Genomic DNA, 72,089 nt, shown 5'->3' on the forward strand with positions numbered 1-72,089 from the left:
CATTACTAGGACACGGGTCTCGTGTCTCCAAGTAAGCGTGGACATTTTGATTTCAGAGGGTATGGTTCCATATTCTAATCTGGGCGAAGGTTGGATCCGAGTTTCTTTCCGTGAGCGAGCTCCCGGTCTTAGCCTTACAACCAAATAAAGAGCCTAAATGAATAACTTAAGTTCTACCTGTCAAAATGGTGTTCCACTGACGGGCAAAATTATATTATGTTCGGGGCTTGTTTTGAAATACTCCATCCAACATAAAGTAAGAGGTGATACCTAGAATGAGACTAGCAAAACGCTGCTCACTGTGCAAGCTGGATGGTGATCACACAGGGATCTGGTTTGCTTTTCTTTCGACTTTCGTGTACGTTTGCAAACTTTGAGGAAAAGCATCTCAATGATGTGTGCCTTGACCATCTGCAGGGTGACAAGCCATGTGTTTGAAAGTAGACGCAGCACCTCCTCTCTTGCTCCATTCTGTGGAGGCACAAGTAATTTCTTGAGCAAGATTCCACACAGGTTTCTAGATGATGGTTGAACTCAGCAGACGGCTTATTATCTCAGTATTTTCAGAGAACTTGGGAAATTAAAAGTGACCACAATATGGGCAAAGTATTTGAACAGACACTTCACAAAGGTATACGAGTGGCCAATAAGCAAATGAAGAAGTGCTGAACATGATTAGTCAGCAGGTAAATGAGATTAAAACCACGATGAGATTCCCTGCATGCTGATTAGAATCTTCAGGGGAAGAGACTGATAACTACCAGGGATTCTCAAGAATGAGGACCAATTAAAATCTCTTCTCTTTCTGGTGGGAGTGTGGAATGAAACTACCACTTTGGGGGAAAAGAAAGTCTAATAGTTTCCTCTGAAAGTAAATACTCATCATCCTTATAATGCAACCATTTTACGCTTGGATATTTACTCAGGAGGAATAAGAAGGTTAACTCTGCGGAAAGATCTATACAAGAAAACTTGCTTGTCGTTGAAGCTTTATTCATCATAACCCCAAAATGGAAGCATCAAATAAGCAATAAATGGATAAGATCTGTAACAAGAAGAGGTTGGCAGAAAATGGACATCAGGCATTCAAGGGGGAACAAAGGAAAACAGTGAGGGGGAACCTTAGACTGCCCCGGCTTACTGCCTGTGAGTTTCCTGCCTGAGCAACAGGGAAGGGAAATCCAGGCCACTCCTGAAAATCCCTGGGGTTAAGGGGACACAGCTGAGGGGGTGGGGAGACCCAGGCAGTCAGAATTTTCAGGACAGAGTACTGGAGAGGGGAGGGAGCCGTAGAAGGTAAACTGTAAACGAGGTTCCTCTCGAGTACTGGAGTGAATAATGACCAGCACATACGTGCAAGAGAATTCCTTGAGGCTGGGAAAAGAGTCACTTGACTAGAGGAGAAGTAATAGTTTTTGGGGTTTACACAGGGCTGGGAATAGCGCCTGCTTCCCCTAGCCAGACTGAAAGACCTCGTGGATTGCAGCGCTCTGTGGAGTACGCAGAAGGGTCCTGTCTTGGCCGCGGAGAACAGCCCCCAGCACGGCTCTGGTCCCACAGCACAAATCTGAAAAGCATCAGACTCTGCTGACGTAACTTAACTGCACCCCAGGACAGAGCTCAAGATATTTGAAAGGATCAGGAATCCTGCTTTTTTTTTAAATTTTTTAATGTTTTATTTATTTTTGAGAGAAAGAGAGAGAGAGAGAGACTATATGTGGGGGAGGGGCAGAGAGAGAGGGAGACACAGAATCCGAAGCAGGCTCCAGGCTCCGAGCTGTCAGCACAGAGCCGGATGCAGGGCTCGAACTCACAGACCGCGAGATCATGACCTGAGCCGAAGCTGGGTGCTCAACCGACTGAGCCACCCAGATGCCCCCAGAACTTAAGAATATTTACAGGAATACAGAGATATCCAGGATCAAAAAGAAAGAAAAGGTAAAATTCACAATGTATGGCATCCGATCGAAGATGACCAGGGATGAAGAGAGGCAGGGATATACCACCTGTTAGGAGGAGGAAAGTAAAAATGGAAACTGACCGATAATTGAGGCAAACACCAGAACTAGAAGAAAGGATATTAAAAGAATGGCTATCACTACATTCCATACGTCCACAGAGTTCAGAAGAGACACGGGAGATATAAAAAGACCCAAACTGAGTTTCTAGACATGAAAGACAAAAATTGCAGTGTGTGAAATAAAAAAAACCACGCTGGATGGGACTGATGGATGGGATTCAATATCTACATTGAAGAAAAAAATTAGTAAACTTGAAAACACAGCAATAGAAACTGTTCGAAATGAAACAGAGAGAGAAGGGGAAATTTACAAATTATATTAGCAGAGCATCAGTGAGCCTGGGAGAGCTTCAGGCAGCCTAGTGTATGGGTGATATACGGGCTCTCAAAGCAGGGTAGACCGAGGTGGGAACAGAAAACTATCTGAAAAAAATAATGGTCACAAATTTTCCAACTTTGTTGAAAACTATAAACCTATACGTAAAAAATCGTCTGTGAACCCCAAGCACAAGAGACGTGAAGACAAACACGCCCAGGGGCATTATAAACAAATGGCTCGAAGCCAGTGATTAAGAGAAAATACTAAAAGCTTCCAGAGAAGCACGACACAAACTAAGGAACGAAAATAAAGACAGCGATACATTTCTCAAAAATGATTCAAGTGAGAAAAATGCACAGCAACATCTTTAAAAGCACCAAGTGGAAAAACAAATCAATCTAGAATTCTGTACCCAGCGAAAATGTCTTTCAGAAATAAGGGGGAATAAAGACGTCTTCGGTCACACAAAAGCAGAAAGGAATTCTCCTCAGTGGATCTGCACTGGAGAAAAAATGTTAAAGAAAATCCTCCAGGCAGAAGAAAATGACACCTGGTGGGAATCTGGAACCACACAAGGGTCAGAAACGGTGGGTGTTTATATTTATTAATGCCTTTTAAAAATGGAGCGATTAAAAATATTAAGGATGTAGTGTGGTGTTTGTAACACATATAAAATAAAAATGTATGACAATACACACATTTATGACATACACCAATGTGTGTGCACTATGCATGCCATGGAAATATACTCTTGTAAGGTTCTAATGCTATAGAGTGCAATATTGCTTGAAGGTAGACCATAATAAGTGAACCCCAAAGCAACCATCAACACAAAAAATCAAAGAGGTGTAGCTAACAGACCAACGAGCAGACTAAAGGAAATATTTAAAAACTTTAATGATACTCAAAAGAAGGCAGAAAAAGAAACAAAGAAGGACAAATGAAACATAAATAGCGATGTTACAGATTGAAACCTACCTAACTATATCACTACTTACACTGTTGGTCGAAATGTAAACGGTCTGAATATCCCATGGGAAGGCTTTTTCTTCCTAACCGTTTGCTCATTCCCAAATTGATCTAAATCAAAATCTTGGCAAGGCCTATTTGCACAAATTGATAAGCTGATCCTAAAATTCACATGGAAAGGACCTAGAAGAGCCAAAGAAACTTTGTAGACCACCGATAAATTCGGCAGGCTATCACGACCTCACTTCAACAGTTAACCTTAAAGCTACAGTAATGATGATAAACCGGCTTATCAGTGGTGCAGGATAGAATCCAGACAGTTTGATCTTTCCCACGGATGGTGTTGGAACTGGAGAGCCACGCCCACACAAAGTGAACCCAGATTGGGCTACAGAACATAACATTGCATTTAGTAAAACCTAAAACTTGGTGAAATTTATAGAAGAAAACATGTGCGGCCTTGGATTAAAGCAAAGATGTCACAGAAGCAATAACAAAAGCATGATTCATTACAGAACAAACTGGTAGAATAATCCAATTCCAAATCCAAACCTTAAAAAAAAGAAAAGAAACTATTAAGACAATGAAAAGTTTCTCCCCTATCCAGGAGAAACGACGTGCAAATCATCTGAAGGATAGTCTAAGGGTCTGTACGCAGAATATGTAAAGAACTCTCAACATTCAATAATAAAAAAGCACACAATCTAGAAAAAAAAACACAAACAGATGTGAAGAGACACTTTGCCAAAAAAGATACGCAGATAGCAAATAAACACACGAAAGGATTCTGGACATTAGTGGGGCACTTGGGTGGCTCAGTCGGTTAAGTGCTCGACTTCGGCTCAGGTCATGATCTCACGGCTCGTGAGTTTGAGCTCCGCGTCGGGCTCTGTGCTGAGACCTCAGAGCCTGGAGCCTGTTTTAGATTCTGTGTCTCCCTCTCCCTCTCTCTCTCTCTCTGCCCTTCCCCCGCTCACACAGTCTCTCTCTCTCTCTCTCTCTCTCTCTCAAAAATAAATAAACATTAAAAAAATTAATAAAAAAGAGCTACAGTGCAGGGAACAGATAAGAATTAAATGCCTTCAAGGTTGTGGAGCAACCGGGACCCTCAGCCTTTTCTGGTAGGTACAACCACTTAGAAGAACAGTTCGGTAAGTTCTTAAAAAGCTAATCACGTGACCCAGACACTCCACTTCTAGTCATTTGCCCAAGAGAAAAAGGACCACACGAGCCTATAAGAAGGCTTGTCCAGAAAGACTTGTCACCACTGTCTTACTTTCAATCCCCCCAAATTGGAAATAACCCCAATGTCCATCAACAGGTGAAAAGCTGTGAATATGCATGCAATGGAATCCAGCAATAAAGCGAGTAAAGTATTTGGACGAATTTCAAAATAATTATGCTGAGTAAAAAAAAAAAAAAAAAAAGCCAAGCAAAACAAAATTACATACCATATGATTCCATTTCTATAACGTTCTAGACAACTACTCCAGCGGCAGAAAACAGATCTGTGGCGGTTCGGGCGGCCCGGGAGGAAGAGTTTATAAAGGACCGTAAGGAAGCTTTTCGGGGTGATGGATGCGATCACGGTCTTGGTGGTGAAAGATCGTGTTCCTGTGGTTTCTTTTCGTCAGTGTTTGATCTACATCAATGCTAGAGAAGTTTCTCTCTGATTCACTGGTGATGAAACGTTTACACGCTTCTCACCGGGCATAGCTGTTTGCCCTTGGCGTGGGACCGCTGCGCTCATCACCGCTGATGCTTCTCTCTGCCTGCATCTCACGCCCATGACGTCGCTTGGAGGCCGCACTCCTCTGCTGGGGCCATCAGAGCCCCAGAGATGGGGCGTTTCAACCACAGCAGTGTTTGCTCACAGTTCTGGAGTCTGGAGGTCCGAGATCGGGTCGCCCGCGGGCTCGGTTTCTCCTCCGGAGTCCCCTCTCCTTGACTTCCGGGTGGTCCCTCCCGCTTGCGTTTCACACGATGGTCCCTCTGTCTGCGAAAGCCCCTGGTGTCCCTCTGTGGGTCCTAATCGTCTTGCTTAGAAGGACAGCAGTCAGATGGAATTAGCTCCCACCTGGTGGCTTCCTTTTAACTCGGTGACCTCTTTAAAGGACTTGTGTCCAAATACAGTCGCATTCTGGGGGTGCTGGGGGGGTAAGGCTCCAGTGGATTAATTTCGGGGGGGGGCACAATTCGGTGCACACCATGATTATGAAAGGGATTACGTACAGTACTTGCATTGGCTCTGTGACCCTTACAGATGCCTACGGTCCCATAAGCGGCATATCTGATTTGCACCCGTGCGGCCTCGTCCAGAAGAGTGGACCTGTCCCAGCACTCCCATCTCGCTGCACCTCTAGGCCACCATCAGATGTCATCTGCAATGTCCCAGTGGCCTCCAGCTCAACCTCTGGAACCCTCTGATTTGTTCTCCACACAGCAGGCTTTGAAACACGTAGGTGTGGTCACGCCTACACGGCCACGGTCGGCTTGGCGTCAGCCTTTAATGGCCGCCAGGATCAAATCCAGACTCCAGTTGGGCTTAAGAGTGTCCCTGCTCACGTTTCCAGCCTCATCTGACAGCACAGCCCCCCCTCTGTTACCTGTGCCCCAGCCACACCGGCTGCCTGGGTGGCCCACGCTGTCCCCAAGCCTCCTCTTCCCCTAGGACCTTCATGCGCGCTGCCTCTCTCGCCTGGACCCCCGGTACCCCTCTCCTCTACCTGATCCGTCCAGTGTGAGGGTCACCTCCCCCGATGACGATATTCCCCGACCACCGCCATCCCACAGCAGACCAGGTCAGGACCTCCAGGTATGTTCTTTCATTATATAGTGTGCTTTTACTTATGATGCGTTTTCAGGGCTGCTATTAATTCTGTAGCGATGGTGTTTTCGAACCTGTCTCTTCGCCTGTATCGCACATGCCATAAAAGCAGGGAAAGCGTTCAACGTGTTCATTTTCGTTGCCCCCTCGGCAGCCAATGCATCACACATACTAGGTTCTCAATAAATGTTTGTTGAATGAATGAACGAAGCCACGGAAACCTTTAAATCAACTGACCCCTCGCTGTTTGCCACAGTTTAGAGATTATTCATTCCGCTCACCCTTTGATCGTTTTATTCCCCGACTGGAAGTTTCATCAGTCGGATGACAGGCAATGAGGATAGAGACCAATGAGTCATTTTCTGAGCAGCTGGAGTTAAGGTCGGGAAGGAGGGCGAGGGAGGGAGGGAGTGGGCAGAGAACAAGGTTAACCATTGAGCCTCTGCGCATTGATTACTTTTGATTGATATTCCTCATAGCTGCACGGCCCCATTCATTAGCATGGGTAGGTGAGGGTTGGATGTAATTTTAAACAACACTTTGAGGCATTTCTATTCTGGTCCTGAAACAGCTTAAATATTTTATGAGTTTTTAAGATTGGGAGAAATTAAAGCAAGCATGTAATCTTGCTCTGTGTGTGTATAAATATATACACATATGAAATTTAAATATACTCACACAAAATCTTATTGTAGAGAATCTCATAAATCTAAAAAAGATAGGGAGTCTAAAAAAAAACCTACCCATATGTAAACATAATATGAAAATATATTCAGTGTTAATTTCAGAACTTACTGCAATCTGTAGTACATCGTTAACAATTGCACATACACTCTCCCAAGAGCGAGAGTGAATTTTTTAAAAATGAAATATTTTGCATAAAATATTTTGATATTTAAAAAAACCAATATAACTTTTAAAAACCATAAAAGAAATGTCTAGCAGGAGTTGTAAAGGAACAGTTTTGGGGGGAAAAAGTCATTTTGCTATAGGTTTTATCCTCTGAAAGTGGGACCAGTGTGCTGGATAATTATGTACTTTGGGATCATTAAGGGGCTTTTAGCAAATAATTTATCTAGTGTTCAAATGGGAATGTAAATAAATGAGTAATTTTTCCTTGTTAATTATAATTCTTGTGAATTACAATGTCTAGGCACCTCTCCAGGACCACGAATCCACCCATGAGTCAGAAAGTGCCACCAACATTGTTGATTTTGCATTTGATAGAAGTTTTTTTTTCTCCTATGAGTAATCATTATCTTCAATTTTAGACCATTTCAGAAATAAAAACTGACACTAACGGTAACTTCTGCTTAATCCCATTTCTTGTATGCATTTTATGGCTTATAGCATGTTTCTATATCTCAATGAAGCAATTTATAGCTGAGGTGCTACTTTTTATTAGGTATGTATTAAATGCATATTTTATTACAACTTGCTACAATCGAACATCTTTTAAAAGATTAACTCGCAAGTCCCTATTTCTGCCAAAATGAAAAACAAAGAGAACGCATTTCAGTGTGAGGGAGGCTAAGCAATTCTACAAACCATAAATTTTAGAACAATTGTGATTTAGACCGTATTTAAAATTTCAAAGTGTTTTGCCACTGATTTGGTTTGATTACCATATTATCCGGTTAGGTGCATTAGAAAATGTCTCTGTGATGTGGCTTCTGTAAGGGATCCCTTGACTTATGCACCCCTCCTCCTTTAAAAACCAAATGCAATTCACAAAAGAGGCTTATGGATTTGCAATTGAAATAACAGTGTTGCCTGAAACGAGAGAGGGTGAGACGGAGTTTGACCTTCCATTTAGATATAGGAGCAGGTCCTAATAGTATCCCTTAACGTGTGCATTTTGTTTCAAATTCAAAGGAAAACAATTTGCAAGTGCAAACAGGGTAAGTGGTGAGCTTCAGGTTTTTGAGGGTCTGAGGGAGTTTGTAAATGCTAATTTTGAAAAAGGTACTGGGAGAATTCTTACCCGGAGGAGGAGGGAGGGGTTTCAGCCCCCCTAATGACAGTTGCGTGTCAGAAACCCCCGAGGATTAACACTGTAGCTTTAGCTCCTCTTTTTGAAGCACCTACTATGTGCTCAGCATCTAGTGTGTATCAATCATCTCACTCAATCCCCAGCAAGAGCTCTGCAAGATGGGTGACATCGCCGTTTAATCAAAGAGAGGGGTGGCTGGTTCAAGGTCACCTGGCCAGTAAGTAAGTGGTGGGGTGGAGATAACAAACCCAGGGGGAGGGGCAGGGGGTTGCGGAATCCCTATAGGTTTCCTTCCTGCTCCCTGTCTACACCAGCGGTTGGCCAGTGAAATTAACGAAGTGGGCAGCCAGTAACGTTTTCAATGGGCCCCTGTAAATTACAGGAGACGCTCTCCCCGTGGCACTGATCCAGGCCTTACCTGCGGCTTCTCAGTCCTCACCCAAACACCCCAGTGGCTGCGCAGGGCCTGCTGAGCACCTCTGGCGGGCCGCCCTTTGCTGCCCCTGCCCTCGGGTGTCACCAAGAACCACTAGGCTTGTTGTTCCCAGGCCTTCTCTCCTCAGGTGTCCCTGTATTTATAACGAGCTCATCTAATAAAATCCTGCCTGTTTCACGTAAGCCAATGAAATAGTGTGAAAGGAGATTTGTTGCCCTGAAACTTAAGGTGAAAACTTTCCGAAATGCTCTAGAGGGAAGTGACCACGGAAACTGCTGTTGAGTTAGGTGTGGAGCAGATAACGCGAGGCTGGAGGCTTTGGCGGGGAAATGATAACCATCCAGAAGGATTCCGACTGGTGGAAGGTACCCCAACGAGGAGACCTTGCAGTTGTGGGTGTGGTTTACGGAAAACAGACCCTGGGGTCCCTCCGTGCTCAAAGAAAAGGCATGAGTCCTGAAGCAAAAGTTTGGCAAATTAAAGTCCGTGACGTGTTTCAAATTAAGACGAAGGTCTTAAGGCATATGTGATTTTCTCTTTTCCTAATTAACTGACCAGCTGATGGTCCCCCCGTAATCAGATCACAGAGCTTCGACTTTAATTTTAAAAGTTTGAAACGATCAGCTCCTGGTGAGGGCTTACCCTGGCAGAGCACAGGGCAGGTGGGAGTCCAGGCTGACAAACAGCAATGCTGATGCGAACAACACTCACTGGCCAGTTCCTTTTGTCCCCGCGGCTAGCTTTACCTCCGTTTTACAGATGAACCAGCTACGATGTGAACAGGGTCTTCCAGAAGCTCCTGCCACCGGAGAGAGTCAGAACACGAGGGTTCACGTTGCAGATCCACCACGAATATGCCTCAGACAAGTCAGCGTACCTCTTAGAGCCTGTGTCCCTGCTTTGGTGAAATAAGAATAATAATACATCCCTCGCAAGGTTTTCATTAGGATCGCATGAGGGTGCCCGGGTGACTGATAAGTTCTATTTCTTTTCCTCTCCTTTAAGCCAGAGAGGTAATTCACACATGTAGAGAGATATACAGTCTGTAAGACAGAAACAAACAAGGTGCTGTGATGGGAAAGGAGGGAGGGATTCCTTTGGACTGACTGAACTAGGGAAGGCTTCCAAATAGAAGTCAGATGAGCTGGGCTTGGCACCTAGTTTGGCTTGCAGACTTAAAAGCATGAAGAGCCAAGGAATGGAGATGAGAAATCACAGGCTGCGCACTGGTGGGAAAGCATGGGGGAATAGAACCAAGTGAAGGTGGAAAGGACAGGTTTGGACAGATAATAAAGGCCTCATAGGCTATACCAGAATGGTTGTACTTGACCCACAAGGCAGTCAGATGACTGGCATACAGCTATAAGAAGCCAAGTGGTAAGGGTGGGAGGTGGGCTGCATGTCAAGGCTACATTGCATCCATCCATCACTCCATCACTCCATCCATTCATCCACCCACCCACCCACCTATCCACCCACCTATCCACCCACCTATCCATCCTTCCATCCATCCATCCATCCATCCATCCATTCATTCATTGATTTATCCACCCACCTATCCACCCACCCACTCTTCCTTCCTTCCATCCACCCACCCACCCATCCACCCACCTACCTATCCATCCATCCATCCATCCATCCACCCATTCATTTATCCACCCACCCACACTTTTTTCCTTCCATCCACCCACCTATCCATCTATCCGCCCAGCCACCCACCTATCCATCCTTCCATCCATCCATCCATCCATTCATTCATTCATTTATCCACCCACCTATCCACCCACCCACTCTTCCTTCCTTCCATTCACCCACCTATCCATCCATCCATCCATCCATCCATCCATCCATCCGTCCATTTATCCACCCACCTATCCACCCACCCACTCTTCCTTCCTTCCATTCACCCACCTATCCATCCATCCATCCATCCATCCGTCCATCCGTCCGTCCATCCGTCCATTTATCCACCCACCTATCCACCCACCCACCCTTCCTTCCTTCAATGCACCCACCCATCTACCCATCCATCCATCAACTCATTCACCCATCCATTTTCTCTTCACAAAGAAAACAGGAAACCATAAAAGTTTAGGAGATAGAGTCTTCTCCCTCCCTTTGTGGTGATAACACTGCTATTCTCACCACTGTTGCTATTGAGACAGCATTTAGGGACAGTTCCTTCTATTATTATAGTCTTCTGCTTTTAGGCAACTCGTTTTTAAACATCGTTTTATTTGAGCCTCACAATAGTCACTGTGGGGAGTCAGGATAGGGATATTTACCTGCACTTTACAGATAAGGACACAGTTTACCGTGCCCATCGCGACCTGGGTGGCGTAACAAGAGCTTGAAATGAAGTCTTCAGAGTCAAGATCTTTTCTGCCTTAGCCCATGCCTTACTTACCACCCAAGGGTACAGACCTCTCAGGCTCAGGAAGAGGGGCTCATTCCAAGTCCAAGGCCATCTAAGGTGGCCACTGAAGGGCCATCCTCAGTTATGAGCCTCTACTCATGAATGAGAAGATGGCTGCTTATCATGCAAATGTACACGGCGTCTGAATGCTGTGTGCACGGAAATGTCCCCATTCATAGAGTGGGAGACAGCTGGAAGTAATCTCAAATGCATTATGCATTGTGATTGCATTGGCAGAGGGGTAAGAAATGTTAAAGTTTTGTTACAATAATAATAACCATTGTGACAATACGATTTGTTTTACTGACGCCCATTTTTGGCAACTCTATCCTTATAAACACAGCATGTGACTGTACTTTAATGAGACTGTATAAACTTAAGCGTGTTTATGAGGACATATTTATCAAGCCGCTCTAGGTCGCCAGTTTCTGGGACACTTCTACGTGCCCCGCCACAGCCATTCGATCTCCAGTTGCGGGCCCAGGGTGGTCTTGGGATGTGAGGCCAAGCCCACCGGATTCGAGGAGCTTTGGTCCAGTGATTCTGGACCTTGGCTGCACATTAGAATCACTGCATGTACTTTTTAAAAGCACCCACTCCTGGGCACTATTCCAGATGAGTTCAGTCTGATTCTCTAGAGATAGAGGCCAGGCCTGGGGCATTTTTGAAAGTTCTCCAGCTAATTCTAAAGTGCGGGCAAGTCTGAGAACTGCTCTGACTTCATGCTTCTCAATCTGTATGGAGTCTCTGCACAAATCTTGGGGATCTCTTAAAAATACAGATTCGGAATCAGAAGGTCTGGGGCAGAGGGGTGGGATGGAAGAAGGAGAGAAAGTAGATGGGCTGGGGAAATGTTGCATTTCTAAGAAGGTCCCGGAGATGTTCAGGAGACTGGTTCTTGGACTACACTTTGGGTAGCAAGTCTCTGGCCAGCCATTATGGACCTCCATCCAATGGAGGTTCCTTGAAATCCAGCCCGTATTTAAATCGTATCGTGACAATTAAAATGGGTGAAATGGATTAACATGCTCTGGATGACATATTTTTGCCTCAGGATCTCACTGATAGAAGCTACAGCCGACCCCACCGTCGACAACCCTGAGAACACCATGAAGAACATACCGTAGAAGACTGGATGTGGGCACGTGTTCTGACTTTCAGAAAGAAGAGGTGAGACAAATAGACTTGATGCAAGTGTCTGGTAAAATTCAGGAAGGGGTTATCTTTTTTAATTCTTAGAGATTTTATTTTAAGTATTCTCTACACCCCAACGTGGGGCTCGAACTTACAACCCGGAGATCCAGAGTCGCCTGCTCTCCGGACTGTGCCAACCAGGTGCCCTCGGGAAGGAGTTATCTAACAGATGGTTGGTGACCTGTGGTCACCAAGAATCAGTTCAGGGATACCAGTAACACCTTATGGGCCGTCCTGACAGTGTTCCTGGATGGGGAGGGCGTTGTAAGACTGTCGTCATTTTATGTGGCTCAAAGAAACACCCCCGGAAGAACGGAACTTGCTACACCGAGAGACACAAGAGTCAGATGTTAATTATTAACTGCTCACCCGCGCCATCCCATTGGATGGTCATAACACCTATGGCTTAGGTAGCAGGAAGTCAGTTTCAAGAATGGGGAAACTGACGCTGAGGGACACACACACACACAGACATCCCCCCGGTTGCACAGCGGGGAGAGCAGGAGTTGCACATCAGATCTGTCTGGATCCAGCACCCACCTTGTTCCCAGTCTGACCCGGAGAAGGGGCTGTTGCCCTTGAGTGGAGACCGCTGCTCTTGGACGTGGCTCAGCAGGGCACGGAAACCTCACAGCGAAGGGTGTCGTGGAAATGACAGCAAGACCTTTCTTGTAGGAAACAGGTGAGAAGCTGCGAAGCACATGGCAGGGTCCCCGGCACAGTAGGCTCTCCCCACCTAAGAGCTACTGCTGTTTTCATAAATAAGATTGAGAGACTCGAACAGCACGGTCACTGCCAGCCCTGAGGGTCTATTAGCCTCGCCATTCCGGGCCTGTGGCACCACTGTTGCTCCGGTCCCCCCTCACCACCCCGCACCCTCGCCCACTGGACCCTGGCGTGCCCTCCCCCGTCCCCCCTCTTTCTAGAACGGGCCTCTTCCACGGGCCAGATAAAGTTTTTCATCCTTTGTAAATCCCCACAGGCCTGCGCCAAAATCACCGATTTCTCCCGTCGCTGAATTTCTGCCGTTTCTCCTCGTCCGGCACAAGCCTCCCCTCAGTTTTGCCCTTCGGAGGGGAAGGTTCTGCTGCGGTTCCTGGACAGCCGTCTCCTCTCTGGGAACGGATCACAGGCTCCTTCAGGGCAAGTGGCCCAGGCCACAGGAGCGCTCGACTTACGTGGATGGATATCTCCTCCGGGAGGGTTAAAGCCCCTGAGTAGTGTCTTTTCTAAAGGTCCACGTTTCAATACCATCAGTGCCTTTATCGGACGCCAGAATTGGATAGAAGTTTTGAAAAAGAAGGCGGGGGAAATGGAGAACCCCCAGACTTCTACTGCACACCAGCTTCCGGACCTGGTTATTTTGAAGACATCTCATTGGCTCTTGTAACCTCCCCCCCCCCCCCCCCGGGGGAAGTCAACCCAACTCCTGAGTCCCAGCCTGCTGCGGGCTGCTTCTCACTAAGGGAGACTGGAGGGGTCCAGATCTCCCCATCACGGCTTCCAGACTCCACCCCCCCCACACCGGGTGTTCCACGGGGCGATCCTTGTTCCTCCAAGCCTGCTGTGTGCCCTCATATCTGAAACCATTTCCAATCCCCCCCCCCCCCCCCCATCAAATGTGATCACACTTCAGTAGCTGGTATATTTCTCGGGAATGAAATGACATAGATGCTCAAACGGGCTCCGGCCAACCCTCCAAGCCCTCTCCCGTGGGCCCAGGTTCTATGGCCAGCTGCACAAGCTGGCCCCGGTCACCTGTCCTCTGGGGTCGCGCGTACATCCACGCCTTCGGTGCCCTTGGTTCCCCCACAACGGCTGCAAATCCACTCAACTCGGCTCACTGTCAGTTGCAATCTTGGTGGCTTTAAAAAGCATTTTGCAGCGAGGGTGGCCACCATCAGTGTCAACAAGGGGGCTCATCACACAGTCGATATAAAAGTGCTTTCTAATTTAAAACACTATGCGAGGGCTTCTCTGCGCACGTCATGAAATACTGATCGAGTAAACCGAAACTGACAAAATGTATCGTGTGGGGCTAAATCACATTTCATCCACTAAGTGATTGCAGCATCGCCAAGCAGCAGTGGATACCAAAGGTGTAAGTAAAAATCATGGGGAAAGATTGGCGTTCACAGGAGAAGACTGAGCACTGAGAAGGCTCCCTTCCTTGTTTCTTCTTCAAAGTGAGGAAAGAACGTCGCTCAGTGACCTTCGTAGGTGGACGTTAATTGACAGAAGTGGTTTGTGGGGTCCAGACCTCCCTGCTCTGCTGCTGACCAAGGCCGCGGAGGGTCAACACGTAAGCCTTGTTGGCCTTGGAAGCCAGCTAGGACGCTCCCTGCTTTTAGAAGGCGGGTGGGACTCTGGTACTGATTGTGGTATTGATAATCGCCTAAGCAAGGGGCCTGTGGCAGCCAGAAAGATTGGGCTTTGCTGCGGTGACAAATAACCCCCAAATCTCAGCGCCTGGACAAAGTCTCATTTCTCACTCCCACTCAGGATTGCCAGACATAGCCAATAAAAATATCCAGTTACATCTGAATCTCAAAAAAATTATAGTATTTTTCGTGTAAGTATACCCCACGCAGTATTTGACATGGCGTGTTTCCGTGAAACTTAAATGTGACTGGCCATCCTGTACTTCTTCGAGCGGGCTGACTCCGCACGGTCTGCGTGGGGCTCTGCTCCCTGGAGTAGCGGGTGAGAGGAAGAAGAGAGTTCCGGAAGGTCTAGTACCCCTACTAGAAGCAACTCGGTGCTTCAGCCAGGAAGCGATGGTATTATTTTGTTTACATCTCATTGGCGAGAAGGAGTCACGTGACTTTGCCCAAGGGCAAGGGGTCTTATCACACGCTGAGAAGTAGAGAAAACACTCAAGGCAAAGTGACGCCTGCCTGTATGACTGAAAACAGAAAGGGGAGGGCCTTCTAGAAGCTTAAATGGTGTCAGCCCATTCCGGCTGCTCTAACAAAATACCGTACACGGGGTGGAGCCAGCCTGGCTGGCTGAGTTCTGGTGCAGACCTTCTCCCAGCTTCTATCCTGCCAACCTTGGGTTGTATCCTCACATGGAGGAGAGCAGGGCAGAGAAGAAACTCTCTGATGACTCTTGCAAAGGCACTCATCCTGCCATGGGAACTCAACCCGGTGAGCCCATCTAACCCCAGTCACCTCCCAAAGGCCCCACCTCCTAACGCCATCGCAGGGAGGGGATTGTTTTCAACCCGTGAATTACAGTGGGAGGACACAGACTTTCAGTCCATTACAAATGGTATCTCCGTTGGGACTCTCTCCACCGCGGCCAGCAGAAACACGTCCTCCAGGACGTGTCCAGGACGTCCAGGATGATGGGGATATAGTCCTGGATGGTCCGGTGAGCCCAGCGTAATCACAGAAGAGGGCAAGAGGGTCACAGTCAGGGAAGGAGGTGTGACGTTACAAGTAGACATCGTAGTGATATACTGAAGGATGCAGGTGACCTTGAGCAGCCGGCAAAGGCAGGGGACAGACTTTCCCTGAGAGCCTCCAGAGGAAGGCAACTCTACCAGCCTCCTGATATAAGCCCTGTAGGACGCACGATGGGATTCTGACCTCCGGACCCGGACGGTAATAAACTTGTGTTGTTCAAAGCCACTAAGTGTGGGGCGATTTGTTACAGCAGCCGTAGGGAACCCATACGTCCACGAAGAGAAATGGGGGACCCACTCCTGCATGGCGGCCCCCACAATAATGAAACCGGGCACGGAGCCAGGAAGCAAGAAGCCAGGCAGGGGAAGATCTATGAGTTGGTGCTAGAATGTGGTTCCTCCTCGGGCAGAGTGAAGAATGGGCCGAACCTGGAACTCTGCGGGTGGTGGGGTCAGAGGGCTGGCCTCTGCCCGCTGGGCTGAATTTATACTTCTTGTCTTCTCGATATTTATTTTTCCAGCTGCTGCCCTTTAGTGATTAGCAAAATGTGTGGGAGATTCCAACTTGTTTCCATTCCCATAGAACCTTCCGGAAGCTTTGCCTTTGTGTCTTGTCCAAAGCGTTCTAGAGCAGACAGTGCGCTCAGGGGCCCCCTGGGACGGTGGGTAAGAAGTCCACCAGAGGAAAAAAGGAGGCTCAGAAAGAATGGTTGGGGTCTCTGGATCCATCACCATCGTCCTAGGTTTTGAAATGGGTGTTAATGAGGCATAACGTAGCTCACGTCGCCCCAGTGCTCTTGGAAGAGACGAATCAGTCCTTCGGAAGCATCCCTGGTGATGCCTACACGAGCCACCTTTTCCTGTACTCCCCACCCGCAGCCAGCGCGAGACAAAGATACGAATAAGGACATCACGGGGAGTTACGGTGCTTGGAACAAATATTTGGCGTGGCATAAATATTTCGTGAGTCGGCGAATGCATGAAAAGCTTTTGAACGATTTTCATGAACTTTGACGTCTCAGCCGAGCTTCTGTGTATCTAAATTTATCTGTAAATGGGAGGTGGGAGCACTCCGGTATATTTTATTCTCCATCATTGCTCAGGATAAGCCACCCCTACTCCGTGATGGTGGGGACTCCACTCCCAATCCGTGGTGTTCTGGAAGGTCCAGTTGTACCGCTCAGGCTTCTGGCCAGGGCAGATTCTAGAATTTTGATGCTACGCCCTGACCTCTGGTGCCTTGTGGGATCAGATTCTGGGTTTGGGATTCGTTCTGTTCTGTTCTGCTTTGTGTTGTTTCCTTTTTCATCTCAGAACACCATTAAACCTCTTGTCTGTCACTCGGAGCAAATACACGGCCCGGCCAGGGCAGAAGTTGGGGGAGCCTTGACAGGGAATGCAAGAGAGGAGTGGGCATCACTGTGTGTCTCAGAGGCTTCATGGGAAGAGTGCTCGGGGAAAGTTCTCCAGGGGTGCCTGCTGAGCAAGCCATGGTACCCGCAGGGGAAGGGGCCAGCTAAGGAAAAGAGGAGTCCTCAGGGCCTCTGCGCCCAAAGAGGCTTTTCCAGGTGCTGACTCATGGCCGTGTCTGCACCAGCACCAGTGGGATTCCTCTCCGGAGGGTGAACAGCACGCGGGGACTTGGTAGGGACCATCCTCCAGCGGTGCTAATGCGTGGTGCAAACCGAGCTTCCCCGGGGCAGGGGGGCGGGGGGGAATGCTCTCTCTCCCCTGCCCTGCAAGGAACATTCGCCCCAGGGGTGATCACCTCCGCCCCCTCCCCCATCCTCCTCCATTCTTGGCATTCGGCATCCCATGCAGACCTCTGTGCCCGGCCCAGCTTCCTAACCCGAAGGAAGGGGCCCAGCAGTCAGTGGGAGCTCATCCATTCATTCCAGAACCACTTGAGAGCCTGCTACGAACAAGGAGCCGAAAATCCGACGTCCGGTCCGGTACGAAGGCTCCTGCTTACTCCCAAAGCCACATTCTGGATCGTGGTTTTCCCCCTTGGAGCTCTGTTTACCTTTTTTTTTTTCCCCCTCCAAATTATTCTTTACCTTCCCCTTTCGGGAACTTGACATTCTGGCCAAATTAAGACCGTATAACAAAAGGCAAAGACATCAGTAGCCGCTCCATTTACGGAGGCTCAGTCTTGGGCCCAGCACGCTTTTAAGCACTTGTAACTCTCTCCCCAAGCTCATGGTGTCACAGATCAAGAAATGCCGGCGTCGTGGGGCCGGGTCATTTACTGGGGGGACCTGGTCTTTCCGACCGTGGTTTCTTTTGCAAACCCCTTTCTTAAAGGAATAGCTGAATCTCACATTTCCACCGAGACTCAGGTGGATGGAAGGTCACAAGGAGTCCTCCTGGCCGCTCCTGGGGGAGCGTGAGCTTCCTTTCCGGGACCTTCACGCAGCCGTGCCTTCCCCCCACCACGACCCTGACTGCTGTCCCCTCGCCTGGAGCGCTGATAGTAAGCGTTCCGATTCAGGAAGGACTTGCCCTCTGGTACATCCGCACGGGTGGCCGTGTCACCCCCGTCACGGAGGCCTGCTGTGGTGGGCACGTGTGGGCAGGGCCTGCCTGGGACTTGCAGACGTCACAGGGTAAGGGCTCAAGCAGGTGGAGGGGATGGGGTGGCCCAGCTGGCTGGTGAAAGCAGGGAATTCGCTGGTGCGTGGAGAGTGCTCAAAAAATCACCCTTTCTCCGTCTGTCTGAAGAGGTGAGAAGCTCTATTGCATGGGGCGGACTGGACAGATTCCTCCTTTGCTCCTTAAATAACCCCCCAAAATGCATTTAAAAAGAAATGTGTTCATTTGAGGAATCCCACCAGAACGGGTAAGCTTGGCTCAGCTCCTCTGAGCTGCAAATTAGCGTCCAGCTACTCTTGAGTTGGTAGGGTAGCGTCTCCCAAAGGTTGTTGTTGATGGACATTAATAGGTTTTGAGCAGAAAGGGGGCCTGTGGTCAGGAAAGCAGGAGGAATGCTGCCCGGAACAGTTTTCCATGGGCTTCCTCACTGCAGGACTTCTCAGAGCCTTTAAAAAAAATGTTTATTTATTTTTGAGCGAGAGAGAGAGGGGGGGAGAAAACGCAAGCAGGGAAGGGGCAGAGAGAGAAGGGGGACAGACGACCCGAAGTGGGCTTTGCACTGACAGCGGACAGCCCAATGCAGTGCTCTCGAACTCAGGAGCCGCGAGATCATGATCTGAGCCGAAGCTGGACGCTTGACCGACTGAGCCACCCAGGCGCCCCAGGACTTCTCAGAGCCTTGAACAGACTAGTATCCCTTGTGAGGGTTCAGGACGGGGTGTCAGGTGTAACACCACCAAAACCCATTTATTTGTTTTTTTGTTCATGGAGCTTTTTGTTCAAGGAGCGTCTCAAAGTACTGGGGTCCCCAGTATTGGGGACCTTCTCCTTCCGTTGCTAGCCTCTTACTGAATCATGCACACCCCTCAGAGGCTGCAGCGGGTCCTGCGTCCACAGGAATTTATCATGTGGCTGCTTTACCGGAGGAAGGGTAGAGGTGGAGAACTATTTAGCAAATGCAGAATCTAGGCATTTTGCTGAGCACTTTTGATGCTGAAGTCAGAGAATTGAAATCACGCTGAAGTTCAAAAGCCTCATTTGTGTATTTGAGTCTAGTGCCAATTTATCTATGACTACACTTGAATAATACAGAATTTTACTCAGTACTAATAGTGTGGGTATAATTATATGTTTTTCACACATGTGGAATTAATGGCACTAAATGTAAAATAAGTAATCTGGAAAATGAGTCTTCAGGAGTTTCATCTCATATCTAGCGCAAAAACATTAATGCATTTGGACATTTTTCTCCCATAAGGAGGACAAGTAATATTTAAGAAACACTTCGATGAAGACAAAGGTCCCCACCGGAACGCTTTATACACGAAATTTGTGGGAGGTGCCACCTCATAATTACATCAAATAAAAGCTGGGGCATTTTAGCCCAGTGAGTACAGCCACGTAATAAAAAAGTAATTTTTTTTTCATTTTATTGGGTACGTGCAACAAGCATTAAGTGAGCAGTTACTATGTGCAAAGCCTTGTCCGAAATGACGAGGGAAGGCGTGTGGGTCAAATGGATATAGAGCCTGCCTTTTTAGAAGCTTCCCATCTCATGGGTGTGGGGATTGGGCATCTGAGTTGGACAATGTCTGTTGCAAATGACATCAATTTTTTTTTTTTTTGACTTACTTAACTGAGAAGTTCAAGGGCAGGCCTGGCATCAGGCATGGCTGAATTCAGGTGCTGAATGTTATAGGCAGGGCCTGACTTTCTGCTCAGTCTCTGGGCTCTGGGGCCTTCTCTGCTGGTTCTCCGTTTGCCTCAGCAGGGGCAACATACTGAAACAGGTGTTTTCTCCTCCTTCTAGTTTTTTTAAAAAAAATTTTCATGTTTATTTTTGAGAGAGAGACATAGAGAGCACGAACAGGGGAGGAGCAGAGAGAGTGGGAGACACAGAATCCGAAGCAGGCCCTGAGCTGTCAGGACAGAGCCCGACGTGGGGCTTGAACTCACAAACTGTGAGATCATGACCTGAATTGAAGTTGGACACTCAACCCACCGAGCCAGTCAGGCGCCCGGAGGCACTTGAATTTCAAAGTGGACGTCGGAGACTCTTACTGGGTGAAGGGGGTTCCCGCTGGGCAGGCCAGGGATACATCCAACTGCATATCAAGGCTGACCTGGAAAGAAGCGCTTCCTGTGAGAAGAGAAGGAAAGGTACAGTAGGGGAAAGTCACGCTGGGGGAGTTGCAGGACCGGATGTAGCATCCGATGTCCACGGGGGGTGTGGATAGCGAAGGGTTAGATGTTGGTGGCCCGAGAGACCGAGGTTGGGCCCTCCGGCAGAAGGGACCCTGCCAGAGCAATCGCAGAGGCATGACGTTAAAGAGTGGACGCAAGGATCCGAGAGCTTCGCGGTGGCGGAGCTCAGAGCGCCCGGAGACCTGGAGGCGGGGCCAGGTGGAAAGGACAGTTGAGGGTTTGATCACGGAAGGCCTTAAATGCCTCGGAAGGAGGCTCTTTCGCAGGCATCCGTCAGGTTGCTGAGAGGCAGAAGAGTGCTGGCTGAGTGTAACTTCCCAAACTGCCTTCAGTCCCACTGCACTCATTAGCCTCGAGTTTTCGTGCTTAAGCATGTGACTTGGAATCCAACTTTTAACAAATCCCCTAAACTTCTTCCTATTAAAGAATAATGTTAATTGGCGAGCGTATATAAAAGAGGGTGATATGGCCCATTGAGTTTATATAGATTGAAATGCTAAGTGGGCCTGAGCAGAAGCCTCCGTGGGGCGGAGACGGTCAGCACTCAATAGTCTTCTGCCCTCTTTCCTGCTTACAGCCTGCAGCCCTTGCAGAGCTCGGGAACAAGATGAGCAGAACTGTCCTCAGAGCTTCCTAAAGAAGGAAAAACGAGGGGCGCCTGGGTGGCGCAGTCGGTTGAGCGTCCGACTTCAGCCAGGTCACGATCTCGCGGTCCGTGAGTTCGAGCCCCGCGTCGGGCTCTGGGCTGATGGCTCGGAGCCTGGAGCCTGTTTCCGATTCTGTGTCTCCCTCTCTCTCTGCCCCTCCCCCGTTCATGCTCTGTCTCTCTCTGTCCCAAAAATAAATAAACATTGAAAAAAAAATTAAAAAAATAAAATAAAATAAATAAAATAAAATAAAATAAAAAAGAAGGAAAAACGAAATAGCCCCGAACGCCACGACCCATTTCACTGCTGAGGAATCTGTTTTGTTTGGCAAACTTGATTTCCTTCCCCAAATGGGGGACCAGGAAGTAAATGACAGCATTCCTTTCTCTCTGGGCCTCCTTTTTGAGCCACCGGTGACGGAAGTTTCAGGTCCCAGCTCCCACGACTCCATTCACTCGCTCATTCATTCGTTCGTCAAACATTTGTGAACGTCTGGCCCCGTCACAGGCACCTGGGACGTGTTATTGAGCAAACAGGCAACGCCTTTGGTCTCCTGGGGCTGAAATTTCGAGAAGGGGCACCGGACAAGCGCTGATAAGCAAACACATGTGTTCCGTGGTGCAGGCGTGTGGCTTGTGTGAAGGGGAAGAGGGGAGGCCAGGGGTGGCGTGTGGGAGGAGCCACTGTTTCCGATGAGCTCAGCAGGAAGGACTGTACAGAGGCCCAGAGGAAGCGAGGGGGTGTGTTAGGCTTTTCCAGAGAAACAGGACCAATAAGGGTGTGTGTTAACACACACACACACACACACACACACACACACACACACTCTGCTATAAGGAGTTGGCTCACGTAATAATGGAGGCTGACGCGTCCCGACGCCTGCAGCTGGCAAGCTGGAGGCCCAGGCCAGCCGATGGCCTCATCTCCATCACCGTCTGCAGCCCTGAGAGTCAGGTGTAAGTTCCCGTCCAGACACGGACAGGCTGGAGACCCAGAAAGCGTTCACGTTTCAGTTTCAAGCCCGAAGACAGGAAGCAATCCAATGTTAAGCTCCGAGGCAATCAGGTAGGGGGAGTCCCTCTTACTCAGTCTTTGGTTCTCTTCGGGCCTTCAACTGATTGGATGAGGCCCACCCACGTTGGGGAGGGCAACCTGCCTTACTCGGTCTACTGATCCAAATGTCAGTCTCATCCAGAAACACGCTCAAAGGCCCACTCAGAATAATGTTTGACTAAATATCTGGGCACCCCGTGGCCCAGTCAGGTTGGCACATAAAGTTAACCATCACGGCAGGTGAGTCAGGTAGATATGAGGGAAAGAGCACTGCGGGCAGAGAGAACAGCAGACGCAAAGGCCCTGAGGTGCCTTTGTTTGGTGTGCTTGAGGACCCGCGAGGAGGCCAGCGGTGGGGGGCACATCAGGCTGAAAGGTTAGGGTTGTGGGAGATCGGGGAGGTGCCAGTTGAGGGGGGGATCCTTGTGCACCAGGGGAAGGATTTTAGACTTCAGGGGGACTTGACTCCTGCCCCGTTATGCCCTGCCTGCCCTATTCTTTCCTCCTCCCTGGTGCTTCCAGTGCAAGAAAACGTTTATTTCCTCGGACGTCTACTTCCTCGCCGGACATGACCCTCAGGGAAGCCAGGCTGAGGGCTTCTCGATCTCTGTGTCCCCAGCACCTCCAGGGCACACAGTAGGAGTTTCACACGCATTTACTGGGTAAACACAGTCAGCCTGTCTTTTGACAGGGGATATAAAATCTGAACGAAAACAAAGTGTGGGTTTCCTGCCTTTCAAGACTTTTGCAATCGAATCCAATCTCCAGTCAACGAAATTCAACAAACATTTGTTGCTTACCTTCATTATGCAGGGCATTGTGTTGGGTGCTGGGGATTTAGGAATGAGAAGTAAAAAAAGTAAAAATAGATGCACGATAAACCAACTGGGAGGTGCCAGTCGCCATACTGAGGGTTTCGTGTGGCTCGCGCTCCCTGGCTTGATTCTTGCAACCCTCAGAGGCACATTGTACCCAACTATGTATGATCCCTGTTGTACAGTGAGGTGAGAGCTCAGGCCGGTGGAGGCAGGAACTGGCCCAAAGTCACCCCAAAATGAGAAGCGCGGATTGAAATTCAGGTTGTTCAGACTCTAGACTTCATCCTGACTCTGCCACGGTCGGGGGGGGACCTTCCGCTGTCCTCTGCCATGGTCAGGGAACTGGCCGTGGCGAAAGGGTGAGGCCTGAGCCGTGGATAATGTTTGCGTAACCTAGAATACAACAGAATACAATACAATACAAGTCAGACGGTCCCTAATGCCCAGCCAGGGTCTGCTGGGGTCATTCAGAGAGATTGCACCCACCACGTCTGGAAACGGCTTCTTACAAACAAGCCGCATGGATTGGGCGCAGAAATGATGGGGATCGTGTGGGCCCAGGAGCAGCACGTGCAGCCTGGCTCCCGCCCCCCACAGGGTGCTCAGGATTTGGTGACCTCCCCCAGCTTCCCCGGTGCCCGTTTACCCCACCTGCCGATAGCCACCCTCTTCTCGCCTGAGCCAAACACGTGCGTGGCCCCTGCTCAGTTTCCACTGGTGTCTAACCTCCATCTCATTTCATTCGTGGACAGAAATAGCTTCATTATTTCTGTAAACATGATAGATACGCGTGGGAAAGCGTAAAGGGCATAGAAAAGCCGAGAAAAGAGACGGAAACCTATCGCCTGTGGCTCGAGCGATGGGCGAGCGGACTGGCCACGGGCAGGGCTGCCCTGTCACAACGCGGGGGGAGAGGACTCTGAGCTGCTTCTCTTGCAAGGTGTTCTCTTTTCCTCGGGTGTAGCTACAGAGGTGGGCGGGAGTCCACATCCTAATGCAACGTCCCAGCCTGCAGCCCACTGGGGGCCCTACAGCCCTCGTCCCCCCGATGCTGAGCCCACGCCTCGCTTCCGGCGGCCCCGGGGAATCTGCCCAGACTTGTGAGGGGACGCTTCCTCTCCTGTCCTGGTGATCACGCCATGCAGGTGGAAACCGGGACCGTTCTCACCCCCCGAGTGCAACGGGGCACGAGTTTCTCGGAGGTGATTTCTTTTCCCATCTTTCACAAACCATCGAGTTGAATTAGGTGAGTTAAACCCAGCTTCCAGTATAAGAATGATGCTGTTTTGTAAGACGGTGTTACAAGTGGTGAAATTATTTTTCTAATTATACTGTACCTCCAATGTATAAGGTATGATTCATATATAATCACCGTTTTAATGTTTGATTCCTTCCACGGGAAAAAAAAGTGATGGGAATAAAATATCAATACTCTTCCTAAAATAGACAGTTCCTCTGACAGGTAATTTACAACAAGGACGAGATATCAATTAAACGAAGAAGATACGACATTTTGCTCTTTTTTTCCCCCTCAATTTACATTGAGAGGGAGTACCAGGGATGTTTGAACCTTTTCTGCCTTTATTAAGTTACAGAAAACCGGCTTAATTCCAGTGTATGTCACAATGAATGGAAGGGCAAGAGAGAAACTGTCTTTAAAATACCTTACTTATCGGATGGTATCTCCTCCAAAGCACAGTAGTCCCTGATGTTCAGGATTCATACCTTAGTGAGTCTTGTCAGTCTGTTTTGGTTTTGAATGATGGTCATTTCTAAACGACAACAACAAAACTGGCACGTTAGGTGGTTGGCCATTATATAAAGGGCCCTGCAAGGCTTAGACAATAAGGACCCAGGGGATGCAGAACAGTTTAGATGGAGTGAGTTTGGGGCTTGGAAACACACGGCATCTTGGAGGTCATTGCATCAAAGCCTTCACTGGACCTTTACTCCCCCAACTTGATTTAGCTGCAAATGGCGTTAGTCTTAGTTTGCTGGGTCAGCTGGTGCAAAAGGAGAGTTGTAGCATACGTACCAGGAGCAGACTGGAACTTCTTACTTCTGGAATTCGTTTTGTTTAAGTGTTAATTTGGGTGATACATTTTCCCCGGTGTCTGAATCAGTTTCCGTGATACGTGTTTCACAAATCAACAACGGGAGCATATGAGCAACGAGTGAAAAAAAGCGGGTGGCTGGATGGGTAGCTAGATGGCTAGATAGATGAGGAAACTGATCTACCCCACCCCCACCCCCACCCCTGCACCCCAGGCCCCTCCTTAGGACCCCATCTCTGTGTTTCAGTAACTGCCCGGAGGACCGACCTCTGCTACTGCTTCTGTTTGGTTGAATTGTAACTCTCCGCTGATGTGACTGTTTCCATCCCAAGCTCTGAGCTCCTGGCAGGCCAGGGCCCTCCCTGCCTTAATCCCTGTGTATCCCCAGTGCCTTGTCCTGCACCTGTCACGCTGCCGTTGTTCAAGAAACAGTCGCCGAAAAGCCTCAACTAGAGTCACGCAACGGAGGGTCTCAGTCCCGATTTTGTCATTCACTAGCTCTGTAACACTGGGCAAGAGTCTGGATTTCTCTGACCCCCTGGAGCCTCATCTATTCAAAACCCTTTAGTGCCCAGCATCCAAGGGGCTCAGTAAATATTAGCGAATGGTTTAAATAAATGCCATGTGTGCATACGGCAATGGACCCTGGTCTGGGGACACAGGTCCCTGAAGTCTTGTCTGAATTTTGCATTTTCAGAAGCAACCTGCTGATTGCTCCTGTGTGTGCCCTCTGCATCCAGCACAGCCACATTTAGAGTCCAGATGAGCCCAGGGCAGTGAACCAAACGAAAGGCTCATCACTGGCCAGGGGGATGCACATGCATCACCCTCGCTCTGGCCAATTGGCAGCTCGCTTTCTTGTTCAGGACTAAGGGGAGTCCCAGTGACGGTGCGTTTGAGATGGCCTGGGTCCGCCTCCCGACGTCGCCCCTCACTGATTCCGGAGCCCTAAGCCTCAGTTTCCCGCCTGTACAATGGGGTTAATAAAACTCTCCACTTCACAAGTTTGTTCCCAGGATTAAGTGAGCTAGCTTTGTCTGCCTCCGCTGAGCGCCCAATGAAAGTCAACAGTGATCACGATTGACGATGGTGATGATGATAACTCACGTTTATTGAGCATTTTGGGACTCATCGGAGAAGGGGCTCGGAGGAGATAAACATCCTTGCAGATCGGAACAGAATTAGGTTCTAGCTGTGGTTAGCACCCGGGTTTGTCTGCTCTCCTAGAAGCACCCAGAAATAGCTAGTCACGCAGATAAATCTTGAAGAGTGCCTGGCTCATGGTCGGTGCCCGATAAATGTCAATTATCGATGACAAAGTATGTCAATGGCAAGACACGCAGGGTGAACCACGGACAGCACAGGGTCCTTGCCACTAAGGAGCTCACTGCTCGAGGGGGCTGAAGCCGTGGCTGTGTAAGGATAATGCGTGATTGAAAGCAGGGGGTGTCTTAAGAGAAGAATCCAGAATCCGGAGCGGGGGAGGGGGACTTCCAGGTCAAAGAACCCGAGATGGCTTCCTGCGCACTGGGACATGACATGGCAAGGATGCGGTGCCCTTCTGGAATGCATCGCGCTCTTGTAAACCACGCGGCGGTGCGGAAGATGACCTTGGCAACAAATGCGGCCGAGGAGCAGTATGCTTGCTATATAAAGAGCCTGGGAAGATCGAGAGGAAAAGTGGAACACTTCTGTGAAAAAGGTCAACAACACGAGGATGCAATCTGCGGTTGGGACCGCCTTCGTGGTTGTGGGACCCGGGGAGTCACACGGGGCTCGGTGTCCGGCAGGGCCCCGTGCTTGGTTTCACGCCTTGCCGTCACCATCGCGAAGCTCCTAATGAGTCTTGAACCAGGGGAACGCACGCTTTGATTTTGCACCAAGTCCTCGCACTCCGTGTAGCCGGTTCTGTCTGCCGCGAAGAAATACCGAGAGACAACACGTATATATCAAGAAAACTCCACGTCACTGTTACCCCAGGGGATAAGAATTGAATTCTAAAGACACGCCAGTTTAGATGTACCAAAGTGGCCAAATGCTAGCAATGCAGGCAAGGGGATGGTGAGATGAACGGATGGCGGGCTTCTCAACTGGCTCAGCATCCTTATCCGAGCACTCCCCACCCATGGGCTCGGTTGAAAGTGCAATGTTCCCCATGCCTCCAGGCTCCACCTTTCCAAAACCACGACCAACAGGCAAGCCCTTGTACGTTCTACCCACGTCCTCATGCTTGTGGACACGTTTTGCCTCCTGAGGACTCCACTCTTGTGGCGAGGAGACAGCACTGCCCTCTCCTCTCCCCCACCCCGGAGGGGCAAGCCTCTTGGCCCCTGACACACTAAGGGGGGTGCGGGTGGAGCCAGAAGAGCCTTCCCCAAAAGCACGTTGGCCATTTACAACGTAAGATTCTCCCTGCCTGCTTTGAGCCGTGTGGTTTTGCTCAAATGTGTTGTGTTACGATTCCTTCAAGGTGCAAGCGACAGAAAGTAGCCTCGAGAGAGTTTAAGGAGAAAACAGGGGAAACGTGATTGGCGGTAGGAAACTCCTCCCAGATGACAAGCAGACATCAGATCCCTACACACCCACGTGCGTGGATACACAAACACAGGTCTACACACACATAGGCATTCACACAACGTATACACACACGCACACGTGCATACGCATGTGGACACACATACGCACACGGGAGTAGTCGTTGCCGGCTTGTTTACGACAGCGTAAAATTCAGAACGGACTAAGTGTCGAACCACAAGGGATATTTCAAAGTACTTGCTGAATACCTATACGATCAAATATTATACGGTTACGAAGCATCGCGTTTTCAGAGGATCACAAAAGCTGCTAATAATGACGAGAGCTAGCCTTCTAGCGTTTCTCGCACACCCGCTAGGTCCCAGGCACCGTTCTAAAACAGCTCCTTCCATTTGGGATTTTTAAGGATATTTAAGGATGTGGCAAAATGCTCTCAATCTATTGCTCAGGGGAAACAATGCATTCAAACTGGAGACAAAGGCAAGGAGGCCTGACAGAGAAATGAAGGCTTTGAGCAAAGCCTCAAGCAAAGGCTTTGAGAGGAGAGGGTCAGCGGCTACAAGTGTTTGAAAAGGTGGGAGCTTCGGGATCTGACCACCAGAGGTCCTTAGACGAGGGTATTAAGGGAGCAGGAGCCCTAGGGGCGCCTGGGTGGCTCAGTGAGCTCCAGTCACGATCTCGAGGTTTGTGAGTTCAAGCCCGGCATCGGGCTTTTGTGCTGATGGCTCAGAGCCTGGAGCCTGCTTCAGATTCTGTGTCTCCCTCTCTCTCTCTGCCCCTCCCCTGCTGGCCCTCTCTCTCTCTCTGTCTCTCAAAAATAAGTAAACATTTAAAAAAAGAAAAGGAGAGAGAGTGCAGGAGCCCAGGATGCCTTCAGAGGCTCGCAGAGATGCAGGTCCGCGTGGGGTGCAGGCGGAAAAGCCCCAGGACGGGGAGGGGGGTGCTAACCAGTGACCTGCTGGGGCCTTCTTGCCTCTCTGGTTTTTACTACCTTCCTCCTCCTTTCTCTGTGAGGAAGAGAAAAACCACTGAGATAAAGCATATTTTGACCCACCAGATTTTAAGTTCCAGTTTGGTTTTCTGTCGTTGTCCACTGCAGATTCTCAAAAAAAAAAAAAAAAAAAAAAAAAAAGTCTCCATTAATGTCAAACCACAAAATCTGTTATGAGCTCTCAGCAGCTATGGGCAAGTTCAAGGTGGTTCCCAGCCTCAGAGCCTGTCACGACGGGCCATGTTTTTCATCCAGCTGACCACGTGACTGACGTCACCGGGATTTGGGGCTGGCGCATTTGGAAAAGATTCGAAAAAGTGCTTTCTTTGCAGATGAATGGTTTTGCAGATAACAAAGCAAATGTCCCTTATTTACAGAAACGGGGAACACGCTTCATCGTTGAAGGTGGAGGGGATCATTCGGACTTTAAGAGGAAGGTCATTATCGCTTTGTCCGTAATGGGTGGCCTTGGGTGGCAGTCTAACCATTCTGGGCCTCACCTTGTGACCATAGGGTGGGTCGACAGTGGTGCCTCACCTCGTCACTGTAAGGAGAATTAAAAGACTCAAGACTATTTGCACCTAGTAAGCAGCCGACAAATGCTAGGTCTTGCTGTGTCTATCCCCATGACCATGGTCCTCATTCTCAGACCAGCCTGTGTTTCCTTCACTTGCAAAGACTTCTCTGAGCCCTCCAATTCACAGACACGTCTGCCCGCAAATGCCCCTTATTGGGACATGTCGCCGAGTCTCAATCAACGTTTAATTAATACGCTCGGTGTCCCCGTCCAGACGATAGAAGAGAGAGCACAGCCTTTGCAACCCCGAGTGGGGATTCTGGCTCTCACCCCGACTCTCGGACTTAAGGGGCACATCCCTTAACCTCTTCCAAAGGCCGGTTACCTCAAAGCGTGCCCCCGCGTGTCTCTCCCTCAAACAGCGGCGTCGAGAGGATTCAATAAAGTAAGGCTTTTTCAGCGCCTGGCACGTTGCCCGACACAAAGAAAGTGTTCACTAAATGTTTATTGAATTTTAAAATCATTATGATGGATGGCCACTCGCATCGTTTTGCACGTTGTCTGGGAAAAGCCCTAAACGCACATACTCCTCGGCACCACAGATTCAGATAATCTATCCTTTCCATGAAAACTTCGGGCGGGGGGCGGGCACAGCGATGCCGCCCCTAGGCCTTTCTGGCCGGGGGGTTGGGGCCCCCCGTGCTCTTCCTTGTTGGCTATAAGTCAGTCTGCTGATGAGAGTGCTGGAGGTAGGCTCCTAAATCCTGCACTGACCCCCCAGCTCTGCGCTTTTCTGTTCTCGTGACCTTGAGCAAAGCACATCCTCTCTCCACGATGGGATATTTACCCCTGTTTTTTTTTTTTTTAAACCGTATCATTGCCAATTTCAAAAGGATGTTATGAAAATTACAAAGAGATAAGTACAGGAAATTGCTTTATAAACTCTAAAGCATTGTGCCAACAGAAGCTTGTTTTTATTCATATACAGACAGAAGTATTTTTCTTTATCGCTGTAGATGTGAGATTAGGGGCCGTAAATATATTTACACCTTTTCCATATGATTGTTTTTGTAAATGCACATTTTTGTTGGAACGTATTAGAGAAAGGATTTATTAGCAAATCCTGACCTTATTTAATGGATTCATTCATATATTCGGTAAACATTTAGAGAGTGTTTCCATATTCAAGGCACCGTGCTCAGGGCTGTGGGACAGATATGAATACGACAGGTTCCCCCCCACCCCACCCTTAGGAAGAATTCCGTTTTGTTTGAAAAGCTAAAAGAAAAAAAAATTTTTTTCAAATGTCTTTTGGTTGGTTCCAGTTTTTACACGTTAGATTGTGCTGCTTTCTGTTTCTATTAAGATAAGGTGAGCACCTCGGCTACTCCCTCACCTTGTCTGTGAATAACAAAGTCTGTCATATCCCTCTCGTGCTGAAACATCCCGTAACAACGTGGCTCTGCTCCACACTTTCCTGTGCTGTCGTATTTGCAAACAGAACCTCTCCCCATAGTTATTCATGTAATTCTATTAATATGGTCTCAATCGCCATATGGCGGTGTGATATCAATTACATTGTTGTAACCAGCCGACTTAGGAGTTAGGCGACCATCTTCCCAAGCCGAGCATAGCACCCTCATTATAAAGATCCCCCAAATAATGGTTTCTCAGCTCCCTTCTCCGTGAGATGTATTTTTCCCTGTTGTTCAATCAGGAGAGTCTTGGTGTTACTCAAAAGACTGAGTGTCAGAAAAAGGTTGGAATATTTATTTTCCTTTTTCTCCTATGTGAAATGTTCAATGCATGCAGCGTTGGCCCAAGTCTGGATACACGCGAGGCTTACACGGCATTTTTTTGTTACTGTTAATTGGGGTGGAGCGCTCGCGGCTCAGTCCCTGCTGAAACAAACACGAAACTTCACTTCAACCGGTGCAAAGCGCCTGTATTTATTTTTGAGCTCTAAAGGCAAGCGGTTTGTCTCAGTTGTAAGGCTCCCGACAATGGCGTAAAAACCATGCAAGCTACGAACACCGCATCCCTCTCTAGGACCCTGTGTGTGAAACAGCTTCCTTTTCTCCCCCAAAGAATTACATTCGGCACTGCATGTCAAAACACAATTGTAATTGTGTAGCACAATATTTCATAAATCTGAAAATGTTTTAAAAACCCATTGTATTTTCCAAGCTCCCAAAGTCATTTCCTGGGTTAGCATTTTTTTTTTTTTCCTGCACTAAGCCTGCTTTTTTTTTTCCCCTTTCTGATTTCCATATTCGCCAATAATTATTAAGCATTCTTATCTCCCAGGCAGGCATCTCTGAGGTAGGCGCTGGTGGTAAGAGTGAGTGGCTGTAATTCTTGTGAATGACTACATTTTAAAATCTCGTGTTAAAGCACGTTACCAAGCTTCCTGAAGTTAGCAGATGGCCTCAAGAAAGGCTCGTTTTAATTTTTCAAGTGCATAAGTATAATAATCCGCACTAATGTGTGCACATAACACTAAAGTGCGCTTGTTGGGCAATTATCTTCAGCTTCGAACGTGTACCTGTGAGGACGGGTTTATCCGTGTGGAAATGTGTAAGTGTGGACATCACATTCCGAGGATCAAAACAGGTGATCAAAATGGCTAAGTCAAAAAAAATAATGACAAGCGGCAGGAGGGAAAAAGCCGAGGTGTGGAAGAGCCTCTCCGTCGCCAGAATGGAAAAGTTTTGTGAAAGCCATTTAACAGAACCGAATATCAAAACATTTTAACTTTTTCAAAGTTTTCAACATTAAACAATTAGGATGAAACGCAATTAGGCAGCGCATTGTAGGGGATGGTCACTTTCTGCATGTCATGTGGCTTTAAAAACAAGTCAGATAAATGATGATGCCATTAAAACTGAACTAATTAAAGAAAGCTTCTTTTAAGAACTCATTAACTGCAACCTCATTTGCATAATGATGCATATTAATTAAGTTTTAATGAATCTGAATTTGCACCAAGCCTATTCATGTTGGCTTTGAAACAAATTGAACAAATTAGTTAAAAGCTTTTTGGAATCTACTTTTCACACCAAACAGGATAGGAATGCAATCATCTCTACAAAAAAGAAATATTTTTCCTTTAATTTAATTCAAAGGTATGCAGGCCCATCTATTAATTATTTTTAAATGCAATGATTTTCACCTTTTCTTTGGAAAAATCAACCGTATCGCTCATTCTTGAATGGGAAACATCGCCGGTGTAGGTTGTGGGGAAAAATCATTACGGCCAATTTATTGGCAATAAGTTGGAGATATTTGACTTTAGGGTGTGTTTAGTTTATTTAATAGCAGGACTAAAAATTGAGGAGGTAATTTCTGGGCATTCTCAACGTCTCCAGCGCAGCAACTGAAACGAGATGTCGGAAAGGTGACAGGTCTCATTTTTGGGGACGTGGGCAGCGACGTTCTTATTATTAGAGTCCCGTGCATTTCTGGATCTGATTCTACGCCACCGTAAATCTCCTAAGTAGCACGGGAAAAAAATTAAACATTTACAGAACATGTGTTCTTTCCCCCCGGATTTGTGCGAATCCTAATTTTTTTTTATATACAGGGAGCAGAATTCAATTTTAACAAGTTTGCGTTTGGCTCGTCATAAAAACAAGAATTATTGCGGTAGGACTATTGATTTGCTCCGACTCCATTGTGTCTTCATCAAGAATGAAGAGATTTATGTAATTACTGCTCCTTCTTTTGTTGTTTGAAAGCACTTTTTCTGTAAGTCAGCAGATACAAAGGATGGAAACGCTTTTATTGTTGAGATTACAAGATCATTTCTCCCCCTTGTTGAAACGTTTTCTCGGGTAGGTGCTTTGGAGGGGCCGACAATGGAGACGATGCTGTATCTAGAAAGGCACATTTAAAAAAATGTATTTACAGGTATTCTGCGGTATTTTTTAACCCACGGATTCCTTCACCTTCTTCCCTCTTTTATTCCTCCTCGGTGCTTTCGGTTCCCAGGGAAGCGAACGTTCGTTCGTCCGTCGGCTCTGGGGCCACAGCAGAGCACGCTCCCTGCAGCAAAGTATCACGGATGCTTTTAGATGTGACGGGGCAAAACAGCAACACTCTTAGATTATTCTCTGCTAATTACACTGCTCTCGTTGGCATTTACTTGTGCCTGGGTCAGCGATCACTTTTGCCTCTTTTAGAGAAAAATGAAATTAGCAGCAGCCCCTGGCTGCCTACGTCGCCCGTGTGCCGGTCGAGCTCGCATCCCACGCAGGCTGCCTGGCTCTGTGTCCGGGCTTCCCTCGAGGAAATGCTTTTCCATTTCGGAAGCAAAGTCCAACTGCATTATAAATTACCGCGAGCCCACCGGCCGCTTTTCCAAGCAAGGGGTTTGTGGAACCATCCCAAACTCTTTCTTTCCTGGAAGAAAGGGGGTTTGCCATGCATCTAAACAGGAAGCCGAAACAGGAAGCTGTAATGTGCAAAACCGTCTTCAGAATACCTCGATTCACAGATCATGTCGGGGATGATTTTAAAATTAACTCCTTCCCCGTTCCCCGTTTGTACTAGAACAATCCTGCATCTCTCTCCCTCCGATACAGTTACTGTCACCACGTTGGGCTATAATGTGCCTTCTGATGGGAGTCTCAACGTCAGAGCGAAGTCACGAAACGCAATCTGGTGACAGTCAGCCCCCCGGCTGGGGACTGTTTGCGGCGTGATCCATTATGCTTTGAACGAAATGTTGTTTCTCTATTTCCCCCTCGCCTTTCTATTACGCTTTTTGAGCGTCTTGCGGTCGGAAAGCCAGGGGAGCTGCGAAGTATTTTCAAAGCCGTCCGATGTTCACAGGCCACGGGGCCATTTCTAGCTCGTTCCCGGAGGAAGGGGAGACTCTTTCCGGGAGTTTTAGGATTCTGGGTGTGCCAGGGAGCACGTGCACCGCCACGGGGACCCATGAGTCAAATAACACTCCGGGCAGTTGGCCTCGCTCCTGATGGCCCCTGGGTCAGGTAGGCAGGCGTCGTGCTAGAGAAGAGAGTGGGAATGGATGGTTTGACTGCCCCCTACCCGGAGGACAGGAGCAGGAACCCGGGGCAGGGGGTGGGGGACACTCAGATTTGCATTCCCAGGCCTCACAATGACTCCGCTTTTTCATCATGAAAGGCTCAGACCCAAACAAAATAACGCAGGGAAAAGGTTTCTGTGACGTTCCCAACCCACCCCCACTCCCTTCTCCCAGCATCTCATCAAACACATTTCCTTTTACAGGAGAAGCCTTTAGTAAGATAGCATTAAAAGAAAAAAAAAAAAAAGTGCAAAATTTGCGTGGAGAATTGGCTTCTTTGGGGGAACGTTTTGACAGAAAGCGCCTTCCTTGGGGGAGGTCAGGAGTCATCGGTATTAAACCAGACAAGCTGGTAGCGAAGTGTTAATGGCCGCAGCAAGCAGATGTTCCGTAATTAGGGGAGATGTGAGTGACAAGACGGGAGAGGTACATACACAGGCGGGCTGGCACCGAGCAGCTGCTGGGACCGCTCCCCTGTCACGGGCGTGCACAAGTCAGACCGGCCCCGCGAGGCCGCCGTGCGGTGACAATTAGAAAAAAACTGCACTTGATCAAAATAGGTAATAGATCAGACAACGCTGTCGCCTCCCCCCACCGGAGCCGGGGGACCGGCCTGGGTCCTCCCCGGGCGAAAGGGAGCCAGAGGTCAGGCAAATTACAGGAGTGGAGGGATCGTACCGGCATGGGGGTTCTCCCCTGTTTCATTTCCTGTCTTTAGTCAATACTAAAGAGGGGGGCCTTTCTTCCGCTCCCGCGGTCTCCGCGTCGGTGCTGGCGGGGAGGCCTGTCTCTTTGATCTCCTAACTGTCTCTCAAATCTGTCGTTTCTCGCCACCCCCGTCGCCATTGTCTCCACCATCACTTGCTCTAGAATGTTCCACAGCCGCCTCCCGGTCTGCCTGCGTGTGGTCTGGCACCGCCCCTCCCTAACCGCTCCAGAGCCCCGTCTTGCTCACACCTCATCAGGCCACTTGATCCTTGGCAGGGCCTCTGCAGAGCTCGCTCTCTGGGTCTTCAACACCGAGCACGAGGCAGGACACCGAGCGGGCTCTGGGCGAGGCGAGGCAGCGGTGCGGGTAAATGGCTGAAGCAACGCAAGGGTCATCACAATTTTTTTTTAAGATTTTTTTTTTTAACAGTTATTCATTTTTCAGAGACAGAGGGAGACAGAGCATGAACGGGGGAGGGGCAGAGAGAGAGGGAGACACAGAATCTGAAACAGGCTCCGGGCTCCGAGCCATCAGCACAGAGCCCGACGCGGGGCTGGAACCCACGAACCGTGAGATCACGACCTGAGCCGAAGCAGGACGCCCAACCGACCGAGCCACCCAGGCGCCCCGAACAGGATCATTTTCTAAAGGATCGTTCGATAACTGCAATATGTGTATCCATTTTTGTGGGGGCATCACAGAAATGTGGTGAATCGCACTGACCCTTTGGCAGCGGCGGGGGGGTGGGTGGGGTGCTGGCCTGGTAAGAAGAAGTCCGAGCTTACCCTCGTGGGGCCCCAGGATGAGTCTTGGCCCTGCCACTCTAGGGAGACCTTAACTTCTCTGACCCTCAGTCTCTTTTTCGGTGACATGGGCTGAATAACACTAAAGTTCCGAGGTTGTCGGGAGGCTGGAAGGAGATCAGAAGTGCTTTCTCATGCTGTTGTCATGTCATGGCCGGGTTGGCTTCATGTCATCAAACGAAGGTCCTTGCAAGAAAGACATAAACTAGATATGATATCCAATTACCTTTTCTTAAAGGAAGACAAACGAGCCATGGACCTTGCGAGCCATGGAACATGACGCAGGATTCTTCGATTCCTCTGTTCCTGGAAGTCCAGTAGGACCTGCTTACCTGGTATTCGACATGTGGAGAGAGGGCAGGAGAAGGGAAAACGAAACCGACTTTGAGCTCCTCTTCTGCCTTTGGTCCTTTGTGAGTATCGCCTCATTTCTCCTGCCTGACAGCGTAAGTGAAGATCAGAGAGGCTGAAGGGCCGAGACGGGAGTCCTGGGCTGCCTGACTCCAAACCCCCTCTGCCTATCAGGCGCCGGGCTGAGGAGGTCACTCAGAGATGGAAACAGAGCACCCACTGGAAACACGTCACAGGGACAAGGCGCAAGCAGGAAGCTGGACCTCAGTTCTCTCTGCCTTCTTTGTCTTTCTCTGCCTCGCCTGGTTTCTCCAGGTCTCCCGCCTCCGTCCCTCGTCCTAACCCCCCTCCCCAGTTGTCCCTCGTTCCCTCTTTATCCGTCTCTCCATCTCTCTCCCTTGATTTCTAATTTCCAAGCCTGCGGGCTATTACAGAAAGCATAATGACAGTTATACTTGTCTATAGCAATAATACTGTCTAGCTTATTGCTTTGTAAAGTACTTTGGGGGCCTTGAAAATGAAAGGTGTTATGTAAAATGAAAATCGATTCTAATTCTAAATAAACATCATTGCTTCGAGTTTCCCTTGGATAGCATTGTTTCATGCTCAAGAAAGACAGTGGATCAGAATTGCCTCCGAACGTTGAAAAGGTGCGTTTGGGCGTGCTGGCGTCTTGGGGCTTGTCACGACAGGGCGAGACCTGGATCGTATCTCAACAGAGCCTTACAATTATGTTTAATTGCACCCGGTAAAAATGTGTCTTTGTTCATTATTTATGAAGGGAAAGTATGATTTTTTTTCATCCGAAGCAAAGATTGATATCACTTTTAGCTTATGTTCAAGTGATTGGGGATTAAGTGCAATTTATTTCCCTGAGATATGTCTCTATCCGAGGCACCATCCAGAAATGGGGAAAGAAACTTTTCTCGGCAGAAAAACCAGTTCCACTTTCGGGAGCATTTCTCTCCTCCTTGGCTGGCAGAGTAATTTATAAGGACACGCACGCCACAAAAATGGAAGTTTGAATCATTTCTGTGGAGAAGGCTCATCATCCCAAATCAGAAATGTCATAAAAGTTAAAATGCCATAAAAGTGTGTTCCCCAAGAAAGAAATAATTTTCTTTTCATTGAGAACACTGGAGGACATAATATACTTCTTGAAATTCAAATTTTCATAGCAAATGCAATTTATCCCTCCCTTGGATCGTTTGTCTTCCTTTAAGAAAAGGTAATTGGATATCATATCTAGTTTATATTTTTCTGCAAAATTATCTTCCGGGTGCTTGTTTCCTTAAACACACGCACGCCGTGCGGGGAAAACGAGGAGTTTCATCCCCGGGAAAGTGTCCTGGAAACTTCCAGCCTCGGGAAGTCACCGTGAGTTGCTTTGCGTCTGCTGGGATAACTCAGTCACGCCCCCAGAAAGACCCAGGGTGCCTGTGGGACTGGTGGCCTCCGTTTTTTTCCTGTTGTCGTTGTGGTTGCTTTGTTTTTTCACCCCTCTTTCGTTTTTAGGTCTGGTTACGTATTCCCAAGTGTCTGTAATACTTTGGGCCCTGCCAATGCTCCGAATATGAAAACCTGAGTAAGGGTGCCAGGGTTTGAATCCGAGTGTATTACGACTACCTGTGAGCCTCTATGGAGTAGAAGGTCCTAGAAGGACTGTGTGGAGGTGGAGAAAATACGCAGGAAGAGCCTGTCGTATGCAGAGTTACTATTAATGACCTGGGCAGAATAGGAGCCCCGCAGTATTGCCCGTAACTGTTCAACAGTCCCTGTGTCAACACACATGACACCTGATTGTCCTCCTGTGTCAGGGTTTTGCCCATCTTGTCTCCCAAACGGCCTCCTTGCCTCTCTTTCCTTGTTAGTAGCAGAATCTCAAATTTGGGCTAGGCACACCTAGAGTACAAGGCAACGTTGTCCAGCCTTTCTCGCAATACGTCTGGCCAATGAGGTGTGAGGAGACACAGAGGAAAGCTATTCCGAAGATGCTGACTCGACTCAGAGGGAATGAGTTCCTCTGCTTTTCTCCTCTGCTGAGCTGGGAGTCTGCTGTGATGGCTGGAGTTCCAGCAACCATTCGCGGGCCGTGAGGTGACATTATGTTAAAGACGCAGAAGCTTGCATGTCTGAGGATGCCGTGGTTTGCTTCTAGTCGGACTTCTCTTACATGAAAGAACATAACTTCACATGTGTAAGTCACTGTAGCTGGGAATTTGTTTTTTAGTAGCTACGTATGATCCTAATGAGCATGTAGGACCTATGCAAAGTCTACACACCCTTCAAAACTTATTTCCAGTCCTTTCTTCCCTCTGAAGTGCTCCCAGGTGACCCTAGACCCCCTGTCCGTCCGTGTCTTGCATCGCTGAATTCTTCCTCTGCCCCAAAATGCAGCCTAGCACTTTCTTCACCACGAGGGTCTCCTCTTCTTGGGCCCTCGATAAAACCGTCCGCACTCTGAAGACGGAGACCCTCTCTTAAAATTCATTTTATCACCCCACAGCACCTCGGAAGGCTGAGAACCGAGTAATTCTCCATGGCGAGAGAACATTTATTGAGCACTTACTGTATGCTCCTATATCTCATGTTGTCTGCCACCCGCCCCCTAACGCGATATCTAGCTCAGGAAACCGAAGCTTGGAGAGAGGTTCACGATTTGGCCAGAGTCACCCGTGTCCTAGGTGGCAAAACAGAATCCTGCCCCAGGTTTGTCTAAGCCTGAATACTCACGCCGTGAACGATTATTATGTACGGACTTACTTGTTTAAAAAAAAGTCACACTTTTTTTTTTTTTACCGATTATAGCTGCCGCATGCTTAGTGCAGACATTTTGGAAAAGTATACAACAGTATACACAGAACAAATGAAAATTATTGATGCTATCCCACCATCTGAAGTTGAAATCACTGTGAACATCATGCTTTTTCTCTTCCAGTATATACCAGCCGTGAGTGACGTAGTAAATATTCCTTCAGCGTGCTTTATAACAATTACTTCACGTAATGCTCACAATAACCTCTTTTTTAAAAATATTTATTTCTGACAGAGAGAGGGAGAGAGAGACACACAGATCGTGAGCAGTGGAGGGGCAGAGAGAGAGGGAGACACAGAATCTGAAACAGGCTCCAGGCTCTGAGCTGTCAGCACAGAGCCTGACGTGAAGCTCAAACTCACGAGCTGTGAGATCGTGACCTGAGCCAAAGTCGGACGCTCAACTGACCGAGCCACCCAGGCGCCCCCACAATAACCTCTTGAGATGGATTCTGTGATTCCTCTCCTTCTCCAGGGAGGTGCGGACCCAGAGAGGGTAAGCCACTGATCAGGTTCACAACACCATGAATAAGAGGTTCAGGAATCGAATGCAGGCACTCGACCTCAGGATCCGCACTCTGAGTGCTAGACAATATTAATTCCCCAGGGGCACCTGGGTGGCTCAGTCGGTTAAGAGTCCGGCTTCAGCTCAGGTCACGATCTCACAGTCCATGAGTTCAAGCCTTGCATCGGGGTCTGTACTGATGGCTCAGAGCCTGGAGCCTGCTTCGGATTCTGTGTCTCCCTCTCCCTCTGCCCAACCCCCCCCCCCCCCCCCGTTCATGCTCTGTCTCTTTCTGTCCCTGTTAAAAAAAAATTCAAAAAAACATTAATTCCCCAGTGCTGCATTGTTGCATTTCTTCTGAGAACCATAAATCTTAAGGTCAGCCTGGTAGTCTTTCCTAAGCATGCACTGTAATTGCCCGGCCATTCCTTATTGTGGGGCATCTGAGTTATTTCCATTTCGTCACTATTATTAACAATGCAGGGAAGACCACTTTTGCCTATATGTATCATTGTCCACATGATGGATCATTTCCTTGGGAAAGATTCCAAGGGATAAAACTATGAATCGAATAGTATGCATATTGTTATCAATGCCCCCGAAGCCGAAATATCTGGAATCGCGGAATCTTAGAACTCGGGATCTGAAAGAAAGCTTTGAGGTCATCTGGTGCCACCTGCACCTTCAGGGTTGTGCGAACGGAGGCCCAGAGCCAGACAGTGACTTGCCCGAGGTCACATGTGAATTCCAGTACCTGGGTACTCTTTCCCATTTCAGGTTCTCTCCAAGACAATACCCTTTGGGCTCACGTCAGAACTTCTTTTTCGTTGCCATTCTATGAACTTTAATTCATCACCTTCCTGTAGCAGCAAAGCGATGCGTGTTCATGCGGGAACAGGAGTAGCACCCTCTACGGAGTCCTTCCTGGAGGACCAGGACCCGCTGAATCCCAAGAGTGGAGAGAAGCGTAAGAGAAGGCGGTTGCCCTCAAGGAGCTCCAAGGAAGGAGACATTGACGAAGGGAGACACTGACGATACGAAGTCACCCAACGATAGTGGAGGCTATGTAGCACGCTGCAGAAATGGGGAGGGGAGGCGTCTGACTCACGTGGGGTGGAGGGAGCCAGGCAGCCTTCCCTCATTGGCTCGTGTGTTTTATTGAAGCGTCCATCTGTCCAGTCACCCCTGCAATGACAATTTATCGAACACCTGCCAGATACCAGGCATTAAGCTAGGAATGCGGGCACGAAGCTGGGGTGCAAACCCGTGTGTTCGGGCCCCCGTTGCCATGTCTTTGCAGGGGGCTGCTGCAGTCCCCTGAGACAAACAAGAACACTGAGGGCTTCGGGGGTGTTGCTGCCTTCCATCCGGGTGGAGAGAAGGTGGTTCACTCAGCATGGCGGGAGCACACGCCGGGCTCATTAATCAAACACTCTGGTTAATAGAGAGTTCTCATCTATGCCAGGCATGAATTACCAGTTTTCAAAGAATTATCACACAACAAAATATACGGGAACTACACAGCTCATAATTTAATCTGCTTTAGATGTGACAGAAGTCACCTGAAGGGCTGTATTTAAGAGCCATCAGCTTTGGAATGTCACCTGTGCGGAAGGCAAGTCAAGGCAAGATTAACGGCTCCTGGCTCTCACCGAGCTGCTGTTTTTGAAAACAGAAAACTCAAACCCTCTGGAAAACTCGTGTAGGTATACCTTAACCAAAGTTGCTGTATAAAGAGGCAAAAAGAGCACGTCATGACTGCAAGCTCTTCGCGCTTAAGATCTTAATGCTGTTTTCAAATCGCCAAAGCCTTCTTGTGGGTGTTCAGGGGCTCGTTCATAAACGGGGGGACGTTTTGGGAGGGGGGTGTGTGGCCACAGAAGCCCCCTGTGTGATCCAGGGGCTTTGTTTTCAGAGGGAAAAACACCCTTTGAGTTTATTGCAAGTGGCTTGGGATGTAATTTTTTCTGTGTTTCTTAAGAAAAAAAATTTTGATGCTTTTTTTTGAGACAGAGAGAGAGAGAGAGAGAGTGCAAGTGGGGGAGGAGCAGAGAGAGAGGGAGGCACAGAATCCCAAGCAGGCTCCAGGCTCTGAGCTGCCAGCACAGAGTCAGATGCGGGGCTCGAACCCACGAACTGTGAGCTCATGACCTGAGCTGAAGTCGGACGCTCGACTGAGTCACCCAGGCGCCCCTTTCTGTGTCGTTTTTAACAGAGAACGACAGGTGAACTTCATGGAAGTTCTGGTTTAGGGGCTCTAGTTGTCCGAATTTTGAGCCTTCGAGATTGGAAGCCCTCTAGCGGTGTGGGGTGTCGGAGGTGCCATAGGCTAGCACGGACGCTACAAATTGTCAGTTCCCAGCCAGAGTCCCTGGGTCACTCGTGCTGGGGGCCCCTCCACAAGCAACAGGCTTCCCCGACCAGGTGAGTCGGGGAAACTTTGCCCCAGAAGCTTTCTCTGGGGGCTCCAGCGCATGTTCGTCTGGTAAAGCCCCTGATAAGTCCTGCAGCACGTTCCCTCCCTCAGCTCCACGCCTCTCAAGGAACCTGTGTTACCACCTTGCAGAGCCAGGATTCTGACAAGTACATCTTGGGCTGCTGACCCAGTCCTTCCATCGTAAGGATATCAGGCTCGCTCTCTTCCAACTGGGGGGCTCACAAACTCTCCATCATTTTTTCTGTCTTTTACTCACTCTGCTTCGTCTGAGCACCTGGTCAACATCCCGGAGAGTTCGGATCACAATGTGGATAACACGGGGGCAGCCCAGAGGCAGGGGTTGGAGCAGATACGGCAGGGGTTTAGATGAGGCGGATAGAACCGTTTGAATGAGTCACAAGGAACGGTCAGTTGTTCCGTATTTGAAACGACAGCAGATGAAACCCTGGCTCTTCACGTGGATTGCACGCTTTAGTCTGTGAGATAAACCCAGCCTTTTCTTTCTGGCCGTAGATGAGTCATCGGTTCATACGAAGGAGCTTGGAATTGTTGGGAAGCAAAAATACAGCCGTGGTTGTCCTCTGAGGCCTTGAGAAGCTGACCGGAGCTCAGAATTGGTGGTTTATTTTGTGAAATGAAGGAGGTTCCAAAATTTCCTCATCGCTGCGTTTCGTCCCCGCCTGTTTGAGAGACCTACGCCCTTCTCTCAGCCCAGAAAAGGTAAGAGCTAATTTCTCCCATCCAATGAGTCACTTGAGGCAGGAGGGTTGGAGCGTATGAGACAGGTGTCAGAGTGCTTGGAACACAGGCTGATGTCACACGTAAACCCACTTGAGGGAAAGAGCTGGGGTGGGGTGGGGGGCGGCCCGCCTTCCGGCAGGAGGCGTCCTCAGCACCCGGGACAGGGCCTAGTGCAGCTGACACTCCAGCCGTCTTTGTCCAAGTCGTGAGTGAGTGAAGGAACAAAGGAACCGACAAATAAAAGAAAATGCCTCCGAAAGCTCTGAGCACGGGGTGGGGTCTTGAGCACTAAAGGCAAAGAGAAGAATTTCTGCGTCAGCCGTTGCCACGCTGATGCTGCGTAACAAAACACCCCACAACTCAGGGGCTGACACCCACAAGCGTTTCTTGTGTCCTTATCGCTGGCCTGTGGATTTCACCTGTGCGGGAAGGAGGCCGTCTTCATCAGCGGGCGGGGCGGCTGGACGAGGCTCAAGCCAGGATGCCTGGTTCTCCTTGGACCAGCGGCCCGGGGCATGTTCTGGCAAGTGGAGTGAACTCAAATACCGACCTACACCAGCACGTTAGAGGCCTCCGCTCAAGACACGCCCGCCTGCCCACGTTACACGGACCTACTTGGAGGACAGCAATATGGCCACAAATACATAGTTTTTCGAACATTCTATCAAGTTGGTCCAGGAAGGTCTAAAAACACGTTCTAAGTTTTCTAGTCGTCAGGAAAGGAGGCGATATGTCCAGATGTTGGATTCCTAGTGCCCCTGAGACACAAACACGGAGCTGTGGCTGCTTCTGTATTCCGGAAGGTTCTAGAGAAGTGAGCCGTCCACCTGTTCTGTTTTGCCAGAATTTTCCGGCACGGCGCCCCACGCTGGGGCGTTCGGCCCCATCCTCCCTGCCCGGGCTCCCTCCCCTGTGGCCGCTTTAAGCAGGGACGTCTGGAGATGCTCTGTCCAGAGCTGTCTGGTCCACCAATGAGTCCATAACGTCCGCCCCACCGGAGAAGGTCTTAGCTTCAGAACAAAGCCCGAGATCCAGCTTCTCCCCAAGTCCGGTCCACGCGAGTGGCTCCCAACTAGCCCCAGACCCCGGCAAGACCATCAGAGATGCCCTCTTCCTTGCTGGTGGCATCTGGCAGGATTACTGGGCAGGTGGAAGAGGGGACTAGAGAAAATACTGCATATGCCCGACCTTAGAGGACCTGAGGCCCAAAAGATCGAGAACTACCAGAAACCATGGTTAAACACCCCTGTGCAAAATAGCGTGGGGGCTGTTGCCCCCGTGTGAGGTTGTCTGTGGAGCACTGAGGTCCTTCCCGGGCCCAGGGGAGGAAAGCCTCAATCAAAAAGGGTTTTTCTTTTTCCTTAATTTTCCTAATGTTTACTTATTTTTGAGAGAGAGTGAGCGCACGCAGGGGAGGGGCAAGGAGAGAGGGGGACAGGGGACCCAAGCAGGCTCTGAGCTGTCAGCGCAGAGCCCGACGCGGGGCTCGAACTCACCAACCGTGAGATCATGCCCGGAGCCAAAGTCAGGCGCTTAACCGACTGAGCCCCCCCCGCAGGCACCCCCCTAAAAGGTTTTTTTAAAGCCAAACTACCAAGAGGGAGAGGCACCCCGTCGCATGGGAGAAAGTGTCTCGATAATTCCTCCTGAGAGCCTGGGTGAGGGAAGGCTGGACGGGACTGCAGGTGTTGAATAGGGCGGTCTGCCTGAAGCCTTAACACGCTGGGTGGCCTTCCTCCTGAGGGTGCTGGCGGTAATCACGGATTCCTTTGGCCGCCGCAAGCATCAGGACACAAGTCAGTGGACCTGTCCGCGCACGGAGTCGGGGGGCAGGCGCCTCGATGGGGCGTGGAATCCAGCCCAGGCTTGGCCACAGTGAGCTGTCCTCGGCTGAGCCCTTTCCTACCTTCTTTTCTATGTCGTGTGAATCAGGTTTTCTTATGTCTGTTTCCCCCACCAGCAAAGGGTCTGCATTTCATGTATGTTTTTACACGGCCGCCCCAGTCTTGGACCCTGATGCTCAACGAGCACTCACGAATTTTTACTGACCCATAGTAGGTAGGGGGGAAGGGGCTGAGGGGAGGGGCCCAGTGGGTTTATTTGTCTCTGGTTTATCCTCCACACTCTGGCCAGACTGCGCAGGAAGTGAGGTCCGGTCTCAAGAGTCTGGACGTGGGTCGGGTGACCTCGGACAAGTCCCCTAAGTTGCCCAGCCCTTAGTCACTCAGTCAGGAAAATACGGAGGTCGTGCCGAGATCGTTGTGATCAATCGGTAGGTGTGACGAGGCACCCACGATGCCTGGCACCCGCCAAGGGCTGCACAAAACTGCTTTTACGGTTTGCTTACTTGGTCATGTTGTGACCTTGCTTGAAAGCCTTTCTTTTTATTTGCTGGGCAAAGGCCGTTTCTCCAGCATCATCTCTTCTCAGAAACCTTCCTGGATGCCACCTCCACATGTCAACTTATTAGATGCTCTCCTCTGTGCTTCTCCGGACCAGGCACAGCCATTGCTGGTTATCGACCCAGTACCCTTTTTCTGTTCATATTTATTAAAAACTCACTTCCTCACACCCTCGTATAGCGAGAGTGACCATGTGACATAGTTCTTTACACTGTAGGCAGAGGCCCTGGCAGAGAGTCCTTCCTTTGACCATCACCATTCTCCTTTCTTCTTGCCTGGAATGCAGTTGGTATATCCAGAGCTAAGGCAGCCCTTTTGCAGCCAAGAGGCAATATGTACGGGAAAAGAAATCCACACACTATGAATGGCCTAGCAGATGGAAGGAAGACCACCGAATTATTTAGGGCAGTACTGAGGCCCGTCTTAGCCCTAAACAGCCTATTGACAGACTGAGTTCATGCTCTTTATAAACTTCAGTTGGCTGTATTCCTGACTAAGAGGAATGTTTGTCCATATGATTATTACCACTGTTAACCCTAGATTGCCAGTATCTCAGTCACCCCACCAGATTGTGAGGGCCGGGCTCATCTCTGTCTTTGGCCCAGTAAAGATGTTAAGTAAATGCTGTTTGTCAAGAGAATTGGATTCCTCCTCCTCCTCCTCTTTTTCTTTACCGGGGGCAAAGAAAGCTATTTTCTGATATATCATGCATTCTCAGTGAATGGTCACAAACCAGGGCAGTGAAAGCGACCTGTCGTCCCCACTTACAACCCTCCATGCATCTGGTCTCTCTCTGAGCAGGCCGTGGTCCATTCTGATGTGGAAAGTCTGTGTCTCTACATGATGGGGTTTTCCCCCCCTTTTTTCTTTTCCTTTTTCTCCCTCTTTTCTTCTACATCTCTCTACCTCTTCCTTCATAGAAGTTCTTTTTCGATTTAGATAAAATGTTCTGGAAAGGATCCTGGCAAGGAATTATGATCACATATATATATATATATAATCTATTATACATATATATTATATATATTACATATATAATACATATATATTATATATATATACATATATATGTGTGTGTATATATATAATGTTGGTATGATCAAACACAGCAGATGAGGGGCATTTCTAGTATGTTAGTTGCATAACGAGCTTTATAAATGGTTTTGGATTTTCTCTAGCTATCCCTCCTGCCACCCTGATTTGGCCTTTATTGGAGGAAACTGTTCTCTCTATGCTTGTGGTCTCACGGTGGCTCTTTGCATCCAGTGGGAACCAGAAATAAAAACCAATGCATTTAAAATGTGAGATGTGGAAGGAAAGGAAATAGAACAGTTTCAGAGCTGGCTTCCACTGCCTTATAAATATAGCATAGTTACTTGAATGCCTTAAGAATTAAACTCTGATCTTTTAAAATGCATGCAAATTCTTGCAGAATATATATGAAAAAGTCACTATAACTGTTGAGGCACTTCGACTCCCTTGATAAATGGGACTTCCAGACCACACTTTATTGAGTCTCTGATTTTTAATAATTTGAATCCTGCAAGATTTAATTCTGCATAATTCTGGCTGAAATCAGCTTTTGATTGAGTTGTAATGGCTCTGTTATTGTAAATATCTCTGCATGCTAATGTCGTGCTGGAATTCAATAATATTTAGATGAAATTTTTCGCCTCGAGCATTATGGAAGCAAGATTTAGAAAGTCGGGAAGTTTATGTCAAAGTGACATCTATTTTGGGTAACCTGCAACACTCCGAAATGCAGTACCTGGTCATCTCAAGGCATGATTTAAATAATTATGAATCCTAAATGTAAATGTGTGGATCAATTACAACGTGAATAATATTATAATATGAATAAAATATATGAACATTCTTGAGACAGGTCTTTATTTAACCTTGCCATATTTCCTCATATAGTCACCAGTGACTTAGCCGAGGGTGCGGGAATGAGACCCGGGACCCCGAAGATTGAGAGGCGATCTGGGGAGGTTTGGACTTTACACTACCCTTGATCCAACTGGCGAATGAACTTGAAGGTTTTGAGAAATTCACTTAAATTTTGTGAGGCTCGCCTTCGCCTGCTCAAGTCAAATAATCAAACAAATCATACTTAACTTCTTTTCTTCTTAACATTATCTTATTTTTTTCAAATTTTTATTTAAATTCTAGTTAGTTAACAGACAGGGCAATATTGGTTCTGGGAGTAGAATTCAGCGATTCATCATTTCTGTGCAACACCCCCGTGCTCATCCCAGCAGGTGCCCTCCTCAGTGCCCATCCCCCATCCAGCCCATCCCCCACCCGTCTCCCTCCAGCAACCTCAGTTTGTTCTCTGTGTTTAGGAGTCTCTTCTGGTTTGGGGCACCTGGGCGGCTCAGTCAGTTGAACAGCCAGCTCTCGATATCGGCTCAGGTCACGAACGCACGGATCGTGAGATCAAGCCCCACCTCGGGCTCTGTGCTGACAGTGCGGAGCCTGCTTGGGACCTTTTCTCTCCCTCTCTTTCTGCCCCAACCCTGCTCTCTCTCTCTCTCTCTCTCTCTCAAAATAAATAAAATAAACATTAAAAAAAAAGAGTCCCTCATGGGTTGTTTCCCTCTTTTCCCCCCTCCCATAGGTTCATCTGCTTTGTTTCTGAAATTCCATATATGCGTGAGATCATATGGTATCTTTCTCTGCCTGACTTATTTCACTCAGCATAATACTAATTCCATCCATGTTGTTGCAAATGACAAGATTTCATTCTTTTTTCATGGATGAGCAATATTCCATTGTATATTTATACCACATCTTCTTAATCCATTCATCCGTCGACGGACACTCGGATTACTTCTTAATCATCCACCTCTCCAGTAGACCAAAAGAAGAATCTTGTGGAAGGAGCCGTTTTGTAGTCAGTGCCTGACATATATGGCTGGTCTATAAGTATCCACCGAACTAAGGTGAAGCTTCAAACGTGAAAATGCCCTTCGTTCGGTCCCCACTACAGCCTGTGAGGTAGGAACCATAATGACCGCCATTTTGCAGGAGCGGAAATGGGAGAACAAAGAAGTTGTTGAAAATTAGACCACTTAGCAGAGAAACCGGGATTTGAACCCAGGCAGTCAGGCTCCAGAATGTGCGCTCCCCACCCTTGTGTTATGGACACAAATCCTTTGACACTCCATTCTTTAAGGAATGAGCTCTAATTCTGCTCTCGCAGCAGGGACTGGAAGGACCTGTGGGTTAGGGCTTGGTGAATGGTTAGTCAAGGGCGGTTGGAGGCTGGCAGTGAGGCACCCAAGTCAGGTGTCGGTGGACAGGTGAGTGAAACCATTGTTGGTGGAAACATGGAAAATAGGGAGGACACCTAAGATCCTGTGCATCTAGCTAAAGACGTTTCCAGGCAGAATGTCGAAAGGGCCAACTGACCTCTTCCAGCGGGCTAAAGAGTTGTGCAGTTTCTGAGTAGATTTCAGAGGAGATATAGAAAATCGAGGACACTCTTTCTAGTCAGCACAAAGTTCTCAAAATGCGAAATGGCCTAGGGGCGCCTGGGTGGCTCAGTCACTTGAGCATCTGACTCTTGATCTTGACTCAAGTCATGGTCTCCTAGTTCGTGGGTTCGAGCCCCGTGTCAGGCTCTGCACTGACAGTGTGGAGCCTGCTTGGGATTCTCTCTCTCTCCTTCTCTCCCCCCCTTCCCTGCTTGTGCACTCACTCTCTCAAAATAAATAAGCTTCAAAAAAAGAAAAAAGAGAAAGAAATGGCCTTGGGACATAGATCAAATCCAGGGCTCTAAGATTTAAGAGTGTGCCTGGTCAGATTCCTGAGGTTGTGCCTCACAGACCCTTTCGACTAGACACGCAAGCTTCCAGGAATCCGAAGGGCATCGTCTCGGAAGGCCCTGGCCCAAGGTTCCATAGCGTCTCGGAAAGAAATGTGAGTGTGGGCAGGGAGCCTCATCTGTACCTACCTGAACTTGATCTAGATGATGGAATAAAGCATTTGAAAGCAATACCAAGCTGAAATGAGACTTCAGGGGTCTCGGGGAGAACATGTTACCAGTATGACTACTAAAACTACGGGGAATAGTATGTCCTAACCCCCCAGTTGCCCTCCTGATGGACACAGGTAGCACCCACGCCAAATGGAGTTACAGTTTAGTTCCTAGCCAATGAAGGTGGCCAGACCAGCCAAGTTGGTAAGACAATGTAGACGTGATTATGGGTCAGTACGGAATTAGACAGAAAGCAGGACTTTTCCTGCACCAGAACTCCATGGCCCCAAAGTCAGGTCTTGCTTCCAAGCTGGGAGAAGCCCCCTCCGGCTTGCCAACATTTGCCTTGTACGCTCCATAGTGGATGACTTCTCTGCTTCCTCCATTAGACGGGCAACCCCTCGAAGGCAGCCGTGTTTGAGTCCTCCCACCTAATCCCCAAAGGGCACACGGTAGGTGCTCGCTGCGTGTTGCTGGGACGTGTGGTGAACTATTGAGCGTTTGGGGGACCTTTCTATCCCTCTACACTGCATGTCTCCATACAGTTTCAGTGGCGTGGCCGAGCAGGAGAGCCCTCCTGAGAAGATATTTTCATAGGTCCCAGATGGATCATTTTCGTAGGGAACAAATCTGACATTTTATAGCGATGGTAACACAGAGACATTGGTTGGTAATAGCAGTCTTATTTTTTTAATTCTTTTTCTTAAATTAAATTTATTATTTTTTTTAATTTACATCCAAGTTAGTTAGCATCTAGTGCAACAATGATTTCAGGAGGAGATTCCTTCGTGCCCCTTCCCCGTTTAGCCCATCCCCCCTCCCACCACCCCTCCCGTAACCCTCAGTTTGTTCTCCATATTTAAGAGTCTCTTCTGTTTTGTCCCCCTCCCTGATTTTACATTATTTTTGTTTCCCTTCCTTATGTTCATCTGTTTTATCTCTTAAAGTCTTCATATGAGTGAAGTCATATGATTTTTGTCTTTCTCTGACTAATTTCACTTAGCATCATACCCTCCAGTTCCATCCACGTAGTTGCAAATGGCAAGATTTCATTCTTTTCGGTGGCCGAGTAATACTCCATTGTGTGTGTGTGTGTGTGTGTGTGTGTGTGTGTGCGTGTGAATCACATCTTCTTCAATGTTTATATCACATCTGCCTCAATGATAGCAGCACTATCAACAATAGCCAAAGCATGGGTAATAGCAGTTTTCAATCCAAAAGCCAATTGCTCTGTCCCCTAAGGTGAGGTGGGGTGTGACAAGAAGAGACCTCTCTCTTTGGGTGGGGACACAAGGTCTCTGGGCTCCGAAATTCTTGGTGACCTTTAGATGTTTGGGTTTGGTCTCTTCTCGGAGCCACAGCTGTCTTATTTATAAATTGTAGATAATACCTCGAGGGCCGCTGAAGATCAAAGCAGACACGGGAAGCATTTTGCAACGCTACTTTTCATTCAAGAAGGGGGAGGAATCCAAGTTTCCCAGAAACCAATCTCTTCATCCCAAGAACACCTAAGATTGTAGATATTGCCTAAAGTTGGCTCTGCGTGGGTTGTCTTCTTCCCTTGGTCTATATACCAGTGGAATTGCTGATGTAGATTGTCCAACATGGGCTCTAAACCAGAGAAAGAATATAAGCTACCTAAGGGGCCGGTAGTGTTGAGTGAATAAGCCCTGCAGGCTAACTTTGATGATGCCTTGGAGAAAATTCCAGAAGGAATGCAGATGGAGAAACTGAGGCCCAGGGAGCGGAGGGGTCCCGTTTAAGGCCACACCCGTGATCAGGAGCTGGATCACGCCGGGAACCCTGTCTTAGGCTCACCACACACAGCGCTTGGCAAACTTTTATTTTCCGTAAAGGGCCACATGGCAAACATTTCAGGCCTTGACAGCCCCCAGAGTCTCTGTTGCAATCACTCAGCTCTGTCGCTGTGGTGTGAAGGCGGCCACAGACAGCACGTAAATGAGCGGACGTGGCCCCGTGCCGGTTAACATTTTCCCTGTGGACCCTGGCAAATGGCACCTCCTTCCAGATCCTTCTCCTCGACCTACCGTGTCTCCTCCGACTGCCTCCAGGACTCCTTTGCACGTAGCTCTAGTCATAGCTCTTTCTTCTCAGTGGTGAGGAGTTTATTGACCTATGCCTTAAGTCTGGCTCGCTCACGCTCTGCCTCTCTCTCCCTCTCTCTTGGCACATCACATCTAATTTGTGTCCACTTGTGCTGAGAAGTGATTGACATACGTCCTTGTCTTCCGTCTCCCGGCTTTGGGGGAGTCCCCTTACTCCGCGGGCCTCAGTTTCCTCGCGCCTACGTTGAGAGGACCAAACGAGTACTAAGAGATTCCTGGGGTGCTCAGCCTCGTGCGCCTTTCTTGTGAATCTGTGAGTCGAGCAGCTGAGCTCTATTCCCAGGTCTATACTCACCCGCCGTGTGACTTGGGCCCGAGACTTCGCTCAGACCCATCTCCCCAGTCTTTAAGCGGCGACCCCAGCAACGTGGGCTCATGAGATTGTTGCAAAGATGAAAGGAGATGGTGTGTGCATCAAATGCTGTTTGGACAAGCGAGGTTTTTATAAAGCACATTCGCTAGAGCTGCCCTTTTGCGATCTCCTGGGGTGTTCCGTTGACAGCCGGGAGAATATTCAGAGTTTTGTCCAGTCCTGGCCCGGTCCCCGTGTGATGTGGGACCAGAGTGCTCTGGTAAACCGTCCGGCAGCACGTTCACGTTCCCCAGCAGCGATCGAGCATAATTTGTTCCCCGGGCCCTTTGTGTTGTACTTTTCCTTTTTAATGTATGATTTGTTATGAAACAGTTGCATTTGGAGATTGTTTCGCAGAGTGTTTGCGTTTCTAATTGAACCTTCTAATAATGATGTTTTTATTTTACTCGCTTTTTAAAGGTTATTACCATTTCTGTAAAGTTTCAGAAAATGTTGCAGCCAGAAAAGCTTTCACGGGCAAAATAAATGTATTTGCTCAGACCCTGATGCTTGCCTGCGACGCTACGGGCAATGGCTGTTTTGCAAAATTACAGCACAGTTTACAACTTTGGAGCCGAAGGGAACTTAGGGTTCTTCTCGATTGGCAAGTCAGGTTAGGGGGCGACCTGGGGACTCCGAGGCCGTGCTTGGGCTTCGCGGGGATGAGCTTTGTGATGGGCTTGTGATGTCTGCGGTGGTATATTCCAGAGGGATATGTGTGCGCACCTGTGTGTGTGTGTGTGTGTGTGTGTGTGCGCACGGATGTGCGTGTGTGCATGCCTGTGGGTGTGCATGAGGGGAGAATCACCCCATATTTGTCATCCCTGATCTGGTACAAACTCCCCCTTCCCTCCCCCTCCTTCGGGCAGTGAGAAAGCACACTGATGGAAAGAGAAAGGGACTCGTCCGGGGTCACACTGGTGGTAAGTGACAAAGTCAGAACTCGGATCCGGGGTACCTTTCGTGAGATCAAGTGTCATTAAAGTCACTGTCTTCCCTTGGCGTGACCAAGGAGGAATCTCTTTTCTTGGTACCTTTTTACCTGGGCTCCCGGGCTCATTCGCGTGCCAGGAACGGAGTCACCTCATTACGTTCTCACAGCCCGGTGATGGACTTGGCCAAACACGCCCTTGCCTGTAACTTCGAAGAAGAACATCAGCGATGGGGGTGATGACAGCCGTGGTTGACTATAACGCAGAAACGCCTGGGGGAAAGAAGCCACTGAAAATGCTGCAGAGTATTCTTTGTTCTCTTTTCCTCTTTATTTTCCAAATTCCCTATTGGGATGATTTTTACTATCAAACAATTAGCTTAAACATTTTTTAATGTGCCCCACAGCCCAATAGCAATCGTGTGGTCTAGTTAATAAATAGAATATTCTGTTTTCGGGGGAGTCATCCGTGGGGATGGTTCGAAATAAAAGGCCTGTTTTGGACATGTAACGTCTGAGGGGAACACCCCCATCAGCCCAAATTCCCTGAGATCCACAGCGTGTCAGACTTAGTTCCACACATTCCGGGGGACACGGTGACAGCAAAGAGGTGGCCCTGACCCTGGGGAATATCATCGCATCCGAGAGAAGCAGTATTGTATGAATCCTGGAAAGTTGAAAAATTAAGCACTAAAGAGACGTTCACAGACCTACTTTTAATAAAACCCAAGCAAACCCCACAAGACGTGCCATGGAGCGTAGGAACGCACCCCAGGGCTCACGAATGTCAGCTATAATTTGAGTCCCTGACTTAAGCACGCACGGGGGTTCGGGGCTTCTCTCTGTAATGGGTTATCACAGGATAGAGTTTAAAATACCACTTGAGTCATAACCTCATCCACTCAGAGATCTAGAAAGGGTTCCCAGGGCTGATCAGAGACCTGATTTGCAAATTACTATAAATTAACGTAGTTATAGCTGGGACATGAATATATGCTTGGAAATGCTCATATAGCACATAATATATGCCATGTCTTAAGATGATAATAGTCGTAATTTCTAAGATGACTTTTCCTCTAGCTGGCACCTCTCACCCTGTGATCTTGAAGTCCTTTACAAACACTAATTAATTACATTAATTTTATCATAAAGCTTGCTCATTACTGTACTTTTATTATAAGCTCTTGCCAGCTTAGATTTAATGCAACACCCTTATTGAAATTCTGTTCTTTGATATTGCTAAGGATCGGCTCGCATATCATATGTGCCTTCGTAGGTTTTTTAGTCGTACGAATAGCAGTGGGAATAAAGGTAGCCTCCCTTCCACCTGGGATTTCACGAAGGCACATTTCACTGGAGCCCAGATCGAGGACCCTGACCATTCCTAGGGTCACACAGCACGTACGGGTCAGGATGATGCTGCGCAGGGACAGATTGCAGCTTGAATACCCGGCTGATGGGCTGACGGTGGCTGTCTGCTTCTTTGGGTTAAGACGGATTCTGAGCCACACCCATGAGGGCATGAACAGCTGCTCTGACCAACCTGCCATTGATGCAGGTGTGGAAATCGGGGCTGTGGGCACACGAAGGTCTTCTGCCTGCCGCGCCAGGCGTAGCCGTCAACTTTCAACTAAGAGGCAGGAGATCGGGGTCGAGTGTCATTGCTTCTTTTTACAAAGCGTGTGGTTTTATCCAATAAACTTGCAGGACCTCTGTTTCTTACTCTCTAAAATGGGTATCCCCCTTGCTTGCCTTGAGGTACCTTGAACCCTGAGGTGGCAGTCTGAGGAAACAGGGGTGTGAAAACTTTTCCCTCAGCTGAAGGGCATCCTTCCTCTGGAAGAAAGCTGGTTACGGGGTGGAAAGCAGGCGGCTTTGGAGTCAGGACACTTGGGTTAGGACATCAGACCGGCTGTCTCACTCACGGACCGTGTGACTCAGGCAAACTGTGCCCAAGGAGCCCCCATCTTTTCTTTTATACAACAGCAGCAACGATGGGAACCCAGGGGGCTCAGTCGGTTGAGCATCAGACTTCGGCTAGGGTCATGATCTCACAGCTCATGGGTTCGAGCCCCGTGTCGGGATCTGTGCTGACAGCTCAGAGCCTGGAGCCTGTTTTGTATTCTGTGTCTCCCTCTCTCTCTGCTCCTTTCCACCCCCCTCTCTCTGTCAAAAATAAATAAACATTAGGGACGCCTGGGTGGCTCAGTCGATTGAGCGTCCGACTTTAGCTCAAGTCATGATCTCACGGTCTGTGAGTTTGAGCCCCTTGTCGGGCTCTGTGATGACAGCTCGGAGACTGGAGCCTGCTTCGGATTCTGTGTCTCCCTCTCTCTGTCCCTCCCCCACTCATGCTCTGTCTCAAAATAAATAATTTTGTCTCAAAAATAAATAAACGTTAAAAAAAATTAAAATGGGGTGCCTGGGTGGCTCAGTCGGTTAAGCGTCCGACTTCGGCTCAGGTCATGATCTCACGGTCCGTGAGTTAGAGCCCCGCGTCGGGCTCTGTGCTGACAGCTCGGAGCCTGGAGCCTGCTTCGGATTCTGTGTCTCCCTCTCTCTCTCTGCCCCTCCCCCATTCACGCTCTGTCTGTCTCTGTCTCAAAAATAAATAAACATTAAAAAAAATAAATATTAAAAACAAAACAAAACAAAAACCCAGCAACAATGATATCCTTACCTGTGACTCGCAAATCTGTCCGGAGATTTAAGTGACACACAAACACAATCATAAATAGCTATAATAGCTGTCACATCATAAGTGCCCCCAAATCAGTTAAAAAGTAAAAGCAAACCAAAACTCAGGTGTGGCGGACGAAGAACTGGGGAAGGAAACGTAGGCAGGTGCTCTTAGCGGGTTTTGCCACGGCGGAGGACTCTGTCATTGAGCTGTTCTCTTCACGTCTCCTTCAACACTTACCCTAGTGGACATGGATAGATTTTATCACGGGGTAAAAACAAACGCACTTTCTTGGTGGCTGCACGAATCTAGACGTGTGATAAAATCGCGTGGAAACACGTGCATGCGCATGCACACATCGGATGAGCGCATATAAAAGCCGGTGACGTGAGACCTGAACGAGCTGTGTGGCAGGTACCAGTGCCCGATCCCGCTTCTGGTGTGTGCGAAATTACGTGAGCTGTTACCACTGGGGGGGGGGGGAGCAGGAGGGGCGATACCCAAGACTTCTCTGTCGTGTTTTTGCAAACTCCTGGGCACGTAGGCTTATTTCGAAAGAAGAGTTAAAAAACAACAACCCAGTTTTTAAGTCATCCAACTAAACTGAAAGAAATTAAGCAGTCGTTGCTCGAATATTAATTCAAATAGACAGAGGGATGAATGGACGGACGGACGGATGGGTGGATGGACAGGTGCCTGCATGCATTTCACTTCTTAATTCGTAAGTAAACTCTGTCACACTCCAGACGTGGTTTGCAGTACTGGTCTCTAGTCATCACCTCTTGGCTTGAGAAGGAGACTCTCTTTGTTCGGGAGAATCATGAAGACGAGTTCGTAAATGCTGACTGCATCACCTCAGAGCACGGACATTTTGCCAGTGAGGATTCTAGATCAGAGCCTCGATGGGTGTCACAGAGGCATTCTTGTGGGCTTACAAATCCCTCCCCTTTCTCGGGTTCTGAATGTAGGGCCAGAAGGGAGCGGAAAGCCATCTGCTGTGTATTGCATCCCGGTGCAGAATGGGAGCAGAAAACCCACCCAGCCACTTCTTCGGATCCGACAGACCCTGCGTGGAATAAAAGTTGTGTTCGTATGTTTCATTAGATAAATAAAGCTGACTTGGGTAGGTTGCTCGAGACCCAAAGCGAACTGAAACCAAGTTGCCTGCACTGGGTACGGAACAGCCAATGTAACAGTGGCTGCCAAGCTCGGATGATCCGGGAGCCCCGCATACATTACAGCGTCTGACGCGACCACGACCCTATGGGACACTGTGATTCTGGGGGACACGTGTTCTAATCTGACTACAGCACGGTGGCATTCTTAGCTCTACTGTCCAGAGGAAGAAAACATGACTCAGAGATGAAATAACAAGAATAGACACTTTAGTATTGGTTAAGCAAGGCTTGCTGTTGTAACAAAGAAACTAGCGTATCAGTGGCTTAGCACACACACACACACACACACACACACGTTTATTTCTTGCTCACACAACAGTCCAATGGGAATGTCAGGGAGTGGGTCCCCATTTTCCACTTGGGGCTTTCAAGACAGGCAAGGAAAAGGGAACAGCACCATCGAGAAGGCATCCCTGTTTCTCAGCCAACGTGGCCCAGACGGGACACTCATCACTTCTGCTTTGTGGCCATGATGCAAGTCACACTGCCCTTCCTGGAAGACGGCTCCCCAGAAATATTTCTACACGAGGAAAGGAGGGGGCAGCATCTTTGGCTCCCCCACCCCACCCCCGCCGCCAGGCATTCCACAGGGCATGGAACGGGAATCCAGAATGATCTTTCTGGAACCATACTGTGGAGCGGTGGGTCAGACCCTGGGCTCTGCACTCAGCCCACCTTGACCTGACTCTGGCTGAAACACTGTCGCTTTTTGACCTTGGGAGACAGTTGCTTAACCATTCTCAGGCTTGACCTCTCCTTCTGTAAAATATGAGAATAATGAAAATAGCTACCCCATAGAGCTGTTGTACAAATTTTTTAAAAAGAATACAGGCAAAACATTTAGAGCAAAGCCTGGCACTTTGTAAACACACACAAATATTTACTATGATGATCGCTATTATAATGATGATGATTCCCACCCCCCCCCCAACTGCCCCTTATCTCTCTTCCCATTCTCTCCTATTTTGTTTAGCTCTTTTGTCTTTTCCCCCTTTGATGTCTTACGTTTCCCAGCCCCTCCAGCTCTCTCACAAACCCTTTGCTGTGTAACCACAGTCTAGGAAAATCTGAGTCCCTCCCCTCTGCTGGGGTATTTCATAATGGAAACGTCTTGTCCAGGAACATCAGCGTCGCCAAGGGACACTTCCAGTCTCCAGAAGCAAACACATTTGACACTGTTGATTTGGTGTATAAATGTCTGTAGCGTTATTAAATATGCATTAAAGTGCTCCCCTCATAAATTGTATGTGCTCGGCCTACTCAGAGTATAATACACACAACTAAATAATTTTTCTAACCACACAGACGGAGCAATCAGGCCAACTTCAAGGTTGCCAAGAAGAGAGTGAGTCCGGCCCCTCCCCCTCTCCCTCCTCCTCCCCCACAGCTATCTTGCGAGGCCGCCTTTTTGGCGGTTTGGAGGGGTTTCAACAGTGTGCTGGATGCTCTCAGAAGCTTGCATTTCCAGGTCTGCTAACGCGGGAGTTCATGCTGTGCCGTTTGTGAAGTCCATTCACCAGTCCCTAAGGGCATTGGGACGGGGATGGACTCATCAGTGTGAATTTCATCTGGACCTGCTGATAGCCTCAGGCTTCCTGCCCTGTCAAATAATGTCCTCATTCAATTGGTCATGATTGTCTTCCTCCATCCATCCATCCATCTATCCATCCATCCATCCATCCATTCACCCTTCCATCCATCCTTCCATCCATTCCTCACATCCATCCATCCATCCATCCATCCTTCCGTCCATTCCTCACATCTATCCATCCATCTATCCATCTATCCATCCATTCATACTTCCATCCATCCTTCCATCCATTCCTCACATCCATCCATCCATCCATCCATCCTTCCATCCATTCCTCACATCTATCCATCCATCTATCCATCCATCCATCCATCCATTCATACTTCCATCCATCCTTCCATCCATTCCTCACATCCATCCATCCATCCATCCATCCTTCCATCCATTCCTCACATCTATCCATCCATCTATCCATCCATCCATCCATCCATCCATCCATCCATTCTTTCATCTATCCATCCATCCATCCATCCAACCATCCAACCACCCAACCATCCATCCATCCTTCCTTCCATCCATCCATCCACCTTACCATCTTTAGCCATCCCTCTCCAGGTCAAGAGGTATGTTCCAGAGGGACAGACAACAACAACAACAGCAATAACAACAAAATAAAGCACAAGCTCATAAAATAATTGCAAACTGATAAGTGCCAGGGAGGTGAAGGATGACACATGTGCATGTGCTTCCTTCATGTCCAGTGGTCGGAAGAAGTCTCCTTGAGGAGCGACATTTAAGCTGAGGCCAGAAGGAAGAGAAAGAGGCAGTCCTACAAGAGACAGAGGAAAAGGCTTCCGAGCAAAGAGAATGACATCTCCCCACGCTCTGGCCAGCAAAGAGCCAGCAAACACATGTGTTACCTCTTCTCATATACACAATAGGGGCACGCGTATGGTTGATTCGATTATGTCCAATTTTGCTTTAGCGCCTACTCAAAACAATGTCAAACATCTTGTAGTCCTCCTGTTTTCCAAAACTTGTTGATCTTACTTACTTTTAAAGTAATGAACGAAGGTCCAGAAAGGTAGACCAGCAGGCCTGATGCCAAAGGCCATGATGTATGGGCGACCTTGGGAACAAGGACAGTGCAAGATTGACCCCACAGCCTCACATCTAGCTGGTTGTTGGAAACAGCAAATGACTGTCTCATGAACGTACCCACAATGAAGAGCGCAAAATTCGGGCCAAGAATCCAGCTTATTTTTCCTGACTCTGAGCATTTGCCATTTGGGAGACACCTGGTTGGTGATCCCTTGGTGGAGATTTTTATCTGCATCAGTGACACAGTCAAGGAGAGGGTGGGTACGTCTCCTCCGGTCACCTGGCTCAGCCTATTAGAATTGAAGTTTATCTCCAATGCCAAGGAAAGGGGCATAGGGCTGATGGGGGGCCCCCCAAAAATAGGTCCGTGTTGTAACCCCTGGAGCTTGTGAATGTGACCTCATTTGGAAAAAGGTTCTTTGTAGATGTAATTGATTTTATTTACTTGTATTTTTAAATGTTTATTTATTTATTTGAGAGAGAGAGAAAGCACGTGTGGGGAAAGGGGCAGAGAGAGAGAGAGAGAGAGAGAGAATCCCAAGCAGTCTCCACACTGTGGGTGTACAGCCCACCCCGGGGCTTGATCTGACAACCCTGGGATCATGACCTGAGCTGAAACCAAGAGTTGGACGCTCAACCGAGTGAGCCACCCAAGCATTCCTAGATGTCATTGATTTAAAGACCTTGAGGTGAGGAGATCACCTTAGACGATCTGCATGGCTCCTAAAATCCAAGAGACCTTTCAAGAAACACACAGAGAACACAGACGACAGAAAAGCAAAGGTGATGGGAAGATAAGAGCAGAGAGCTGTGATATAGTCACAGCCCAGGACAGCTGGCAGCCAGCAGGGGCTGGAAGAGTCGAGGGACAGATCATCCCTAAGAACCCCCATGGGGAGCTTAGACATTCAGTGATGTAGAAGCATGTTCTGTCCACAGTCCCTGGGCACCCCACGTCCTGCATCTCTCTACCTCAACATGCTTAGACGTCTCTCCTTTCCCACCTCAGCCCCTTGAAAACCTTTTCCTGGCCTTTGTTCTGAGAGTCAGCTCAGAGGACACATTCCCTTTATGCCGTCTCCTGTGGTGCTTGAGCATAAGCCCTAACAAAAGTCTTGCCTGGAACTCGAAAAAAAAAAAAATTCTGAATCTTGCATTTCTGACCTCCAGAGTTGGGAGATAATTCTTTTTGTTGTTTTTGCCACCAAGTTTATTATATTAATTTGTTACTGCAGCCTGAGAACACCAGTACAGGGGATATGGGGCCACTGTGGTTTCTGCCAGCACAGCACCGCCCAGCAGAAAAATAATGCGAGGTACGTCATTTCAAACTTCCTTGTAGTCATGCTAAAAAGAGTGAAAAGCAGAAGCGAAATTAATTTTGATAGTCTATTTTATTTAACGCCATATATCTCGATGTTAGTTCAACATGTAATCAATATAGAAGGTCATGAATGAGGTATTTTACCTCCTGTCTTTTATATTAACGCTTTGAGATGTGGTATGGGTTTTATGCTTATACCTGTTTGTACTAGTCACATTTAAGTGCTCGATAACATTTGTGGACAATGCGTTCCCCTGGGTCTCTTACTTTGGGTTTGCAATGAAGGTCGCCAAGCAAGAGAGACAAGAAAAAAATCCCAGGGCCGAGGAGGCTATGGGGACTGGGGGTCCAGGGAGTGAGCTGGGTTTCGGTAGGTCAGGCTTCAAAACCAGATGGAAGGAAGATCTCGGGGAGTTTTTGCAGGAAGTTGGGTGTATTCATCCCAGCGCAAGGGGCTCGCACCAGAACCAAGAATCAGGCTAAAATGGGGAAGAGCAGGAGAATGCTGGAAAGAACAGAAGGAATTAACATTAATAGATAGGAGTCATTGAATACCAGCTCTTTTCCAAAACCTTCCCTTTCATTATAATCTTCAAAACAAACTTATGTGGGAGGCATTACCATTGTCTCATTTTGTAGACACCCAGCTCCTAAGTGAGCAGCAGGATTTGAACTCAGTTCCCTCTGACTACAAGGCCACCAGATGCAGCCCCTGACACCTGGTTGGATACACCTCTTCGCATACTCCTGTCCTGTGAGGATGGGCTCAGGGCTGGGCAAGGGCTGAATGTCCCCAAAGGACAGCAGGTTTTAGGGACTCAGGCTGGGGGTCCTGGGAGAGTCTGGAGCTGACTTGGGAAGGGGCAAGGTCTTAGACTGCTCAAGACCATCCAGAATGCCCGATGAGAATCCAGAGAAGAGTTTCCACTTTTGCATTCAGGACTCTCATGTGCCTCTGCTTCCTCTTCTGGTTGACCAGTTGGCTCTGGGATATGCCATTTGCTGTGTCTCATGTTGGAAAACTTGACCCACAGAAGCTAGAATTGCCCAATTGGCTCAGAGAGCGAGTTTGTCTTCTAAAAGCAAGACATCAGGACATTCGCTTTCTGACAAGAATCTGTAATTTGTGTTTATTTTATTTCCTGTTGATTGATTGCCATACGTATTTTGGCACCCCTCCAAATTTCTCTTGCCAACAAAGTAGGCCAAATTAATTTTCTACAGGAAGAGATATTCTGAAGCACTCTAAAATCTGTCTCCGTCTTTTGCAAATGATCTCCTGTGCATGTAATGACAGTGGCTTTCCTTTTCCTGTTGGGACAGAGAAAAGAAAAGTTTCAATTTCATACTCCTCTGAGGGAATAAGGATGGGAGCATGCAACCTCTTTGCTTTTGGTGATGGACACTTTACCTGGCCGCCCTCATGGAACCTGGGGATCTTAGACTTCCATTTCTTTGGTTGGCTGAAACAACATGAGGTTGAGAGGTGGGGTGCCAGCCGAGGTGGAGGCTGTTTGGTGCAATATTCATTGAATCGAATTGAATGAACACTGGATTAAGAGTCAAAGAGACCAGGGGCCCCCCCGGGTGGTTCAGTCGGTTAAGCGTCCGACTTCGGCTCAGGTCATAATCTCGCGGTTCGTGGGTTCGAGCCCCGCGTCGGGCTCTGTGCTGACAGCTCGAAGCCTGGAGCCTGCTTCCGATTCTGTGTCTCCCTCTCTCTCTACCCCTCCCCTGTTCTCGCTTTGTCTCTCCCTCAAAAATAAATAAACGTTAAAAAAAAATGAAAAGAGTCAAAGAGACCAGCCTTGGCTTCACTGACTGACTTCCTCATGCCCTTGTGAGAGATTTGTCTCTCAGCATCATATTCTTCATCCTCAAAGAGAAGAGACCGGCCTGGGTCAGTGGGTTGCAAACTTGTTCACAGCCTTAGAATGCTGTCTTCAAATAACATCCTCCTTGCAAGCTGAAAACAGAACAGATCTGCTTCACTGCTAGTAAAAACAGTCCTGCTTCATGAAGTTTGAAGTCTATATTTATTACGTCACAGTTCCAGGGACTGGTCAGCAGCTTAGGGATGTGCTCCAGGATCCGGACTCCTCCTATCTGTCCACTCTGCTGTTTGTGGCTTTCCCTCTTCGTGTGCTTTCTGTCGTGCTTGCAAAAATCGCAGCTGAAGTTCCAAAATGCAAGTCCATATTCAGGATAAGGAGAGTGGGGGGGGGGGGGCATTCTTTGCGTCTTTCCCTATGATTGGGAAGCACAACAGCTTTCTCAGGACCCCGACAGATTTCTTTTTGAATTTCATTGGCCAAAACTGTGGCCCATGACCATTCCTTGCTGGAAGGGAGGCTCCGAGAAAGGGAGCATGTCGTAAGGAAGAAGGTGATTTCCAGGGCTGTGTTGAGCCAACCTTCATTCTTCACTTCAAGTTGGCCACACGGCCAGCCCAAGTAAAAGTGGGGTTCTACTTAAAAGGAAGCAGTGGGGAAATGGGCGCTGGGTGGTCTACAAAGAGTGCCTCCCAAAGGATAGAACCAGGATTGCGAGGTGGGGGTGCAAAAAAATCACTTTGCATTTTTTCCTTCAATGGAGGCTTAGCAGGTCTCGGTGACCCAAGACACCAAAAGAGTCAAAGAGACCGGTGTTCTCAAAATGCCTCAAAAAAGGCATTTGTACCCTTCTGAGATAAAGATGTGAGAAGTCCTCAGTCAACTCTGATCTTTCATTCCTGGGGAAGAGCGAGTGGGGACAGGGGAGGGGCAAGAGGGTGTGCTTTAGTCTAGCCTGTCAAGTCCACGGTAGGCTAAATAAGAATGTAAATAAAAGGAACACGCCAGATAATGTTTTCTGTTTGCTTGTTTCCCGTGTAACTCACCCCGTTTCAGAGATATGAGCAGAGCTGTTGCTGGCGAAGGGCCTGGAAGGTGTGGGAACCAGGGTGGGAAGCATAGGTACATATCACCATATCTGTTCCTCTCACCCAAGATGCCTTCCTCCGCCCGTCCTCTGTTACACCCCTGTGGAACCCCTAATCTCCAAGGAACCCAGTTTGGAAAACACTGGACTCTACAGCTCCCCCGTCCAACTCTATGACTTATGGTTCCTTCTGGCACATTCCTAATCATGGTTTCTCCTTGGCAACAAGCAGTCCGCACGAGGCTGTGTGTTCTTTTCAATGCCTCCTTTATTCGGAAGGAGTAACCTAACTTTGGTCTGTCCCACTCTGCACACACTGGCCACATGTGACTATTTAAATTTAAATTAAGGCTAATGAAGTTCAAAAGGAGAAACTCTTTTCCTCAGTCATGCGTGCTGCTCTTAAAGTGCTTCATGACCACATGCGGCTAGCGGCTCCATATTGGACAGTGTAGACATGCAACCTCACGGAACTCAATTCTACTGAGTAGATCCTGCTAGCCTTTTGAAATGGTCCTACTGGGGTTGGGGTGCGGGGCGGAGGTCACAGTTCTCCCCTGTGTTCCCTTGATGGCGAAGGGTTGATGAGGAATACCGGATGTTTGGCATGGGGGTTTTGCTTCATGGGATTTTCCATTAAATGGGGCAGCTGTGGGTTAGTGAAAGGAGAACCAGCCTCATCAAGGCTTGGCTTTTCCAAAGTGAGGAGCATTCTACAAAATACCTGGTCAGCACTTCTCCCAACCGCCATGGTCATGACAAAACAAAGGAAGACGGAGAAACCGTCACAGACCAGAGAAGACCGAGGAGATAGGAGGAGTAAGCGCGGGGTGTGGTGCCCTGAACTGGATCCTGGAACGGAAGGACGTCGTTGGTGGGAGAACCGGCAAAACCCGAACAAAGCGTGGAGTTGAGTTAACGGCAGTGCAGCAATGGCGGCTTCTAAGTTCTAACGATTGTGCCGCGTAGTGTGAGATCTCAACAGAGGGGAAACGGGGTGAGGAAACTCTTGGTGCTATCGTTGCAACTTTTCTACAGATCTAAAATTACTCCGAAGCAATGGTTTATTTAAAAAGAAAAAAAAAAAAGACTTGGGTTTTCACTTCTGACTCTTCCGGTTGCCAATGGTGGCGATTCCCATCCTTCTGCCTCCTTCCTCTCATCAGAAGGGTTCGAAGAGCAGCACGGGCTTCCCGACACTGTCAGAGCTGAGAAAGGCACTTGACCAACGTGGAGGCAACAAGAACATCCGGGATTGCTGACACTAGAGATGATGTCATGACGTTACCTCGGCGCTAAGACTGAACTGGGCTCTGCAAGGGTGTATGGCAGGATCCTTGCCCTTAGGTGACTTTCCAAAGATTTAGTAGAGTTTGAGGCTACAGGAGGCAAGAAAGGAAGGTATATGATGTCTACTGTGTTCCTACCTTGTGTCTGACACTGTGATGGACCCCCTTCCCTGTGGACCACATGAGAATCTCGTAAGAACCTTCCAGACTCTCTGAGTAGTAAGTGCTGTTTCCATTGGCAGAGGAGGCTCCCAAGTTCTAAGAGGAGAGTAGCTCTACACCCTTTCCTTGTTGACACTAAGCTCCTCGACACCCCTCCCTTCTCCCTTCCCGGCCATCCTTTACGGCCAACTTCTCGTGATGCCTTTGCCCCTTCCTCTCCTGGAGGGTGCGTGGGGGACATCTCTTGGGGGAGAAGCCCTGAGGTTGGAACCAGCATTTGTGTCCAGCAGTGATGTTGGGTGACTGGAGAGTCCCGATGACTTGCACTCGTGACCTCCATTACTTAACTTGTTGCTAAGCCTGCCTCTTTCTTCTCCCTCTCAGGTTTGTCACCAGGAACCTTTTGCTCAGAGAACTCCTGGTAAGGGTCCTGCCTTCTGCAGAGAAACACCCTTGGGCACAGTGAGCCCTCACAGTGGAAGCTATTGTGGTCAGGAGGATCCTTCCTGCTGACCTGAAAACCCCATCGCTTCGCTTGTTACTTCGGGATGTGCCAGCCTCTTCCTCTGATTCAGACTTGCCTTGTCCTGGAAAAGGAATTCCTGCATTTGTCTTTTTTTTTTTTAAATGCGTATTTACTTTTGAGAGAGAGAGAGAGACAGAGAGAGAGGAAGACGCAGAAGCAGAAGCAGGCTCCAGGCTCTGAGCTGTCAGCACAGATCCCGACGCAGGGCTCGAACTCACAGACCGTGAGTGAGATCACGACCCGAGCCAGAGTCGGACGCTTAACCGACGGAGCCACCCAGGCACCCCTGAATTCCTGCGAGTTTTATCCTACGATCTACACATCAGAAATTCCAAATCCCTTTACCTAGGTCGGGTGTATCTCCAGCCCCCGAGCATCACTGGGTCAGATTCTACCCCAGAGACTGGGTCTAAGTACCATACGTGCACGTGTGCGTGTGTGTGTGTGCATGCATGCTTTGTAAGAGCAGTCATAGCATTGTGTGCTGGAGGGTGTGTGGGCTCAGGGCTCTTACAGCCCAAGGCCCGAAACACGTGTTCGCTCAGTAGTCGTGTGACCTTGAGCAAATCACTTCCCCTTTCTCGACCTGGGTTTCCTTTCATTGGCCTGGTGGGGCTGGTAGGCTGATCTCCCGAGGTCTCAGCCCAGAACTATGGGAGGGCGGAGCAAAGTTGGGTTCCTCTCCTGACCCGCCTGACCACGGGAGGCCAGTGAAAGCCAAGCTGATCCCTTCAGGAGGGGGCATCACACTTGGCCCTCTCCCGGAATGGCTGCTGGGCAAAGGTGGTGGGTGTGAAGAGCCAGTCTTCACCGGCCGGGGCTGAAGAGGGCCCTGGATGGGTGTACGGAGGGCTCCCGCTGCCCTTGACCCTTGGCCTTGTAGGGTTTGACTCACGACCCTCACTGTCTCACACCGCAGAAGCTAATCACACACGGGACTGTCTCCACCGAGGTCACACCAGTGGGGAAAGGGACCGCGAATACATTTTTGGGACACAAGGTGAGGGTGCTAGGACACAGCATAACGATGGCCTGGCAGAGGAGCAACTGACTCGCCCCAGAGACATTTGAACTCGCGCTTCACTGAGGAGCGATGTGCCAAATGAGAGCGAGCTAAGAGAGGGTCCGACCCTCCAGACTGAGCGGGGGAGCAACAGGCCAGAATAACATCAGGGGCTAATAGTTCCTTAAACGCTTACCTACGACAAGCGCCGCCTTGTGGCTCAACCGCATCTAAGTCCCAGACACCCCCAGGACATCAACACCACAGGTTTTCTTTTATAGTTGAGGCACAGAGGGTTGGGTGATTGGCTCAAGAATACAGAGTCACAGGGGCGCCTGGGTGGCGCAGTCGGTTAAGCGTCCGACTTCAGCCAGGTCACGATCTCGCGGTCCGTGAGTTCGAGCCCCGCGTCGGGCTCTGGGCTGATGGCTCAGAGCCTGGAGCCTGTTTCCGATTCTGTGTCTCCCTCTCTCTCTGCCCCTCCCCCGTTCATGCTCTGTCTCTCTCTGTCCCAAAAATAAACGTTGAAAACAAAAAATTTTTTTAAAAAAGAATACAGAGTCACAGAGTGGCAGAGGCCGGGTTAGAACTCAGCCCTGTTTTCAGGCCGCGCTCAGGGTTCCTAACCAGTTAGCAATCCTGCCACCCAGGACCTGGGGGGAAATTTGGCTCAGAGAATATTAGATCACATATTGCGAAGCTCTCCCGGCCACATTGGGATCTTCTGACTTCATGCTGGGGTTCACGAGGAGGATTCGGCTGTTTTACGGTCCAGAAGTGATCTTAATAGAACTGCTTTTTGTTTTGTTCTTTTTTTTTTTTTTTTTGAGAAAGTTTAACTCTGGCTTCAGTGTGGAAGGTGGATTGGCAGTTGTTCAAATATAACCTTATAATAAACTCTGGGTTTTGTTTAATCACTACAATTGTGCCTGAAGTCACCTCCCTACGCGATGGCAGATGTAAAAATGCTTTGTGAAGTTAAGCAGGCTATACAGTTCCAAGGTTATTATTAATATGGTATTAGGTTATTGCTTTATTTGGGGACAATTTCCTTTGTTCTCGGAAGACTTTGAATAGAGACAGGGTTTCTCCATTGTTCAGCACTTTGCTATTCGGGACAGAATTGAGCTGGTTTAAATTCAAGTTTTTGTTCCGATTTTAATGTCTTATGTAATAGCGGGAATTTTTGTTTACAATTCGTTCCTGCTTTGCAGGTGATCCACGGGACAGGATCCTGCACCTGGGAACGCTGGCGTTAATTTTGACAAAAAGGGTTTAAAAATATAAATGTCAGCCTCTCCAGCGTAGTGAAGGTGGCAGCGGATGACAGAAGGGCATTCTAGGGTGTCGCTCCAAACTAGAATTCCACGCGCCCAGGGAGAGCAGGCAGTCGAGCCGGCCTGGTTTGCCCGGCCCAAGTATTCTGTTACTTAGGAACTTTCTCTGAGGCTGGATGGTGTGGTGCGGAGTTGGGTGGATGGCCGTCTGTCCTTGCTGCCTTCTAATCGGGTGGCTTTGGGCAAACCTCCTAAATGCCCCGAGCCTCAGTTTCCCCTGCTGTAAAATGGGAAGATGGGAGTACGTTAAACGGGTTGCTGTTTTGTCGAGGACGAACTCCGCGAGGGCAGGGACCCTGTCTGTTTCGTCTTCCTTTCATTCCAAAGTCAGGGGTTCTCAGTCACACCCCTGCTGGCCCCCGGGGCAAACTCCATGCCAGGCCACGGGGTAGAGACGCGGCATCTTCTTGATTGGCTACGCTTGAATCCAGGTGCACGCAGAGTGTCATGACCCCATCGGTATATGTCCAGAGCCTTTGGGAGCCACGCTCTGGCCATGAGCTGTCATCCCTGCCCTTCCCCTGGCAGTCCCCCTCCCCCGCAATCCCAGACTCGTGTGCCTAAACCCACCACCTCCTTCATTCGTACGCTCACTAGATGACGCCCCAGATCCAAGCCCCCCTTCCGTGCAACCTCACGTACCCTCACGTACCCTTCCTTCTCCTGGGCCCTGAGCAACTCCCCGCCGCATCCCTGCACCTGGTGCGGTCTGAGCTCTCCCCCAGCCACGACCACCCCCAGCCACCCTCACCTTTTCTCCGAGTCTCTGTCCTTCACCTTGTAGACCTGGCTGGCGTGGCCTCCCTGCTCCTGACTTCTCGCTAACCCTCTACGACTCTTGACCCCACAGCGGCTCTCTCTGTGTATTGTCTCAGACTGAAAGAACCTCAGGGCCGAGAGCCATTCTTCTTCTGTTGCCAGAGTATCACCATCTCATCCCCGTCTTTATAACAAAACTATCCCAGCCCTTTGACCAACCTTCTGCCTTGCTGTTGCGTCTGAGGGAAATAGACTTTATTCACGGAAGTGCCGGGCTCCTGCTTGTCCGTCCGGGTCTCTACGCATGCCCTGTGTTCATCGGAGTCATTTCCCGTCTGCTTGAAATTCACCCTCACTCGCTGTTTCCTGCTGTGCTAAATCACACGGGTGACATTCATCCACGTGTGCCGATCACACGCTTGGGGGCCATTGTCACACACTCGCCTTTTTCCTTCTGCGTCCACGTGCACACGGTCAGCAACCCCTGCCGAGTGTACCCCTCCATCCCCACGGACAGCTCCCCAGCACTCCATCTCTCGTCCTGCACAGGACAATAGCCACCGTGTCTGCCTCGGCCCCTCGTAGTGTCGAGCCTAGATAAGTACGTGCGCGTATTCCTCTCGCTGTCTTTTATTATTTCGTTCAGGAATACACGCGAGGCGTGTGTAAGTCCCAACGACTAGTGATAAAACCAACACCAGTGGACTTGAGGTGTAAGGTGACGTGCTGGGACGTGACCAATCCTGTTGAAACCCTCTGTGTGTGCCCCTCCCTGGTCTCAACGCTGCTCTTCTTCCGGAACTTACGGGTTCTCCCGAATCCCTGTTTGTCGATTCCTCTGTCTCCACATGAGTGTTCCCTGAGTCGTACGTATGTCGTTCAGGTTTGGGAATGATAGCCCATATAGTCTCCTGAAAGTGGCATTTTGTCCTCATACTTATGTCTGGAGATTCACACACACACACACACACACACACACACTGGAATATTATAGCACCACAAAAAGGAATGAAATACAGGCACCTTTCTCACCATGGATGAACCTCCAGAGACAGACCTCCAAAAAGATAGCTTTCAGAAGAATATATATTTCCTGCCGTAGACGACATACATATAGATACACGCCCACATATCGCGCTGCGTTAGTCCATTCTCCCGGTTAACGGACCGTTTTCAGGTTGGTTTTTACAAACTAGTTCTGTCCGAAGATTCGTAGACATTCCTGATATCCACATGTGTTTCTCCAAGAATCTACAGGAGTGGAATTTCTTGGTACAGACGTCTTTGACTTTCCTTTATGAGGGTCCCAGTTCTCCAGATTCTCACTCCCATTTTCGTACCGTCGAGGGTGGGATAGGCTGCGGTAACATGTGGACCCCAAACGTCCAATGATTCGGACACAGCCCTTTATTTCTCCCCTCTAATGACAGTCCAAGGAGCGCGTTCCTGGTGGGGGGCAACCTTGTTCCCCCTTGTCATTCAGGGACACAGGCTGATCAACAGCTGCCTCATTCTAATATCTGGCTTTCAAGGCCACCCTGGGAGTCGCCGTCCTGATCCGCTTGTGGAAGGCAGGGTGGAAAATGGCACCCGTGACTCTACTCACGCGCTCTTGGCTGGAACTCACACTGGAGGCTGCCCCTGTCTGCCCCGGTAGCTGACAGACCCCATTTCAGTCTACCCCCCCAAAACAAGAGGAAATAGTGAACAGCTAGTACCTCACCCTACGTTAAAATTTGCTCTCTAGTGGGTATAAAATAATGTCTTATTGAAAAGCCAACTTGCAGTTTCCTGCCCACTGACGAGGCTGAGAATCTGGACGCCCTTCCCCATTCAGGTCCCCGCCTGAGACTTGCCTCCTTGTGACACTCGTCCACGTTTTAAGAGTCGGCTTGGTTGTTTTCCATATTAATTTGTAGGCTTCAGTTTTGCTTTGTTTTTGGCATTGTTGAATACTGATCCTTTTTTGGGTCTGTGTTTGCGAGGATCTTCTGAATTGTGATTTGCCTTTTTATGCTTCACGCAGGGTGCTTTTCCTTGACTATTTCTAATTTCAATGTGACCAATTCGATTATTTAATTTATGATTTGCACTTTTAAACCCTGTTTATTTATTTATTTTGAGAGGGAGAGAGAGAGAGATAAAGCGAGTGCAGGGGAGGGGCAGAGAGAGAAAGGGAGAGAGAGAATCCCAGGCAGGCTCTGTGCTGTCAGTGCAGAGTCCAACGTGGGGCTTGATCTCACGAACGGTGAGACCACGACCTGAGCCGAGAGCAAGAGTCAGACACAACCCACTGAGCCACCGAAGCGTCCCAATGATTTACACTTTTCAATGTCTTGTTTTAAAATATCCCTCCTTACCTGGAAGCAGTACATTCTCTTATGATTTCTTCTGCAAATGTCACACTCTCTTGACTGCCTCCCAATCTTCACCCGATCCGTAGCTGATGTTTACGTACAGTGTGACGTAAAGAACCAAGCCTCATCTGCCCTCACGTGAGTGATCAATGCTTCCAGTCCTACTTATAACGTCTCTCACTCTTCTCCTCCCTTATCTACAACATCTGTTGAGTAGCAGGTTTCCACATTCGGGGGGATGTATTTCTCTTCCGTTCTATTACGATGGTCTGTTTTCGTGCCCGCCCGGCCCCACCGGTGGTTTCTTGACACGTCACCCAGACCAACGCCCTGTAAGTGAAATTTGGCCACACATCCTGTCTCAGCACCTCGGCAACACGGACGTGGTGGGGGCTTATAGTAGCATTGGTGTCCCGTCACCCAACACAGTTCTTGGTGCCTTGTCACTGTCATCGTCTCCCTGAATATCTGTGCAACAGAGAGATCCCCAGTTTCCGGCATGATACCCGGATGCTCAGAACTTTTTAAAGCAGTAGAAGTCTGACTGTGAAAATACACCACAGGACTCAGAACGCAGGAAGGGCACAATGCATGTTCGTCTCCCCAATGTGCCTTAATTAATGTGACCTCTCCTGCCTCCCCGTTACCTTGGCATATATCGTCACAGTCAGTGACACCTTCTGTACCGCCTCAGGTACCAAACTGTCTTAGTCAGGGTGCCGCATGCTAGATGCTGTGACAACCAAGCCCGAAATTGTGGCTTTGCAAAATAAAAGTGTGCGCGCACACACGCATGCGCACACACACACACACGTTAATTTCCCATTGATTTCACAGTGCCACGTGGGTCTGGTGGCTTTCCTGGGCTGTCCTCTCTGACCGGTAACCCGTGACAAGGTTCTGCCATATAGAAGGGAGAGGGAGCCACCTAATGCTCTAGAGGGAGACCCGAGAGCCTAGATGTTGAAATGCATCCATCCTCCAGACCCACATTTCGGGAGCCAGAGCTGGTCACATGACCAGCTTCCCGGGCCCTGCAAGGGAAGCTGGGAAATGTAGTCTTCTTGCCGTCAGGAACGAAAGGCTCTAACCAGGTTCCGCCACACCAACCAGGGCCTTAGCTCTTAGAGGCAGAACCTCTTTCTCTCCACATCCATCCCTCTGCCCCCTGAGCTGGTACGCCTCGCGAGGAAACCGCAGGCTTTGGGGTCGGAATGGAGTTTGGGTTTCATCTACCCACTAATGCTTTTGTAACCTTGTTAGCTCTTTGCCCCTCTATAATTAGACCCAGGTAGAGGCCGAGGAGGACTCAGGTTCAGGTCTGGTTTGCCCGGGGCCACGGCCTACTCCCGGGCTCAGCCAGGCTTGCCGTGCAAGGCCTTCGGCAAGTGCTGGCCTCCCCCACACGCTCCCATTGTGCCATTTTAAACCGGCTGTGTTGAGAGGGGCTCATCTGACAATGCACATGAATTACCCCTGCTTCTTTGCTGCTACCATAAAATGCCTGGAAACCAGACCTTTCCCAAATTCCAGCTTCGTGACAGGGCCCATTCATTTTCTGTTTGTTGACATGGTATGGCTTGTTTCCTACCAGTACAGCCATTGTGCCCGGCTCCCCTGGGGTCGGATGTTTTATTTTCCTTTGGCAAAGCTCCCTCCATTCTTTTCCCCACTGTAAGAGCCTGGCAGGAAAACGGGCTTGCGTGAAATGGCCATCAGATCGCT

Source organism: Prionailurus bengalensis, chromosome B3 (assembly GCF_016509475.1).
Source record: "Prionailurus bengalensis isolate Pbe53 chromosome B3, Fcat_Pben_1.1_paternal_pri, whole genome shotgun sequence".
NCBI lineage: Eukaryota > Metazoa > Chordata > Mammalia > Carnivora > Felidae > Prionailurus > Prionailurus bengalensis.